Source organism: Pelodiscus sinensis, unplaced genomic scaffold (genome assembly GCF_049634645.1).
Source record: "Pelodiscus sinensis isolate JC-2024 unplaced genomic scaffold, ASM4963464v1 ctg36, whole genome shotgun sequence".
Taxonomy (NCBI): Eukaryota; Metazoa; Chordata; order Testudines; family Trionychidae; genus Pelodiscus; species Pelodiscus sinensis.
Window position 1 is genome coordinate 1,764,351 of NW_027465931.1, and position 68,460 is coordinate 1,832,810.

Consider the following 68,460-nt stretch of genomic DNA (forward strand, 5'->3'; position numbering starts at 1 on the left):
TGTCGTCGATGTTCTGCCAGTAGCTCGAGCAGACTTTGTCACTTGTAAATTAACTAGATCTTCTAGAACTTCTGCTGCTGGAGGAAGCAGAGCCACAGACCATGGATAGGAAGAGGCAGGTGGGTGGAGTGGACATGAAAACCCAGTGCTGCTCCAAATTTTCAGGTCCCCTATGCGATTGCATAATCGGCAAATGAGTACGGGTGGCTCTGGCTCTTTGGAGATGGTTGTCATCCATTAATCCCCATCCCCACAAGGTTCCTTCCCCGTCTTACGTTCCCCGGGGCAGTACTCACCCTTGATTTTGTGTAAGAGCAGGTTTTTGCAATGTCCCCATGGTGCATAAAACCCAGCAGTCACTGGCGTGGGCACAGTGTACAGGGCCTTTGCTAAAGCGAGGCAGTAGATATCCTCCTTGGTCTGGAACTCTGCAACGGGGATGAGGTAAAACACGAAGATTAGCCTCACCGAGCGCATCCGCAGTGGATGCTCAACAGTGTCTCCTCTAATATTTTTCGGTTCAAGGTACTAGGTACAAGGGGAGGGAGCAAACAAATGTCCGAAACCAGACAAGTTTATTTTAGGCTATAAATATTGGGGTGCCTGGCCTTACCCCCTTTGCATGGCCGAAGGGACAACAGAGACTTACTGACTGAATTGCTCCTCATCCTGGAGCACTTGAGTTGGTGCACGCGTAACCGCAAATCCAGGGCACTAGATCTGTGACTACACAGCTATAAACCTGGCCAAGTGCCTCTGTCACCAGACGGTGCCTGTGGTCGGTCTTTGTGCATAACAGCGAGATCTGCAGCAGGAGCAGGCTGCGTTACCTGCACTGACCACTGATAACACCAGAGCTCCAAGAACAGAAGCACTGAGCCACGCTGCTGAGGCAACCACATCACAGCTCTTAACACTAGGAGCCCGTAAGTACTCCTGTAGACCCTGCTTTCGCTGGCATTAAGCCAAACACCGTCCACAGAGCCCCCTGGCACTCCTGCGCCCTGCTGTGCAATGCAGAGGGAGAGATGGAGAAGAGAAAGGCCCACGTGTTCCTTTGCCCTGGCCCAGGCTAGCCTATGCCACTTCCCATGGTTCTGTGGGCCAGACTTGCAGGGCGGGGAAAAGAGATGTAGAGGTCATGGTGGGTAATCAGCAGAACATGAGCTCCCATTGTGGCGTTGGGGCTTAAAAAGCTATTGTAATTTTGGGATGTATAAACAGGAAACGCTTGAGCAGGAATAAAGAGGTTGTCTCGCTTCTGTGATGGATGGGAGGCCCACTGTTCTTTTCTGAACATCCCAATATTCAGTGACTAAAGGGTTAAACCTAGCTAGCTAGAAAGTGTTGGCAGGGAGTTCAGATCTGCATTAAAAGGGAATCTGTCTGCTTTTTTTTTTTTTGTGAGTTTAATCCTGGAGCTGTGGAAGGGGATGAGGGGGGGGATGAATTGAACTGGGCAGGGACATCATGCCTAAAAAAAAGAATACCTGGGCCTAGAATTGGACTGGACCTTGGAAGTGTGGATACTTGAGTAGATAGAGAATGTTTATTTAGATGCGATCAGGTTATTTTTTTGTTTTGTTGTTTGGTTAAACTCCTCTGTGCTAAATCCATATCCCCTCCTCTCCCCACTATAACTTTAAACTGAATCCCAGGGATGCAATTGTCTGTGTTTTAATCTGTTCTTTTCTCAGTTGCGCTATAACTCCTAGCAGCCAAGTCAGCTTTACAAATGAATACCTTTTTGTTTTCTTAATATAATCACCTATTTTAAGGCTATGATCTGATTTTGTATCCTGGAAAGTAATAGGAGGTCTGTGTATACCTGCCTAAGACTAAGAGGACAGCTATCAGAAATTACAGTTTGTTTTCATTTTTCTTTTTTTCTTTCCAAGTGCTAAATAAAGGGGAATAATGACATCTCTGGATCTGCTGGCAATGCTCCTCCTAATGCAACCTAATATGCCATTAGCCTTCTTGGCTACAAGGGCACACTGTTGACTCATATCCAGCTTCTCATCCACTGTAACCCCCAGGTCCTTTTCTGCAGAACTACTACTTAGCTGGTTGGTCCCAGGCCTGTAACAATGCTTGGGATTCTTCTGTCCCAAGTGCAGGACTCCGCACTTGTCCTTGTTGAACCTCATCAGATTTCTTTTGGCTCTTGTGTAAAAGAGTTTGGGGTACCCTTCTGGAATACGTTCCCAAGTGACTTCTTCCTGCGTTCAAGAAGAAAAAGTTTTTTTCCACTTGGGTGAAGGCAGCAACCCTCCTAAGCTCAGGGAATCTGTGACCTTGGGAAGTTTTGAAGCAGAAGCCCATAGAGACACGGTATTTTAAGGTCTCTTTTGGGCCCACACCTTCTGCACTCCAAGTGCCAGAGTGGGGAACCGACTTAGCCTCTTTATTCGGCACTTGAACTTCTGCTGCTGGAGTTCTGTGCCCAGCCCTGGTGACAAGAATTCCAGATGGATGTTGATAAATTGGAGAGGGGTCATGTCAAGGCTGTTTCCCACTCTGGCACTCCAAGTGCAGAAGGTGGGGGCCCACAAGAGACTTTAAAATACCCTGCCACTGGAGGCTTGCGTTGGTGTTGCTGCCACCATCCAAATGCACAAACCCCTTTGAGAACCAGACAGGCGCATTTCAGAATTCCCTCCTGTGGGGTACCTTCCTTGTCCTTGACACTCCCTCCAGAGAGAGCTTGAAAACCTGTAATTTCTCCTAGAAGTATGGCTTGCTGTCTTAGGCACGTGCATACAGAACCTTCCGCCCTCTAGGATGCAGGAATCAGATCATGGTTTTAAAAATGTGACGTCTATTAACAAAACAAATACACTTGGTGAAACATTACTTAGAATCATAGAACCATAGAGCTGGAAGAGACCTCAGGAGTCATCAAGTCCAGCCCCTGCCCAAGGCAGGACCTATCCCAACTAAATCAACCCATCCAGGGCTTTGTCAAGCCAAGATTGAAAAACCTCTAAGGATGCAGATTCCACCACCTCCCTAGGGAACCCAGCCCAGTGTTTCCCTACCCTCCTAGTGAAATAGTTTTTCCTAATATCCAACCTAGACCTTCCCCATTGTAACTTGAGACCATTGCTCCTTGTTCTGCCATCCGTCACTACTGTGAACAGCCTCTCTCCATCCTCTTTGGAACCTCCCTTCAAGAAGTTGAAGGCTGCTCTCAAACCCCTCTCGCTCTTCTCTTCTGCAGACTAAACAAACCCAAATCCCTCAGCCTCTCCTCATAGGTCATGCGCTCCAGCCCCCTAATCATTTTGGTCAGCCTCTGCTGGACCCTCTCCAATGAGTCCACGTCCTTTCTATAGTGGGGGCCCCAGAACTGGACACAATACGCCAGATGTGGCCTCACCAGAGCAGAATGAAGGGGAATAATCACTTCTCTGGATCTGCTGGCAATGCTCCTCTTAATGCCCCCTAATATGCCATTAGGTTTCTTGGCTACAAGGTCACACTGTTGACTCATATCCAGCTTCTCATCCACTGTAACCCCCAGGTCCTTTTCTGCTGAACTGCTACTTAGCCAGTCGGTCCCCAGCCTGTAACTATGCTCGGGATTCTTCCATCCCAAGTGCAGGACTCTGCACTTGTCCTTGTTGAACCTCATCAGATTTCTTTTGGCCCAATCCTCTAATCTGTCTAGGTCACTCTGGACCCTATCCCTGCCCTCCAGCATATCTACTGCCCTCCAGCGTATCTACTTGGTTGCTAGGTGTTACAAAGAAACTGGAAAAAGAAAGATTAAAACACAGAAAATCGCTTCCCTGGGATTCAGTCTGAAGAGTTCTAGGGTAAAGGGGGATAGTTACATGTGCTTAGCAAAAAGAAGTCCAACAAACTAAAAAAATAAAGAAAATAACCTAGTAGCGTCTGACTAAAAATTCCCTGTTCTACTCACATCTCTCTTGTTTCAAGATTTAGTCTTTCCCTAGCCAAGAAAGTCGCTGGATTCTGCTTGCCCAGGTTCCTGGCTTAATTCACATCTTCCAGGCATGATCACACAACAACAGGCACATCACTGCTTCCAATTCAAAACCCCAAATTCTGTTTCCATTTTCTTTCCTGGCCTCCTGTCAACTCGCTTCCTGCTTCTCTAGCATTCCTGGAGACTTACTAGGACCTTTTGTCTATGGTTTCAACCTTTCCAGGCAAGACAGTTAGGGTTAAGTCCCAATACTTTCAGGCAACCGTCTGCTTTTGACACGACCTGCCTGTTTCTCTTCAGCTAACTCTTGCTTACTTTGGTTCAGGCATCAGGCCTTACACCAGGCCCATGCTTCAGGCCCATCCTTTCTAGTACAGGATGTAGCCTGGTAACAAAGCCCTGACTGTGGTATCAGGAAACCTGGGTTCTATTCCTGCCTCTCCCACAGGTTGGAGAGGTTATTCCCTGTCTGTAAAATAAGACTAATGATACTAACCTTCCCTTTTTAGACCTACACACAGCAACTAGGGATTTTTATTAACTACTCAAATATCGGTGAGCCTGGCTCGCTAGATGAACCATCCGGTTCCTCTTGGAATCATGTTAAATGCTTGATCCCCATGACCAAAGTCTCAGATACTGGGAGAAGTGACACGGGGGAATAAAAGCTGCTGTCTGAGGTAAACTACCTGGCAGGAATCCCCTGGAATGGGAGCCATCGCTACCAGGAGCCCAGGAATAACAAGACTCCAAAAGTCCAGCTGCCAGGCAGTTTGTCCATCTCCTTCAGGCCAGTGGCCCAGAATTCCAGGACATCTTTGGGCCTGGGTTTAAAAAGAGGCAGTACCGTGTGCTCAGCCCCTTTTTATCCATCCCCTTTCCCTCCATTGGCACGCAACCCTCAAATGGCCAAAGGTTTCCCTTTCCCTCCCTCCTTGGTTAAACAAGCTGGTTAAACAGCTCGAGGTGATGGAGTGATAAGCACCCACTGACAGAGTCGCTCGGGTTGCAGGGCCAGCGTAAGTCCGCTTTTAAAACTGCCGGCCATAGCTGCAGCTACGGGAGGGGACTCTAGCAAGGGCCTGGAACAAGGAACAGGGCTCCACTCCTGCATGGGATTCGGGCTTCCCCCAGGCAGATGCTCTGTTGCTGCTTTCCTGTCTCTCCCTTCTCCAGGTGGAAGGGGACGGTTAGCCAGTGTTCCCTGCAAGCTGAGCTCTTGGGCGGCCAGCCAGGAGACATTCAAATGCTGCCCAGTTTGCTAGCCGGTAGCATGTGTTTCTAGTGGTGGTGCATGTGGTGTACTGGGTGTAGACATAGATCTTGTTGTTATAGTAACTGCGTTAGGTCACTGGGGGTCAGCCCAGCTGGTTTGGGTTTTTTCTAGCTAGCTCCGTGCTATGCAATAAAATGGACACTTGCAACTACTCAAGCTCTCTGTATTTCCACTGATTTCTTCCCATGCTGTGAAACTCCACGTGACGTAACAGTGCACATCCGTGCATGCCTTGGTGCACATAACAAAATGTATTCCGCACAGGAGTGGGGGAAAAAGTAGAGGCATTATTGCCGCTAGCTCCTTACTGAAACTCAGTGAAAGGCAGGGGAAATGAGAGATCAAGAGCCTGAGACTGACAGTCCCCAGGAACAACGGGGAGAGGCTAAAGTCCCAGTTCAGCCTGACTGGCAGAGCAGGGAGCCAGGAGGGAGCCAGGGTCGGCAGAGTGGGACTGAGCTAAGGAGAGAGCAGGGGCCCGCACTGAGCTGGGGATCAGGGCTGGCCTCGGGGAGGGAGAAGGGGAGGCCGGGGTCAGGATCGGGGGCAGTGCGACTGGCCTCAGGGAGGAAGGGGGTCAGAGGCAGCATGACTGGCCTCGGGGAGGGAGAAGGGGAGGCCGGGGTCAGGATCGGGGGCAGTGCGACTGGCCTCAGGGAGGAAGGGGGTCAGAGGCAGCATGACTGGCCTCGGGGAGGGAGAAGGGGGGGCCAGGGACAGGATCTGGCCCTTCCCCCCCAGAGCTGCTTCCCATCCCCTCTTCCTTCCAGCCAGTTCCTGCCCCCCCCCCCCCAGCCAGTCCCTCTTCCTCCCTCCCCCCTGCCCAGGATCAAGTGTGTCCGTTTTTTGGGGGGAGGGTCTACCTGGCAACCCTACGAGTCAGACCCGGCGCAGGCACCAAGTGATGGGGACTGCCAGAACTTTGGGAACCTGAGTCTGCGGGGTGGGGGTTTGTGGCAGGTCAGGAGATGAAAGGGGAAGGCACCAAGGGACAGGGTGTAGGAGACAGACAAATGCCAGGGGGCCAAGAGGAGACAATGAGGAAAAGGACAGGAGGGGAGGTGTCAGTGGGGGGGGGGACAGGATGATGCTAGGAGAGGAGAGGGGAAGGGCTTTGGGGGCTAGAGGGGAGAAGGGGAGGTGCTGGGAGAAGGCTTGAAAGAAGGGGTGGGCATGAGGAAGGCGGAGATGGAGCAAGGCACGTGTAAAGGCACAGGGGCATGAGGGGAACGGGGGCAGAGGGTGGTGAGGGAGTGGGCAAAGTGGGTAGGGGCAGTGAGGGAAGGGGGAGGCACCAAGAGGGTGCAAGGGTAAGGGAAGGTGCAGGTGCCAGGGAGTCCGGGGGGGGAAGCAGAAGGGCAGACACCTGCAGGGGAGGGACCAGCACCAGAGGAGAGAGGCAGGACAGGTGTGTAGAGGGAGGTGTTAGAAGAGGGGATGAGGAGGGGTAGCTCACATGGTCAGAGTGGGGCTACTGGAGGAGTGGGCACAGGGGGAGAGAGAAAGGCTGCTGGAGGGGGCAGGTCTCGGGAAGGCCGAGGGCAGTGAGAAGGGCAGGAGTCAGGACAGCAGAGGTGGGTGAGGGGTTGGGGGGGCAGTAGGCACCAGGGGAGCTGATGGAGGAAGGGAAGGAGACAGGGCAGCAGAGGGGAAAGGTAAGTGGTTCATAAGATATTTATGAATAACTTGGATGCCACCATGGCACATCCAAACAAGCCACACTCAGTACTGGTGCACAACACAAAATGTATTGTGCTCATGGGAGGAAACTCTTAGAGGGAACACTTCCCCCAGCCTCTCCACCCCCCAAGTTAATGTCACACACATTGGGTTAATGCAATTGCAGGATCGTTGCATGAGGGGGGTTTGGTGAGGGCCAAACTAATCCCTATTGGTAAGTGGATGGTGGGAAAAATCCTTGGGGGGGGGGAGGTCACATGACACCTTTTATTTCTGGTCATGTGTCCATATTGCCCTGAAAGTGTTACCTCCAGAGGCGTGGCTAATGGGGGTCAAAGAGTACATTTAAAAACATTCTTTGGGTGCACACCCTAATGAAATGTGCTGCGCACGCCAATGGGCAGAGAGCAGATCCAGTCCTGGGAGCAGGGCTGCAGCCACAGAGTTATAGACGCCGCCCAGAGAGCAGATCCGCATGCTGGGAGCAGGCCTGCAGCTGTAACCCACACACCTGATGTGGGTCACTATCCTATGGAGTGGCACTGAGACCACTTCCAGCAAGCAATTATTACAAGGGAGCTCTTCAGCCTACGCTGAGAGGCAACTGACTTATAACTCAAGCTATAGCAGCTCCTGCCCTAAGCTCCAAAAGTCCCAGGTTCTAATACACCTGGTGGCAGTTGCACAGCCATGGAAGCAGAGGGGCCAGGGAACCCTCTGTACAGGACTCCCCCCTCCCCCCCCCCACACACACACCCTTGCTTCCTGGAATCAGCCACCTAGGTGAATAAAGCTGGAAACCCCCATGCCTATAGCTGTGCACCTTTGCTAAATAGCTACAGCCATTCTAAAGTGCCCAGATCTCACAACTAAAAAGAAGACGTCCCAATGAGCTGCTAAGCTGTGCTGCCTGCCTCGGACAAGTAGCTCCAAGAAGAGCAAGTGCTGTAACTCTGGAGCCTAATGATGGTGGTGTCCTCCAGCCATTTTCAGCTTAGTACAGCTGCCTCCCTGTGAACCAGGTGCCAGCTGGCCATGGGGTCCCATAGACCTGGCTTGTGCAGCCTAACCTGATAACCAAGCAGTCCATCCATTACTAGCCAGCCTATTACCTTGGGCATGGGAGACCATCGCACTTGTAATGCCTGGGGCCTTCACGCACTGACAGGGCTTGACTCAATCAGCCAGCTAGGGAGAAAGAAATAAACAGAAGGCAGAGGAGTCACCAAGAGATCAGAAGACCAGCACGATGCCTTATAGGCCGTTCAGCTGTGAAGAGTCACCAAGACAGGGCAGGTGAGATGGGTAAGATGCAACCCACCTAACACTGTGATCTGGCCGCTTTCTGTTTAGATCCTGCTGCCCATGCCGCCGAATTCTAAGTGGGGACTCAGGCAGCAGGATCCGATTTTAAATGATTCACGGCTCATGGTTACGGCAGGGACGGGAGCCACGAGCCCTTTAAAAAGCTGTAGCAACGCTGGACAGCTGCCAGTAGTGGCAAAGCTGTGAGCTCTTTTCTGTGCTTTTAATTGAAAGCCTCAGCTACGGAGAACTCTGAGGGTGGGCTAGTCCACAACACCGCCCCTTCTGCCTCAGGCTCCGCCCCTTCTGTGGGTGGAGCCGGCCTATGACCCCATACGAAAATCCATTAAGCGGCCCCCTTCTGAAAATTATCACCCACCCCTGTCACAGAATCATAGAAAAGTTCGAGTGGAAGGGACCATGATAGGTCATCTAGTCCAGTGTTTCGCAAACTTTTTTTATAATGTACCCCCTTTAACAAAAATTTGTAAGTACCCCCAGTACCTACAGTTTTCAGACACACACAATTTTTTTCTACCATTGCAACACATTTGTTTAAACAACTGAATTGTAGCCGGGCGGGCGATGGCATTTTTGGGTGTAAAAGGTACAAAAAGAATAAAGCGCTGTCAAACTGAAAACTAAAATTCAGTTTTCTCCAAATTTCAGTTGTGTTGACGTGTCCCCCAGACATCTCTTGAGTACCTTTAAGGGGACTCGTACCACTGGTCGAGAAGCACTGATCTAGTCCACCCCTGCACCGAGACAGGACCAAGCATGTTTGTCTCACCTCTTGGCTCCTAGGACACGGCTTGAACTAACGCACTTGGAAAGACATTATCGTATATACGCCCAAAGTGCTTCGTCTCAGGGTATTACCATAAAATCTAACTGACCAAACTCCGACCTTTCATTTCCCTGTCACTTGGCCAGCCACAGCCTCACAAGCCTTCGGCATCGATCTCAAAGCCTTCGTCACGCTTTTACACAGCTGTGCTGACACGCTTGTAAGCCAGGCACACTTGTGCGACACGTCCCAAAGCACTTGCTCCAGGGCATTACATCGCACTTGCCTGCCTTTGATGGACAGGGAAAGGGAGACCTGAAAGGCCTCTCCAAGGTCACCAGCGCGAGAGTGAGCGCAGAATTGCGGAGCAAGGGTCTAACACACAACTCCGTGCCTTAGTCACTAGGTGGCATTAGATTAGAACCCGGGAGTTCTTACGCCCAGCCCCCTGCCCCCTCCACTAGGCCATGTGTCACGTTGCTGAATTGGAGGGAAGCAGCCAAATCGCTGCTGCACCCCTAGGTGGGGGTGTTGGCCCCAGAAATTGGTGTGGGGGGAGCCATGTGGGGTGTTGAATGGGAGATTGTTGTTTGTTGATCTTATGTACGCTATTTATGTGAGTGTTTAATGTCTGTGTGTGTAGGTAGGAATCTGTAATCTGTGTGGAAGCTGAATATTTCTCTGAATATGGTTAAGCATGGCTATGGACAGGCTGAGTAGCAAAGCCCTGTGGAACAATGACTCTCAATAGGCTATGGACACACCCAAAGAATGGGATGTGTCACCTGAGGGCAGCCAGCAGGAAACAGAGATTGGCCTCTGACCAGGTGACTTGCTGCATACAAGAAGAGGCCAGGAAGGAGTATAAAGAGGGCACGTGGTCGATGCCATTTGGTTCTCAGCTCAGCACTTCATCCCAGAGGCAGCACTGCAGGGATTGAAGAGCCCGGAAGACCTGGGAACCCATCCTGATCGTAGGATGTGCAATAAGGACTTTTAACCAGCAGCTGCAACGACTCTGCTAGAGCCTGCATCGAGAACTGGGAGATTCGGTGCATGTAACGTACTGTACTTTAATAACCTTACTCTCAAGCTTTTCTTTCTTGTAATAATAAACCTTTAGATATAGATTCTAAAGGATTGGCCCAGCGTGATTTGTGGGTAAGATCCAGAGGGTAAATTGACCAGGGATCTGTGGCTGGTTTCTTGGAACCGGACAGAACTTGTTCGGGGTAGGTGGGATTGGGTGCTAGGACCCCCCACCTGTGTATGAGGCCCGGGGCCATCTGGGGCACGGATATTGCTGGGGTGTCAGAGGGGTTTTGCTCGGGAGGCTTCAGGCAGGTTGCTGAAGCGCTCTGTGGGACTGGTTTGTGGCCTGTTTGGAGAGGTCGTCAGTCAGGGGGACTGTAAAGAGCCCCGGATTTGAGCAATTCGCCCTGAGCGGACGCCCTAAGCTGTGCCCAGACACGGCCCGGTCCGTCACACCATGCTGCTGGCCTCCCGCCTCTCCCCCAGGGCTTGGAGACAGACGGGAGGCTGGAGCCAGCCTGCGCAGAAGGGGCTGTAACGCTTACAGCACGTTCATGACACTGCCCCTGCGCAGCCCCTCTCAGATCCACACTTGGAACCCACAAGAAACACCCCAAGAGCGGAGATGAAACCGCCACTCACCTGCCACCCAGCTTCCAGGAAGGGCAAAGCAAAAGCGGAGCTCGCGGATTCCAGCCCAGCCTGGCACCTGCTTCCTGAACTTTGGCCCCTTTCCTCCAAGATAGCAGGAGGCTGCTCTGGGCCTTTTGTGCCCACGACGGGGCAGAAAAGCAAACTCAGCTGTTGGTTCCATCTTGCGGGCAGAGCTCCGGCAGACAGTGGCAGGCGGGGGTATCGACTGACCCTCCAACCCAGGATATTCCCCCCACACCTGGATTCGCTTCCTAGTCATCCCCATCTCCCTGCACGATCCTTGTTTCTCATCCCGCCGGTCCGAGAAATTGTCAGAGCAGGTTGATCCCAACCTTGCCAAGGGCTTAGGTTACATCACAAGGCTTTGCCGCCACAGCTGGCTTGGCTTGGGTGTGTGGTAAAAGCCCCCCCCCCCGCTGGCACAGCTATTCTGGCAAAGCCGCCAGGGCAAATGGCAACTCTGCCGAAAAGCATCTGCTGGCTTTAAGCTCCCTGCGAGCTGTTCTCATCGCTCAGCCATCACCACCACTGCCCTGCCTCTGTCCTGCTCCTCATCCCCGCCCCCACTCCTATCCCCTGCTCTCCTCCATCTCCTCCCCCTTCCCTTCTCCTGCCCCTCCCCATTTCCACCTGCCCTGCCCATCCCCGTCCTCTCCCTCCCCCCGTCTGTCCCCCTCTTATGTGAGGGCTTTGCTGGAAACGCCCCCCCCCCCAAGCCAGGGAGATCTCCCCTCCGGGAACAATTCAGCCCCCCCCATCTCGCTCCCTCCACTCCACAGTATTTCCTCCATTCCCCACAGTTGAAAATTGAGCTCCCCCATCCCCTCAGGTGACAGTCGGGCTCCCCCATACGCAGCTGCCTAGGTAGGCACCTCTGCAGCCAGAGCCTGCCCCTGGCGCCCACGTCCCCTCCCCGACTGCCTGTCCCAGGCGACCACCTGAACCTGCGTCCCCCATTCCCTCAGATCACAGCTCCCTCCCTGACCCTGCACCCCCCGACACCCCTCCCCCAGGCCAGACTCCTCTCTGGCACCCGCACACCCTCCCCCAAACCCTCTGCTCCCCCTTCACCCAGGTCACAGCTCCCTCCCTGACCCTGCACCCCCCCGACACCCCTCCCCCAGGCCAGACTCCTCTCTGGCACCCGCACCCCCTCCCCCAAACCTTCTGCTCCCCCTTCACCCAGGTCACAGCTCCCTCCCTGACCCTGCACCCCTCTAGAGCCCCTCCCCCAGGCCAGAGTCCTCTCCTGCGCCCATACCCCCTCCTGGACCCTGCACCCCTATCCACCGCCCCAGATCATACCCCCCCCCTGCACCCAGGCTCCACCCCTAAGCTCCCTTCTGCACCCAACCACCCCGTCCCAGACCCCAAAGCCCTCGGTAGAAATGTGGCCCTTGATCAGTTGCCAAAATGGCCCCCCCATTACAAATTATTGACAAAGCCTGATCCAAATGTTTTTTGAAACATTGTTTAATGAGAATGTAAATACAATTCAATACAATTGGGAGGGTTGGGGGGAGGGGGACGCAGCTGCTGGCTCCTCAGCTCTTGCTGCTCTCACTGGGTGTCTTCCTGCTGCAAGGGAAGCAGAATCCGTCACATTCATCCCTGGGGACTCAGGGGAACTGGCCCCCCAGCATTTCCACCCTCCTCCCCCCTGCTCTCTGGTCACCCCCCGTCAGGCCCGCAGGGTGAGCTCCTGACCCCCCCCCCCCCCAGAGCTCCTGACACCTCGGCCCCCTCCCGCCTCCTAGGACAGTTTCTGTGTTCAGAGCCTCCCCCACCCCCAGGGACGCTCGCAGGGGCAGGAGGGATTCTGCCAGCAGGGACGTGGGGTGGGGGCAGCCTGAGGAAAGGGGCGGGGGACTCCCTGAGGGGATGGGAAGGAGACCCTGGCCCTGCCCCACTCTCCTGATCTGCTCCGGCTGCTCACCATGTATTCCAGGAGCTGATGGGCCTGCCCATGCAGGGCGTGGGCCAGGACCAGCCCGGCCTGGCTGGGGCGTCGCAGGGGGGAGCGGGCAGCGAGCAGAGCCTTGTCCAAAAAGCAGTTCTCCTGCTCTGCTGTGAAGAGCTGCCCAAAGACCTGGAATCAAGAGCACAGGAGGTTTCAGCTGACGGCCCAGAGCCCGGCCCCAACTCCTGGGGCTAAAACAGCTTCCTCCTCCCCCAAACTCCCTTCCAGACCCTGCACCCAGACCCTGCTCTCCTCACCCGGCACCCCAACCCCTGCCCCAGGTCACAGCTTCCTCCTGCCCCCAAGACCCTCCTACCCCCACGAGAGCCCCAGCCAGCCCCACCCCCGAGCCCTGCCCTGCCCTGGCAGCGCGTCCTTACCTCTCCCACCCTCACGCTGTTGCTGTGAGCCAGGACCCATCTTTCTTTGTAGTAGTGTCTGCACCACAGGTCCTCTGCCTGGTGGATGTTGAGGCCTGCAAGAGACACAACAGGGTCATTCTGCTGGCAGGTCTGAGCCCTTCCCCTCCCACGGGTCCCTGCAGGCATCCCTGGGCAAATGGAGGGGCACAGGGGGCAGAAGGGGAACACAGAGGGACGCATCCCCCCTTGGGCCAGTCTGGGGGAAAAGGGCTGGGTCCCCTCCCCCCGCCGCCGGCACCCTCAGGGTGTCCCTGGGGCCCAGGTCCCGGCTGGGTTCCTTACCCCTGTGATGCAGGAGGAGTTGATACAGGCTGTGCACCCCCTCCCGGGCCAGCCGGCTGACGTCTTCGGATGGGTCCGAAATAAAAAGGCCCAGCTGGGCCACGTGGTGACCCATCCTCGGCCAGTCGGCGGAGTTCTGAGGGGAGAGAAGAGGGGGGGTCCCTCAGCATCCTGGGGCTGCACGTCCCATGCAAACGGCCGCCGAGGCGGGTCTGAGCTCGGGGGACGGACAGAGACACCTCCCGGGGCGGGGCGGGGCCGGCCTTGCGAGGAGACAACCCTGAGCAATGGCCCCGACTGAAGGGTCACTCCGGGGGTGGAACAAGGGGATCCACTGACGGCCACTCCCCAGTCCCCAGGCCCAGTCCCTCAAGAGCCCCCCTGAAGGGCCCAGGGTCGCCCCTCCCCGGGGAAAGGAGAACGTGGCCCATTCCCGGCCCATTCCCGGCCCTGCCTCTGCCTCCCGGGGACGCTCCCAGCCCCGCGCCCTGCAGCCCCAGACCCCCCGGCTCCGAGGTCACTTACGTCAAACCCCGGGAGGGTGGTGGCGACTCCCAGCAGGGCCGTGGTGCTGCCAAGGGCCCTGGCTCGCTCCTGGGGCAGGCGGGACTCCAGCCACGGGCTCAGGTGCTGGGGGGGAATGAGACAGGTCAGGACCCGTAGGGAGGCGCCGGTTCTGGGCAGAGCCTGGGGCTCCTCTCGGACTGTGCCCCCCCCAGCCACTGACACTGCTCCTCTCTCGGCCCCCCCCCCGAGGAAGCAGAGACAATGGCCCCGTCCCCCCCACGGGGCTCACCTCCATTATGAGCTGCAGCCGGGCGGTGTCTGGGGACTCGGCGAGGAGGCTCGCCAGTAGGGCCTGGAGGTCGTACGGAAGGGCCCGGATGAACTGCTGCAAGACAAGGGGGAGCCCTGGGTCAGAGGGGGGTTGGGGGATCCAGGCCACCCACTGGCTCCGGGGTGCAGCCTTGAGCAGGGTCTGAGCCGCCTCGCAGAGCAGGGAGGAGCCCAGGCTGGGCATGGAAGGGACGGGCCCCCCGGGAGAGCAACGGGAACCCTGGAGGGAAGGATCCAAACCTGCAGCTTCTTCCCTCCCTCTGCCCCCCCCCACTCCTCTCTGGAGCTCCAGCCCAGCCCGGGAGCAGGGCCCAGAGGGACGTACCTGCGTGTGGATGGGCTCCTGCTGCCAGTCCCCAGACACTGTCTGTCCCACGGCCGCCGTCAGCAGGGGGCTCAGGAGCTGGGCCCGCAGGGGAGGCTGCAAGGTGCTGGCAGGAGAGAGGGGCAGAGACTGTTAATTCAGCAGCAGGAGACAGAGACTTTCCCACTCCCTGGCCAGGGGATCTGCTCTGGGGGGAGTCGGCGGGGGGGGGGGGTCGGTACCTGAGGCTGCAGGCGGCGTTGAGGCAGTCGGCCAAGACCAGCGGGGGGGGGGCGAGTCCTCCATGATCTCCTGGGAGACCCAAGGGGACAAAGGGGCATGTGAGGCTGGGGCCCCCAAAAGACGCTCACACGGCCAGCGCCCCCACCCAGCAGGATCCAACCCCAATGCCTCCCGCTGCCCTGTAGCCCCCCTGCCCGGCACAGGGCCCCTCCCAGCACCCCCCTCCCAAACCGGGACCAGCTCAATCCTTGTCCCCAGGCCGTCTCCTGCCCCTCCCTGCCCTGGTGACCAGCCTCTGAACCTCCTCATCCCTGCTCCCCAGGCGCATCCCCAGCAGCCCGCTCGGCTGCCTTCCAGCCCCCCATGGCCCGGGGAGACCCCTCCCTGTCCCGAATCCCCCTTCCTGTCCGGCACCCCACACCTGCCCCATTTCTGTGTCCCTCCCTCCTCCAGCATCCCCACCCACCCTCCCCATGTCCACCTCCAGCCCTCCTGGCTCCACCCATCCCGTTTCCAGCACCCCCACCCGCCGCCATGGCCCAGGCAGACCCCTGTCCACCCCACGTATCCCCTCCCCTCCTCCCGGCTGCCGCGACTCGCTTACAACGATCCTGGCCATCATGGTGTCCTTGCAGCAGCGCGGCGCCAGGGTGTCCTCGCCCCTTTGGAGGGCGGCGAGGCAGGCGAGGGGGATGGCCAGCAGGAACCGCTGCAGGGCGGCTGGGCTCTGCACCCCAGAGAGAGTCTGTGAGCCTGGGGCCTGCCTGCCCCCCACGGACAGCTGCAGGGCTCAGGTCTCCCAGGAGTGGAGGTGGGAGCTGCCGGTTGTCCAAGCACCCACACTCCCCCCCAACTGCTGCCTCAGGCTTGTGGGGGCCCAGCTGGTGCATGACAAGAGCCCCCAGCTTGGGGGGTCCAGGTCATGCAGGAGAAGGGGCCCCAGGGGGATCCCCAGGGACAAGCCCCTCCCGGAGGGGGGGGGGACGTGCTGGGAAGGGGCCGGACAATCTCGGGTCCCCCCCGTGTGGAGAAGGTTCCTACCGTGTCCCGGGTGTGGAGCTGCTCTTCGATGTCATAGATGGCCCCTTCCTCCACCCGGGAGTCCACCCGCTCCTGGCAGAGCTCCGCCGAGGCGCAGGGGGACTCTGTGCGGGAGGGAAGGGACCAGGGTGACTCCAGCGGCCAGCAGGGGTCACGCGCCCCCATGTCAGGGACCCAGGGCAGGTTGGGCCCCACACGCCCCTCGCAGGGACCCATCCCCCTTCCACCCTCACATCTGCCAATGCTCTCAGCAGAGCCCCCACCAGGAACAAGAGAGCCAAGCAGCCCCCGCCCCCATCCATTGCCCTGGCTGCGGGGCAGACAGTGGGGCTGCCCCCCCGGGGTACTGGGTGAGCCCCTGGGCCCAGCGTGTTCACGGCCCCTCACCTGGGTCTGAGCGGCTGCAGGAGGTGGCCCGGCTGCAGCTGGAGGCCCAGGCGCTGCTGCTGACGGACCTGGACCCACAGCTGCAGGGGCTGGTGGGGGGAGCGACGGGCTGGGGGCTCCCGGAGACTGGCAGGTCCCCGGGGGCCGGGCAGGGCGATGCCCCCTGGTGGTAATGGGGGCTGGGCTCCCGGGGCAGGTGTTTCTCTCCACAGAGGAGGCCCCGGAGCCACCCTACCCGGCTCCCCCGCTGGGCTGGGTCCCGCCTGCCCAGCCGCCTCTGGAGCCAGGTCCGGGGGGGCCTGGCCGGTGGGCGAGTTGCCCCGAGCTGGTGGGATCCAGCTTCCCCGCCCGCGGGGACGGAGAAGCTGCTCCCCACCGGCCCTGGGGCCATCTTCAGGGCTTTCTTGAACCACAGCCGAAAACGTTTGGCCATGCTGGAAATGAGGGGAGCAAAGGGGAGCTTGGGGCGCAGCCTGATGAACGAAATCCAGGGGTTCCAGCTCCCCAGAGCGACTGCCCCCAGCCCCCAAATGGCCCCTTGCTTATCGGTTCGGTCTTGCACAGGCACTGCAAGGACCTGAGGGTATGTCTACACTACCCCGCTAGTTCGAACTAGGAGGGTAATGTAGGCATACCGCACTTGCAAATGAAGCCCGGGATTTGAATTTCCCGGGCTTCATTTGCATAAGCGGGGAGCCGCCATTTTTAAAACCCCGCTCGTTCGAACCCCGTGCAGCGCGGCTACACGGGGCACGAACTAGGTAGTTCGAACTAGGCTTCCTAGTTCAAACTACCGTTACTCCTCATTCCACGAGTCTCCTGCCCATCAACAGCCCCTTCTTGGCCAATCAGGGGAGAATCTAAGGTGTGGGGGGTGGAGCGTTCTCCCCAAAGACACCGGCATAGACTTGTTCCAGCCCCACCTCCCCAGTCCCCACAATGGGGGCTGCATCCCCCACCCCACGGCTCCTGCAAACCACCCCCCGTCCTTCAGCTAGTCTGTTGGGTCCCAAGCTGGGGGAGGCAGCAAGGGAAGGTCACAGAGGAGGCAAGAACAGAGCAGAAATGTGGGGGGATGGAGGAAAAGGGAAACCAACCAGGAGAAAGCCCCAGTGGCGCTAAGGACGCAGCCCAGGTGAGGAATCACCTTCTGGCCCTTGACCGAGGGCTGGGCCTGCCTGGAACCCAGCCGGCCCCGGGCGGGATCCAACCCCTGGGGGCTCTTACCTTCGTCACAAAGGTGTCGGGATGTGGAACTCACAGAACGCGAACGAACCGTGAGGAGGAGACGCACCAGAGCTAAAGCAACCGGGGGTCTCCAAAGTCCCCTGGGCCCGCCCCCCGCTTTTATCAGCCTGAGATGTGGGTCCCTCTGTGAGGTCACCACCTCCCCACCTGCCCTTTGCCTTATATGCTGAGGGCTGCCCAAAGCCCCTGTGAGGTCACCGCCCCCCCCTCACCCTGCCAGGCAAATGTCCTGCCTCTGGCCACCCCCCTGGGAAGTTTGAGCCATTACTAGGGGTCCCTCCCCCTCCCTCATAGGCTGCTCCCTGCCCTACACTGCAGGCTTCTTGCACGAGAGCTGTTTCACGCCGGAGTTCTTGCGCAAAAGGTCTCGTGCAAGAGTGCCTCCACCCTGCCATGGGCTTTTGCACAAGAGCGTCCATGGCAGTGTGAACGCTCTCTTGTGCAAGAAAGCTCTGATGGTCATTTTAGCCATAAAAGTGTCTTGCTCAAGAAGCCCCTGGTGCCCGTCCACGCTGCCTTCTTGCACAACGGCTCTTGCACAAAGGGGGCTTAGTCATCGTCGGGAGAGGAATAACTCCTGTGCAAGGAGCCCTGTTCTCTGATGCTTTACTGCAAATTTACTTCTGCAAGAACACACATAGAGTGTAGACGCGCAACAAGTTTTTTCGCAAGAACACACAAAAACAAGCCATGTGGATGTTTTCTTTTTAGGCAAAAGCCCCTTTTTGCACAAGATCGGTCGGCCTTTTTGCAGAAATAGGGATCTTGTGGGAAAAGGGGGTTTTTTGCACAAAAAGTAAACATCCACATGGCTTGGTTTTGCGCACAAACCCCGAGCACAAAAACGGATCGGCAGAAAATATGCAAATGACATTGCGTGTCATAGAGTCCCTCGTTAGCATATTTGTTGCCAAAAAAACTCGTTGTGTAGACGTAGCCTAGGAGAGAAGCGATCTCAGACACAAAGCCCTTCAGTAAGAGGGCATAGCCCTGGGGCGTGGTAGGAGACGTACGGCAGACATGGGAAGTCACTCTCCTAGCTATTTGGCACGGAGGAGGCCTCAGCTGGAGCACTGTGTCCAGATCTCAGGGCCATGCTTTAGGAGAGAGAGTCCAGAGGGGAACTATGAAAAGGGATTAGGGACGTTAGATATTCACTGAGTAGTCAGCTGTCTCAGTCCTGGCTCGCGCTGGGTGCGGGACCTACCCCCTCTGCGGCTCTGCATTTACAGTGTGTTAGGAGCCAGGCAGGCAGGCAGCCTCGCTCAGTTCCAGTTTGCACCAGGTCCAGAAGCTCAGACCCAGCCCCCAGGCAAGGGCTGCTGCCAGCTTGTGCTGCTGCCTCTGATACAGAGGCAGCAGTACGGAGTGCCAGGAGGGAACTGGTCTAAAAAGCACCTCCCCTTGCGACCTGGCTGCCTGTCATCCCACGCTGCTGCCTCCGTTTTTGGCGAGAGAGAGCCGCCTGTCTTGAGACACCGGTGGGGAGTCGGATTTTCAAAAGGCAGGTCTCTGTCCTTTGTGAGCCTTCCAAAGCGCTTCGGTGCGGGGAGGGGGCAGGAAGGCGGACGACACTCAGGAATTGTAGCACCCAAATCCACGGAGTGTTTCGCCAGCACCTCCTGCAACAGAGCCCAATCCCTGACAGGCTTTTAGGCAAGATAGATCATTTGAAAAAATGACAGACACAGGGTTTTCTGTCACCGCTCTCCCTTTCTTTTATTTCCCTGGGCTAACTGGCCTGTTCCTCTTTGGCTAAGGATGGAAGGGTATGTCTACACTACAATGTTAGTTCGAACTAACGGACGTTAGTTCGAACTAACATTCATAGCCGCTACACTAGCGCTCCGCTAGTTCGAATTTGAATCGAACTAGCGGAGCGCTTAGTTCGAACTAGGAAAACCTCATTTTACGAGGCTTAAGCCTAGTTCGAACTTACTAGTTCGAATTAAGGGCTGTGTAGCCCCTTAATTCGAACGAGTGGGAGGCTAGCCCTCCCCAAGTTTCCCTGGTGGCCACTCTGGCCAACACCAGGGAAACTCTATGCCCCCCTCCCGGCCCCGGACCCCTTAAAGGGGCACGGGCTGGCTACGGTGCCCGTGCCAGGTGCAAGCCTGCTAGCACCCAGCCAGCAGACCCTGCACCTGGCACGGCACAGAGCCACCCACCCGATGTCCCCCAGCCCACCCCCTCTTCCCGGGACCAGGCTGGCGGCTCCCGGAAGCTTGCCCGGGACCGCAAGAGGCGGGTACATTCCTGGGCTAGTGCGGACATCGTGGACCTCGTCCACGATCTCCGCACTAGGCACAGGAAAGTGGCCGTCTAGGGCAGGAGAGCTGCCAGCCTGGCCACCCAGGAGCAGGTTTGCATGAAAATCAAGGGGGTCCACTGAGACCCCCGACCCTGAGCCCTGAGCTTACAATGGCCGTCCTGGGTCAGACCAAAGGTCCATCTAGCCCAGTAGCCTGTCTGCCGACAGCGGCCAACCCTAGGGACCGTGGAGGGGATGGACCAAAGATAGTGACCAAGCCATTTGTCTCGTGCCATCCCTCTCCAGCCTTGCACAAACTTTGGGCAGGGACACCACTCCTACCCCCTGGCTAAGACTACTCCATGGACCCAACCTCCATGACTTGATCTCACTTCCCTTTAAACTCTGTTCTAGTTGTAGCCTTCACAGCCTCCTGCAGCAAGGAGTTCCACCGGTTAACTATTTGCTTTGTCAAGAAGAACAACTTTCTCTTACTAGTTTCAAGCCTGCTACCCAGTCCTTTCCTTTGGTGTCCTCTAGTCCTTCTTTATGGGAACTCATGAAGAACTTTTCTCAATGCACCCTCTCCACCCAACCCCTGCTTTTAGAGACCTCTATCCTGTCCCCCCTCCGTCTCCTCTTTTCTAAGCTGAACAGTCCCAGTCTCTGTAGCCTCTCTTCATCTGGGACCTGTTCCCAACCCCTGATCATGTTAGTTGCCCTCCCCTCTCCCAGCCTTAATCTTCCCCTCTCCCACCTCCTTTTCCCAGTCTCCCCCAGTTTTGTTCAATAAAGACAGAGTCAATGTTGGAAGAAACGTTATCTTTATTTTGTACATCAAGAAGAAGGGGGGCTAGGGAAGGGTAAGTGGAAGGAGGTGAGGGAGGAATGGGGTACGAGCCCCCGATGGGGAGGACTGGGCTGGCTCTGCAGGCTTCTGGGGGTGGAAGCTCTCCTGCAGCCCCCCGATTGCCCCCTCTCCCCAGATGGCAGCCTGCGGCAAGTGCAGCCGGGCTGATGGCTGAGTGGTGTGATGTGCCCAGTGTGGGTACTCCGGGCACTCCAAGCCAGGACTGGTTTTCAAGCGGGGCACCCCTTAGAACTGTCTGTCCGGGGTGGGGGTCGGGACCCTTTAAGCGCAGCCCTTGGCTAGCCTGAGACTGCATCTCCACGCTCTAAGTCCTCCTCTGATGCCCTGCTGGCACTGCTTCCGGCCATCCTTAAGCCCTGTTCAGAGTCCACTCAATGTGGACTTGCTAGTTCGAATTAGCAAAACTAGTTTTTAGTTCTAGACGCGTTAGTTCGAATTAGCTTAGTTCGAACTAGCGCTGTAGTGTAGACATACCCGAAGAGAGGAGCCAGCAGGGGTAGAATGAATTGTGTACCAGGTCCTGGAAACAAGAGCATCTCCTCCAGATCACCCATCCACACCTGAACTGTTTAAAAGCTTGGCTGCCAATAAAGACACCTTAGCTCAGCAAATGCCAAGCCAGGCACCTGTGTTTGGACACGAGGGGTGCACAGGGATGTGAGAACCAGGAAGGCTGATCTGTGAATTCACCCCCAACCGTCCCAGTACAAGACAGACGCTTGCGCCAACCAGCAGGGGTCACTGCTCCTCCGGTTTGGCTTGGACAAAGGTGCCCATCTCTTTGGTGTTGGCGTCTCGGAGCTGCGCCAGCTGCCTCTGGCCGCGGCGGAGCAGATACTCGATGTGCATCACGTCGGCCCGGGGGATGCTGGCGTTCTTCCGGAACTCAGCCTGGATGCGAGGCAGGAATCCCGGCTTCTCCCGGCCGGTGCGCAGGAACTGCCTGTATAGGCTCAGGACGTGCTTCTGCAGCTTGCTATGCCGGGCCATGGTGCGCCTGGGGAGCCCTCCCAGGCCACGGGGGGGCCAGCGCCACGAGGCAGGGGCTGGAAGTGAACAGAGGCGGAGATGTTAGAGCAGCATCTCATTCCCAGACGCGCCTGTGCAGGCATTTCCATGCACTTTTCACCCCCACCTGCTAGGGTTACCAGATGGTTTAAAAAAAATACCGAACCGCAGGGGCCGGGGGGGGGTGGGGGGGGGCGGGACTGGCTGGAAGAGAGGGGGTGGGGGGGAACCGGCCGCCGGGAAGCAGGGCTGGCTGGGAGGGGGCTGGAGGGAGCGGGGCTGGCCGGGGGGCAACCAGCCGTCAGGAAGCGGGTCTAGTTGGGTTGAGGACCAAGAGGTGGGGGAACCGGCCGGCAGCGCTGCAGAGATGTACCAGAGCCTGGGTCGGATTCATCTTTGGTGGGCCCTGGCTCCTAGACCATAGACACACTCCCCCCCCCCCCACCCCCCCGGAGGCCCTAGGGAAAATGGCACCCCGGCCCTGTGGACATGGTGCCCTCTCTGTTTCCCTTGGCCCCGTAGGCACTAAGCTCCACTCCTGCCGCCCAACTCCTACAAGGCCCGACGGATTTCTCTGTGGCCCCCGACCCAAAAAAGGATCCCCCCAGCCCTGTGTTAGGGGATACGAGGGAGTCTGGCTGGGACGTAAGTGCAAATAACTCTGCTCTTAGCAGCTCTGAACCGATGGGCTCTGCCCTGTGCCCCAACCAAGAACCCTAACATAAGAACGGCAGTACTGGGTAGCCTGTCTGCTGACAGTGGCCAGCACCAGGTGCCCCAAAGAGGGTTGACCAAAGACAATGATCAAGCGATTTGTCTCCTGCCATCCTTCTCCAGCCTTCCACAAACAGAGGCCAGGGACACTATTTCTATCTCCTGGCTAATGGCCTTTTATGGACCTAACCTCCGTGAAATTATCTAGCTTCTCTTTAAATCCTGTTATAGTCCTAGCCTTCACAGTCTCCTCTGGCAAGGAGTTCCACAGGTTGACTACACCCTGTGTGAAGAAGAACTTTCTTTTATTAGTTTTAAACCTGCTACCCATTAACTTCATTTGGTGTCCTCTAGTTCTTCTATTATGGGAACTAATAAATCACTTTTCTTTATTCACCCTCTCCACACCACTCATGTTTTTATAGACCTCTATCATATCCCCCCTCAGTCTCCTCTTTTCTAAACTGAAAAGTCCCATCGCTTTAACCTCTCCTCATATGGGACTCGTTCCAAACCCCTAATCATGTTAGTTGCCCTTTTTCTGAACCCTTTCCAAGGCCAAAATATCTTTTTTGAGGTGAGGAGACCACAGCTGTACACAGTATTCAAGATGTGGGCGTACCATAGTTTTATACAGGGGCACCCTGAGTTACCAAACCACATGACACTGCCCATTAAAAACCCACCAGGACTTACCCAGCATTTATATGCAGAGGTCCCGCACCAGCAGCAATCTGCACTGGACAGGAAACCATCCGCCCAGCACGCGCGGGAAATCACAGGAAACCAGCCTGGACGGTCCGATGCCCCAGCCCTGACAGAAGAAAATCAAGGTGTGCTTGAAGTGCCACGCCCACCATCCCTTGGTCCTCTGGGGCATTCGGCACATCCTGCTGGGTGAAAGGGCCGGTCACAGCTCCAGGGTCTGTCACACTTCAGGGCCTTTGGCAGCTCCTATTCACCGGGGTCAGGCAGATAATCGCCCCGAGCTTTCCCAGCACTTTTCAGCATCAGCTCTCAAAGGGGGGCAGCGTGACCCCCATGGGAGCAGGGGAATGTAAAAGAAGGAATGGGGCGGGGCAGGGGAGGCAGCCAATGGCTTCTCCTAATGCAGTGGTCCCCAGTGTCTCCAGTGACATCGCACGGATGAATCATAGAATCCTAGAGCTGGAAGAGACCTCAGGAGTCATCAAGTCCAGCCCCCTGCCCAAGGCAGGACCAATCCCAACTCAATCATCCCAGCCAGGGCTTTGTCAAACCGAGACTTAAACACCTCTAGGGATGGAGATTCCACCACCTCCCTAGGGAACCCAGCCCAGCGCTTCCCCACCCTCCTAGGGAAATAGTTTTTCTTAATATCCAACCTAGACCTCCCCCGCTGTAACCTGAGACCACTGTTCCGTGTTCTACCATCCCTCACTACTGAGAACAGCCTCTCTCCATCCTCTTTGGAACCTCCCTTCAGGAAGTTGAAGGCTGCTATCAAACCCCCCTCGCTCTTTGCTTCTGCAGGCTAAACAAACCCAAATCCCCCAGTTTCTCCTCATAGGTCATGTGCTCCATACCCCGAATCATTTTGGTCAAGCTCCCCTGGACCTCCTCCAATGCGTCCCCATCCTTCCTGTAGTTGGGGGCCCAGAACTGGACACAATACTCCAGATGTGGCCTCACCAGAGCCGAATAAAGGGGAATAATCACTTCTCTGGATCTGCAGGCAATGCTCCTCCTAATGCCCCCTAATATGCCATTAGCCTTCTTGGCTACAAGGCCACCCTGTTGACTCATCTCCGGCTTCTCATCCACTGGAATCCCCAGGTCCTTTTCTGCTGAACTGCTGCTTAGCCAGTCGGTCCCCAGCCTGTAACAATGCTTGAAGCAATCAGATGACAAGAGAAGAATTAAGGATCCGGGGGGGGGAGGAGGGGGGGACTGTACTGGGTCTGAGGGATTTGGGGCACATTCATGTCAACGGGGCTGGTGACAGACGTTGTCGGGCCCTGGGTAATGTATGGGAGGGGGTCGGCTCAAGACCCCCTCAAAGGGGCAAGGCTCTAGACCCCCTCAAAGGGGCAAAGCTAAAGGTAGGAGGGGCAAGGCGAGGGCCATTCAGGCCTTAGCGCTACCCACCTTGTACCAGACAGAGCTCTAGGATTGATTTCATTTGCCCGGGTCTCTGGCAGTGGCGGCTGCCATAATAGTCGATACAGTGACCCAGAGGCCTGGACCCTTTTAAATCATCAGCTCCCGAGACAACTGCCCCCTTTGCCTCTCCCCCTCCCCATCCGTGGCCCCTGTCTGTGGGGCTTCAGACCCTGGTGGTCAAAGTATTTTGGTCTGGTTAGTACAGCAGGGGACAGGGAGTTGGGACATACGGGTCCTATTCCTAGCGCTGCCACTGGCTTGCTGTGTTTTTGAACAAGCTGCTCCTCCTTTTTGGGACTCAGTTGCCTCTGTAGTAAGTTGCGGGTTGGTAACATAAAATCAGCAGGCCCGAATAAAGGCCGGTAACATAAAAACAGCAACAGGCCTGAAATCTAGGAAGCAAGACTTTGGCTCAGTGGAACCGCAGGCAGGAAAGAGAAATAGTATAAGCCAGATCAAGCATAAAGGTCCAGGCACAGGTACCAAGCACATTTATAGAATCCTATAAATGGAAGAGACCTCAGGAGTCAACAAAAAATCCTCATTAAAAAAAAATTGTTTGGTGTTCCTCGGTCTTAAAAAGTTTAAGAAACACTCGTCTAGACAGTACTGGGTCCTGCCATGAGGGCAGGGGACTGGACTCGACCTCTCGAGGTCCCTTCCTGCCAGCTACATGTGGCAATGAAACGGTAACTCGAACTAAGTCCTTAGTTCGAATTAACTGTTACATCTCATTCTATAGCTGCGCGGCTAGTGGAATTTCAAAATGGCGACCGGACGGGAACATGCAAATAAAGCCTGGGCTATTTAAATCCCGGGCTTCATTTACAACTCCGGTTGCCTGCTTTGCCTACCTAGCTCAAATTAACGAGCTAATGTAGACATACCCTTATTGACTAATTGAGTAGTCGATGGAAATTCCACCAACTACTGGATTAGCTGATTAAGCGCAATTTAACATCCCTCGGTTGAGCTACCACATATGTTTTAGAAAGACATCCAATCTTTATGGCTTGTGTGTAGTTCAACGCATTAAATTCCAAGCAGGTTGCTGAAGTTTCTTTTTTTCATCATGATTGGCAATTTGACCAGCCTTATACAGTAATGGATCTTTACCATTCCTCTGATTTCTTTTGTTCCCGATATATTTAAACATTTCCTAATTATCCTTTATGTTACTGGTTATAGATTTTTCCCCCCAATTTTAGCTTCTCCTATCAACTGTTTGCTTTTTCATAACTCTCATCCTCCCTTTTTTCCCATTTGCTTTATATTTTTTTCTTGTGGTGTTTATGACAAAAACTAAAACATAGGACATAAACTTTGAGTCCTATTTATAGTACTTTAGGTTGGTTTAATGGAAAAATGGGTTGATACAGAGTAAATTGGAGTTCAAAATAACCCTTTCTCGGGCAATTTTTCTCTCGAAAGCCTCACCTTTTTCAGCCTCCTTCCACTAACTTCTGATTTTAAATGTCTGGATTGTTAGACATGTGCTCAGGAAACCTTACCTGTCACTAAACATAGATTTTGTTTGTGTTAATTATAGATATGAATGGAGCTAGTTAATCCCTGTTGTAAGATTCCAGTGGAGCCAAAGAAAGTAAACAAGTAACTAATTTGGGTCAATCTTTCTACTTGACAGTCCCTAGGAATCTACCGTTTCAACATTTCCTGGGAACAGAAACACAAGTTAGAACAGTGATAGAAATGTAGCCGTGTTAGTCTGGTGTAGCTGAAACGAAATACAGGACTATGTAGCACTTTAAAGACTAACAAGATGGTTTATTAGATGATGAGCTTTCGTGGGCCAGACCCACTTCCTCAGATCAAATAGTGGATCTGAGGAAGTGGGTCTGGCCCACGAAAGCTCATCATCTAATAAATCATCTTGTTAGTCTTTAAAGTGCTACACAGTCCTGTATTTTGTTACAAGTTAAAACACTCATTAATTTTGGCTTCATTCAGCTTTCCCTTCGAACAAATTAAAAACATAGTTGATAAGTGGCAAAGTTGGTGCATGGGAGTGAAGGACACGTTAGCTCATTATGCCTACACAGGGGGATGTCACACTGGTCTGACCAGTTCCAAGGACAGTTGGGCTGCCATAGAAAGGGATGCAGAGCTGCTCTTCAGGAGCTCCATGGATTAGACCTATACTGCTGTTGAAGGAATTGGGGCTCTCAAATAAAAGAAGTCCCTTGCCTTAGAATCATAGAATCCCAGGGCTGGAAGAGACCTCAGGAGTCATCGAGTGCAGCCCCCTGCCCAAAAGCAGGACCAATCCCAACTCAATCATCCCAACCAGGTCTGTGTCAAACCAGGACTTAAAAACCTCTAGGGATGGAGATTCCACCATCTCCCTAGTTAGCCCATTCCAGTGCTTCCCCATTCTCTTAGGGAAAGAGTTTTTCCTAATATCCAACCTACACCTCCCCCACTGCACCTTGAGACCATCACTCCTCGTTCTGCCATCATCACCACTGTGAACAGCCTCTCTCCATCCTCTTTGGAACCTCCCTTCAGATAGTTAAAGGCTGCTATCAAATCCCCCGTCATTCTTCTGCAGACTAAACAAGCCCAACTCCCTCAGCCTCTCCTAAGTCATGTGCTCCAGCCTCCTAATAATTTTTGTTGCCCTCCACTGGACCCTCTCCAATGCGTCCACATCCTTCCTGTAGTGGGGGGCCCAGAACTGGACACAATACTCCAGACGTGGCCTCACCACATCCCAATAAAGGGGAATAATCACTTCCCTAGATCTGCTGGCAATGTTCCTCCTAATGCACCCTAATATGCCATTAGCCTTCTTGGCTACAAGGGCACACTGTTGACTCATATCCAGCTTCTCATCCACTGTAACCCCCAGGTCCTTTTCTGCAGAACTGCTACTTAGCCAGTCGGTTCCAGCCTATAACAATTCTTGGGATTCTTCCATTCAAGTGCAGGACTCTGCACTTGTCCTTGTTGAACCTCATCAGATTTCTTTTGGCCCAATCCTCCAATATGTCTTGGACACTCTGCACCATATACCCTACCCTCCAATGTATCTACCTTTCCCCCTAGCTTAGTGACATAGGCAAACTTGCTGAGGGTGCAATCCATCCCCTCATCCAGTCATTAATAAAGATGTTGAACAAAACCGACCGTAGAACCGGTCTTTGAGGTACTCTGCTTGAAACTGACCGCCAGTCCGACATCAAGCTGTTGATCACTACCCATTGAGCCCAACAGTCTAGCCCAATTTCTATCCATCTTACAGTCCATTAATCCAATCCATACTTCCTTAACTTGCTGGCAAGAATAAGTCCAGGTATATCACATCCACTGAATTCCCCATGTCCACAGAGCCAGTTACCTCGTCATAGAAAGCAATCAGGTTGGTCAAGCATGACTTGCCCTTGGTGAATCCATGCTGACTGCTCCTGATCCCTTTCCTTATTCTAAGTGCTGAGTCTGTTCGCTGGCAACTATTATTGCATGTTGTTACGCAAAAAATCTGCTTGGGCGATTTCGAATCTTATCTGGTTTGTGGTCTCTGGGGACTCTGGGCACGGAGACCACATCCAGCGATAGTGACTCGGCTCTGCAACTTTAGCGAAGAGCCAGGTGGCTTGTACCTCATGCAGTAGAGAAGGCTCCAGACTTACAAACCAGGTAACAGAACTTTTGCGTTCTCCTCCAGCAGCAGGCGCTCCGACACAGCTGGACTGAGTACAACACCTGCAAATAACCCAGTTAGTTAATGCAAGCATAAAGAGAGGCAGCCTGGCCAGATGTAACCATTCATTAACTTCCAGGCCAGAGAGGGCCATTGTGATCTTCAGTCTAGCCTGGCATCCTATGAGGTGCACACAGGCCCTTCTCTTCCACTTGTTTAAACAGAGGCACCCTGGGGCACCTTAAAGACTAACACGTGTATTTGGGCATCCGCTTCCAGGGGTAAAAAACACTTGGACCTGCTTTTCCTCCGCAACAGCTGATGCCCAAATAAATCTTCAAGGTGCCACAGGACTCCTTGTTAGTAATGACTGTTGGGGTTGCCCCTCTAAGGCTATGTCTACACTGCAGGCTTTTTGCACAAGAACAGCTGTTCTTGCGCAAAAACTTGCAGAGTGTCTACACTGCGTGCGTGTTTTTGCACAAGTATTACAGTACAGCATCAGAAAACAGGGCTTCTTCTGGAAGAGTTATTCCTCTCCCCACGAGGAATAAGCCCTCTTGCACAAGAGCTCTTCCAGAAGGCGGCAGTGTAGACAGGCAACATGAATTTCTTGCGCAAAAAACCCCTACGGCTAAAATGGCCATCAGAGCTTTCTTGTGCAAGAGAGTGTCGACACTGCCATGGATGCTCTTGTGCAAAAGCACATCTCTTCTGCAAAAGCACATGGCAGTGTGGACGCGCTCGTATGGAAGACCTTTTGCACAAGAACTCTTCTGCAAAACAGTTCTTGTGCAAGAAGCCTGCAGTGTAGACAGAGCCCACGAGTTTCAGAGGGGTAGCTGAGTGAGTCTGTAACAGGAAAAACTTAAAACACAACATATAGTCACACAAACCGTGTCAATGGGATCATGAGCTTTCCTGGGCATAGCCCACTTCTTCAGACGACTGGAGTGTTGTATGTCCAGAACCAAAATGAACAGGGGAGGAAAAAATGGGAGGGGCGAAAAAAGGAGGCAGGGGGTATGTAAATATCACAGGGAAAACCCAGCTGGTATGTAACGGGCACCACTGATAAGAGTTGTTGGGAATTTCCCAGGAACCGATCGGGGTTTCTTAGGAACAAGTTTAAAAAGGGGTGAGAATCGGGGTGAACTGGGTGGATGCCTGGGTGAGGGTTGGGTCGAACAACGCAGGGAGGGAAAAGCAGGAGCGTGGGGCGTGAGGGCAGGTGAGCGCTGCGGTGAAAGCCACGTGCGCAGGCCGGGCCGGGCCCCTCTCTCCTCCAGCTGACTAGCAACTTGCAACTTCCACTGCCAGCCCACGTGGCCCTCGGAGGGCGGAGCTTCCCCTTCCTTGCGCCCGCCCCTGGGGCCCTCCAGCCAATGGGAAGCGAGGGCTAATGTTGCTGGTGTTTCAACATTCAGAGCCGGCTGGCACAGCTGCTGCCGCGGGCCCGGGAGCTGCGAGCAGGCAGGAGGCGGAGGTGAGGGGCGGGGGGCGGTGACTCCTGGCCCCCCAGCGCAGGGGGGTCCAGGTCCGGGTCCGTCCGGGGTTACCAGGCCGCGCGCTCCCCTCGCTCTTGGAGGCGACGCTGGTGCCAGTGTCTGCTTCAATGCGACCCTACAATAACAAGCCCCAATCGGCCGAGTCGCTGCTTGTTTCACCTCGTGTCCCCCTGCGCTGCAGAAATCCCGCCTGTGCTGGGCCAGCCCCGAGACACGGGGTTGCCCCTGGATTGTAAGCAAGCTGCCCCCTTCTCCCCCATGCTCCCCATTCCCTGAATATCAGTCCTGCCCCCGCAGACTGCACAAATCTTCAGCCTTTAGGACCAAATAGGAAGGGGAGGGGGCGAGGGATTATTTTCTTTATTCCCACCCCCCCAGCGGAAGGAGCTGTTCTCTGTGTCTGTGTTTACAAACCAAGGAATGTGTTTCTCCCTGGTTTGGGTTGGGGGTTTTTTTTGCCTGTTTCTTGACAAGATTGATTGAAATGTTGGTCTGACTAGAGTAGTCCCCAAGTTTAGCGCCCTGCCCTGAAGCAGGACGAAGTCAACCAAGACCTACGGGTTTGTCTAACCCTGTCTAATTCTTTCTTCCCACCCATGCTTCCCCAGAAGGGATCAGACAGGCTGTACACAGCGGGTGTTTAAGTCTCAGCTTGACAAAGCCCTGGCCGGGTTGATTTAGTTGGGATTGGTCCTGCCTAGAGCAGGGGGCTGGATTTGATGACCTTCTGAGGTCTCTTCCAGCTCTATGATTCTATGATTCCCTCCCCTTTCCTTCGCCATCATTAATATCCTTTTGCAGTGAGTTCCAGAGGTTGATTATACACTTCAAAATACGGCCGTTTTAACTAGAGCTGGAAGGAAGTTTTCAGAGGGGGTGTTTTTCCATTGGAAAACACTGATTTTAGTGACCTTTTGTTTGGAAGGGGAAAACTCCACCATTTCAGAACATTAAAATGTAGTTTTCCATTCCTGAAATGACTCTTTGTTTGGTCTCTTTAAAGTTTATCTTCCGTAATCCACCGTAATACATTTAAAAATAGTTAAAATCTAAACAAAATGTGAATTTATTTGCAGAACTGTGTGAGATCAGAAAAAAAAGTCAAAATCCTGGAATTTCTAGTCCCAGTTCAACCCTACTTTTAGCCACCTTGGTGCCAGGGATGTAAAATCTCATTTAATTAGCTAAAACCAGTTAAACAATATGTTGAACCAGTTAACCGATTAAATGGGACACGTAGAACGTGTTAAAGATGGACTTGGAGCAGCCCCAACACCTACCCCCTGTGACGGACCGGGCCGTGTCTGGGCACAGCTTAGGGCATCCGCTCAGGGCGAATTGCTCAGATCCGGGGTTCCTTACAGCCCCAGACTGGCGACCTCTCCACACAGGCCACAAACCAGTCTCACAGAGCGCTTCAGCTGCCTGCCTGAAGCCTCCCGAGCAAAACCCCTCCGACACCCCAGCAATATCCGTGCCCCAGATGGCCCCGGGCCTCATACACAGGTGGGGGGTCCTAGCACCCAATCCCACCTACCCCGAACAAGTTCTGTCCGGTTCCAAGAAACCAGCCACAGATCCCTGGTCAATTTACCCTCTGGATCTTACCCACAAATCACGCTGGGCCAATCCTTTAGAATCTATATCTAAAGGTTTATTATTACAGGAAAGAAAAGCATGAGAGTAAGGTTATTAAAGTACAGTACGTTACATGCACCGAATCTCCCAGTTCTCGATGCAGGCTCTAGCAGAGATGTTGCAGCTGCTGGTTAAAAGTCCTTATTGCACATCCTACGATCAGGATGGGTTCCCAGGTCTTCCGGGCTCTTCAATCCCTGCAGTGCTGCCTCTGGGATGAAGTGCTGAGCTGAGAACAAAATGGCATCGACCACATGGCCTCTTTATACTCCTTCCTGGCCTCTTCTTGCATGCAGCAGGTCACCTGGTCAGAGGCCAATCTCTATGTTTCCTGCTGGCTGCCCTCAGGTGACAAATCCCATTCTTTGGGTGTGTCCATAGCCTATTGAGAGCCATTGTTCCACAGGGCTTTGCTACTCAGCCTGTCCATAGCCATGCTTAACCACATTCACAGAAATATTCAGCTTCCACACAGATTACAGTTTCCTACCTACACACACAGACATTATACACTCACATAAATAGTGTACATAAGATTAACAAACAATAAGCTCCCATTCAACACCCCACATGGCTCCCCCCACACCAATTTCTGGGGCCAACATCCCCACCTAGGGGTGCAGCAGCGATCTGGCTGCTTCCCTCCAATTCAGCAACGTGACACCCCCGTGGCACACTGCTGTGACTGCTGAGCAACCCTACCCGTGGTGTGCCAGAGTGCCCTGTGCCTATGGCTGGTGGAGGGCTGCTCCAGCCCCCACTGGTTAACCATAACCGGCTTACTGGTTAACCATTCACTTCCGAACTTGGTGTCCCCACTGCTAACATTAGGACAGTGGTCCCCAACACGGTGCCCGCATTTGTATGCGCCCGCCAATTGCTCAGGGCTGGCCTGGCCCCAGGCACGTGGCGCATGTGTGGTGCCGGAGCTGGCCCCGGGCGCATGGTGCACAGTGAGCGCCGGTCCCGGGGGCGCCGCAGATTGGCTGCCGCGCTTTGGCCACGCAGTGCATGGGGGGAGCGCAGGCCCCGGGCGCGCGGCACTTGCAGGGTGCGCCGGCCCCGGGCACGCGGTGCTTGGCGGGGGGCCCGGCCCTGGGCGTGCGGTGCTTGTGGGGGGGGGGCGGCCCTGGGAATGTGGCTATGGGGGGGTCCCCGCCCCCAGGTGCACAATGGGGGTCCCCGCGCCAGGGCGCCCTGCGGGCAAACGGCCACGCCCCTTGGCGCCGGGAAACCTCAAATGGTTGGGGACCACTGAATTAGGAGAAGCCATTGGCTGCCTCCCCTGCCCCGCCCCATTCCTTCTTTTACATTCCCCTGCTCCCATGGGGGTCACGCTGCCCCCCTTTGAGAGCTGATGCTGAAAAGTGCTGGGAAAGCTCGGGGCGATTATCTGCCTGACCCCGGTGAATAGGAGCTGCCAAAGGCCCTGAAGTGTGACAGACCCTGGAGCTGTGACCGGCCCTTTCACCCAGCAGGATGTGCCGAATGCCCCAGAGGACCAAGGGATGGTGGGCGTGGCACTTCAAGCACACCTTGATTTTCTTCTGTCAGGGCTGGGGCATCGGACCGTCCAGGCTGGGTTCCTGTGATTTCCCGCGCGTGCTGGGCGGATGGTTTCCTGTCCAGTGCAGACTGCCGCTGGCGCGGGACCTCTGCATATAAACGCTGGGTAAGTCCTGGTGGGTTTTTAATGGGCACTGCCATGTGGTTTGGTAACTCAGGGTGCCCCTGTATAAAACTATGGGACACCAACATCTTGAATACTGTGTACAGATGTGGTCTCCTCACCTCAAAACAGATATTTTGGCCTTGGAAAGGGTTCAGAAAAGGGCAACTAACATGATTAGGGGTTTGAAACGGGTCCCATATGAAGAGAGGTTAAAGCGATGGAACTTTTCAGTTTAGAAAAGAGGAGACTGAGGGGGGATATGATAGAGGTCTATAAAAACATGAGTGGTGTGGAGAGGGTGAATAAAGAAAAGTGATTTATTAGTTCCCATAATAGAAGAACTAGAGGACACCAAATGAAGTTAATGGGTAGCAGGTTTAAAACTAATAAAAGAAAGTTCTTCTTCACACAGGGTGTAGTCAACCTGTGGAACTCCTTGCCAGAGGAGACTGTGAAGGCTAGGACTATAACAGGATTTAAAGAGAAGCTAGATAATTTCACGGAGGTTAGGTCCATAAAAGGCCATTAGCCAGAAGATAGAAATAGTGTCCCTGGCCTCTGTTTGTGGAAGGCTGGAGAAGGATGGCAGGAGACAAATCGCTTGATCATTGTCTTTGGTCAACCCTCTTTGGGGCACCTGGTGCTGGCCACTGTCAGCAGACAGGCTACCCAGTACTGCCGTTCTTATGTTAGGGTTCTTGGTTGGGGCACAGGGCAGAGCCCATCGGTTCAGAGCTGCTAAGAGCAGAGTTATTTGCACTTACGTCCCAGCCAGACTCCCTCGTATCCCCTAACACAGGGCTGGGGGGATCCTTTTTTGGGTCGGGGGCCACAGAGAAATCCGTCGGGCCTTGTAGGAGTTGGGCGGCAGGAGTGGAGCTTAGTGCCTACGGGGCCAAGGGAAACAGAGAGGGCACCATGTCCACAGGGCCGGGGTGCCATTTTCCCTAGGGCCTCCGGAGGGGTGGGGGGCGGGGAGTGTGTCTATGGTCTAGGAGCCAGGGCCCACCAAAGATGAATCCGACCCAGGCTCTGGTACATCTCTGCAGCGCTGCCGGCCGGTTCCCCCACCTCTTGGTCCTCAACCCAACTAGACCCGCTTCCCGACGGCTGGTTGCCCCCCGGCCAGCCCCGCTCCCTCCAGCCCCCTCCCAGCCAGCCCTGCTTCCCGGCGGCCGGTTCCCCCCCACCCCCTCTCTTCCAGCCAGTCCCGCCCCCCCCCCTCCGGCCCCTGCTGTTCGGTATTTTTTTTAAACCATCTGGTAACCCTAGCAGGTGGGGGTGAAAAGGGCACAGAACTGCCCACACAGGCGCGTCTGGGAATGAGATGCTGCTCTAACATCTCCGCCTCTGTTCACTTCCAGCCCCTGCCTCGTGGCGCTGGCCCCCCATGGCCTGGGCAGGCCCCCCAGGCGCACCATGGCCCGGCATAGCAAGCTGCAGAAGCACGTCCTGAGCCTATACAGGCAGTTCCTGCGCGCCGGCCGGGAGAAGCCGGGATTCCTGCCTCGCATCCAGGCCGAGTTCCGGAAGAACGCCAGCATCCCCCGGGCCGACGTGATGCACATCGAGTATCTGCTCCGCCGTGGCCAGAGGCAGCTGGCGCAGCTCCGAGACGCGAACACCAAACAGATGGGCACCTTTGTCCAAGCCAAACCGGAGGAGCAGTGACCCCTGCTGGTTGGCGCAAGCGTCTGTCTTGTACTGGGACGGTTGGGGGTGAATTCACAGATCAGCCTTCCTGGTTCTCACATCCCTGTGCACCCCTCGTGTCCAAACACAGGTGCCTGGCTTGGCATTTGCTGAGCTAAGGTGTCTTTATTGGCAGCCAAGCTTTTAAACAGTTCAGGTGTGGATGGGTGATCTGGAGGAGATGCTCTTGTTTCCAGGACCTGGTACACAATTCATTCTACCCCTGCTGGCTCCTCTCTTCGGGTATGTCTACACTACAGCGCTAGTTCGAACTAAGCTAATTCGAACTAACGCGTCTAGAATTAAAAACTAGTTTTGCTAATTCGAACTAGCAAGTCCACATTGAGTGGACTCTGAACAGGGCTTAAGGATGGCCGGAAGCAGTGCCAGCAGGGCATCAGAGGAGGACTTAGAGCGTGGAGATGCAGTCTCAGGCTAGCCGAGGGCTGCGCTTAAAGGGTCCCGACCCCCACCCCGGACAGACAGTTCTCAGGGGTGCCCCGCTTGAAAACCAGTCCTGGCTTGGAGTGCCCGGAGTACCCACACTGGGCACATCACACCACTCAGCCATCAGCCCGGCTGCACTTGCCGCAGGCTGCCATCTGGGGAGAGGGGGTAATCGGGGGGCTGCAGGAGAGCTTCCACCCCCAGAAGCCTGCAGAGCCAGCCCAGTCCTCCCCATCGGGGGCTCGTACCCCATTCCTCCCTCACCTCCTTCCACTTACCCTTCCCTAGCCCCCCTTCTTCTTGATGTACAAAATAAAGATAACGTTTCTTCCAACATTGACTCTGTCTTTATTGAACAAAACTGGGGGAGACTGGGAAAAGGAGGTGGGAGAGGGGAAGATTAAGGCTGGGAGAGGGGAGGGCAACTAACATGATAAGGGGTTGGGAACAGGTCCCAGATGAAGAGAGGCTACAGAGACTGGGACTGTTCAGCTTAGAAAAGAGGAGACGGAGGGGGGACAGGATAGAGGTCTCTAAAAGCAGGGGTTGGGTGGAGAGGGTGCATTGAGAAAAGTTCTTCATGAGTTCCCATAAAGAAGGACTAGAGGACACCAAAGGAAAGGACTGGGTAGCAGGCTTGAAACTAGTAAGAGAAAGTTGTTCTTCTTGACAAAGCAAATAGTTAACCGGTGGAACTCCTTGCTGCAGGAGGCTGTGAAGGCTACAACTAGAACAGAGTTTAAAGGGAAGGGAGATCAAGTCATGGAGGTTGGGTCCATGGAGTAGTCTTAGCCAGGGGGGAGGAGTGGTGTCCCTGCCCAAAGTTTGTGCAAGGCTGGAGAGGGATGGCACGAGACAAATGGCTTGGTCACTGTCTTTGGTCCATCCCCTCCACGGTCCCTAGGGTTGGCCGCTGTCGGCAGACAGGCTACTGGGCTAGATGGACCTTTGGTCTGACCCAGGACGGCCATTGTAAGCTCAGGGCTCAGGGTCGGGGGTCTCAGTGGACCCCCTTGATTTTCATGCAAACCTGCTCCTGGGTGGCCAGGCTGGCAGCTCTCCTGCCCTAGATGGCCACTTTCCTGTGCCTAGTGCGGAGATCGTGGACGAGGTCCACGATGTCCGCACTAGCCCAGGAATGTACCCGCCTCTTGCGGTCCCGGGCAAGCTTCCGGGAGCCGCCAGCCTGGTCCCGGGAAGAGGGGGTGGGCTGGGGGACATCGGGTGGGTGGCTCTGTGCCGTGCCAGGTGCAGGGTCTGCTGGCTGGGTGCTAGCAGGCTTGCACCTGGCACGGGCACCGTAGCCAGCCCGTGCCCCTTTAAGGGGTCCGGGGCCGGGAGGGGGGCATAGAGTTTCCCTGGTGTTGGCCAGAGTGGCCACCAGGGAAACCTGGGGAGGGCTAGCCTCCCACTCGTTCGAATTAAGGGGCTACACAGCCCTTAATTCGAACTAGTAAGTTCGAACTAGGCTTAAGCCTCGTAAAATGAGGTTTTCCTAGTTGGAACTAAGCGCTCCGCTAGTTCGATTCAAATTCGAACTAGCGGAGCGCTAGTGTAGCGGCTATGAATGTTAGTTCGAACTAACGTCCGTTAGTTCGAACTAACATTGTAGTGTAGACATACCCTTCCATCCTTAGCCAAAGAGGAACAAGCCAGTTAGCCCAGGGAAATAAAAGAAAGGGAGAGCGGTGACGGAAAACCCTGTGTCTGTCATTTTTTCAAATGATCTATCTTGCCTAAAAGCCTGTCAGGGATTGGGCTCTGTTGCAGGAGGTGCTGGCGAAACACTCCGTGGATTTGGGTGCTACAATTCCTGAGTGTCGTCCGCCTTCCTGCCCCCTCCCCCCACCGAAGCGCTTTGGAAGGCTCACAAAGGACAGAGACCTGCCTTTTGAAAATCCGACTCCCCACCGGTGTCTCAAGACAGGCGGCTCTCTCTCGCCAAAAACGGAGGCAGCAGCGTGGGATGACAGGCAGCCAGGTCGCAAGGGGAGGTGCTTTTTAGACCAGTTCCCTCCTGGCACTCCGTACTGCTGCCTCTGTATCAGAGGCAGCAGCACAAGCTGGCAGCAGCCCTTGCCTGGGGGCTGGGTCTGAGCTTCTGGACCTGGTGCAAACTGGAACTGAGCGAGGCTGCCTGCCTGCCTGGCTCCTAACACACTGTAAATGCAGAGCCGCAGAGGAGGTAGGTCCCGGACCCAGCGCGAGCCAGGACTGAGACAGCTGGCCCCTGGGGACTATCGAAAAGTCAAGTAACCCATAAGAAATCATGAGGTTAATTGACTACTCAGTGAATATCTAACGTCCCTAATCCCTTTTCATAGTTCCCCTCTGAACTCTCTCTCCTAAAGCATGGCCCTGAGATCTGGACACAGTGCTCCAGCTGAGGCCTCCTCCGTGCCAAATAGCTAGGAGAGTGACCTCCCATGTCTGCCGTACGTCTCCTACCACGCCCCAGGGCTATGCCCTCTTACTGAAGGGCTTTGTGTCTGAGATCGCTTCTCTCCTAGGCTACGTCTACACAACGAGTTTTTTTGGCAACAAATATGCTAACGAGGGACTCTATGACACGCAATGTCATTTGCATATTTTCTGCCGATCCGTTTTTGTGCTCGGGGTTTGTGCGCAAAACCAAGCCGTGTGGATGTTTACTTTTTGTGCAAAAAACCCCCTTTTCCCACAAGATCCCTATGCCTGCAAAAAGGCCGACCGATCTTGTGCAAAAAGGGGCTTTTGCCTAAAAAGAAAACATCCACATGGCTTGTTTTTGCGTGTTCTTGCGAAAAAACTTGTGGCGCGTCTACACTCTACGTGTGTTCTTGCAGAAGTAAATTTGCAGTAAAGCATCAGAGAACAGGGCTCCTTGCACAGGAGTTATTCCTCTCCCGACGATGACTAAGCCCCCTTTGTGCAAGAGCTGTTGTGCAAGAAGGCAGCGTGGACGGGCACCAGGGGCTTCTTGAGCAAGACACTTTTATGGCTAAAATGACCATCAGAGCTTTCTTGCACAAGAGAGCGTTCACACTGCCATGGACGCTCTTGTGCAAAAGCCCATGGCAGGGTGGAGGCACTCTTGCACGAGACCTTTTGCGCAAGAACTCCGGCGTGAAACAGCTCTCGTGCAAGAAGCCTGCAGTGTAGGGCAGGGAGCAGCCTATGAGGGAGGGGGAGGGACCCCTAGTAATGGCTCAAACTTCCCAGGGGGGTGGCCAGAGGCAGGACATTTGCCTGGCAGGGTGGGGGGGGGGGGGGGCGGTGACCTCACAGGGGCTTTGGGCAGCCCTCAGCATATAAGGCAAAGGGCAGGTGGGGAGGTGGTGACCTCACAGAGGGACCCACATCTCAGGCTGATAAAAGCGGGGGGCGGGCCCAGGGGACTTTGGAGACCCCCGGTTGCTTTAGCTCTGGTGCGTCTCCTCCTCACGGTTCGTTCGCGTTCTGTGAGTTCCACATCCCGACACCTTTGTGACGAAGGTAAGAGCCCCCAGGGGTTGGATCCCGCCCGGGGCCGGCTGGGTTCCAGGCAGGCCCAGCCCTCGGTCAAGGGCCAGAAGGTGATTCCTCACCTGGGCTGCGTCCTTAGCGCCACTGGGGCTTTCTCCTGGTTGGTTTCCCTTTTCCTCCATCCCCCCACATTTCTGCTCTGTTCTTGCCTCCTCTGTGACCTTCCCTTGCTGCCTCCCCCAGCTTGGGACCCAACAGACTAGCTGAAGGACGGGGGGTGGTTTGCAGGAGCCGTGGGGTGGGGGATGCAGCCCCCATTGTGGGGACTGGGGAGGTGGGGCTGGAACAAGTCTATGCCGGTGTCTTTGGGGAGAACGCTCCACCCCCCACACCTTAGATTCTCCCCTGATTGGCCAAGAAGGGGCTGTTGATGGGCAGGAGACTCGTGGAATGAGGAGTAACGGTAGTTTGAACTAGGAAGCCTAGTTCGAACTACCTAGTTCGTGCCCCGTGTAGCCGCGCTGCACGGGGTTCGAACGAGCGGGGTTTTAAAAATGGCGGCTCCCCGCTTATGCAAATGAAGCCCGGGAAATTCAAATCCCGGGCTTCATTTGCAAGTGCGGTATGCCTACATTACCCTCCTAGTTCGAACTAGCGGGGTAGTGTAGACATACCCTCAGGTCCTTGCAGTGCCTGTGCAAGACCGAACCGATAAGCAAGGGGCCATTTGGGGGCTGGGGGCAGTCGCTCTGGGGAGCTGGAACCCCTGGATTTCGTTCATCAGGCTGCGCCCCAAGCTCCCTTTGCTCCCCTCATTTCCAGCATGGCCAAACGTTTTCGGCTGTGGTTCAAGAAAGCCCTGAAGATGGCCCCAGGGCCGGTGGGGAGCAGCTTCTCCGTCCCCGCGGGCGGGGAAGCTGGATCCCACCAGCTCGGGGCGACTCGCCCACCGGCCAGGCCCCCCCGGACCTGGCTCCAGAGGCGGCTGGGCAGGCGGGACCCAGCCCAGCGGGGGAGCCGGGTAGGGTGGCTCCGGGGCCTCCTCTGTGGAGAGAAACACCTGCCCCGGGAGCCCAGCCCCCATTACCACCAGGGGGCATCGCCCTGCCCGGCCCCCGGGGACCTGCCAGTCTCCGGGAGCCCCCAGCCCGTCGCTCCCCGCACCAGCCCCTGCAGCTGTGGGTCCAGGTCCGTCAGCAGCAGCGCCTGGGCCTCCAGCTGCAGCCAGGCCACCTCCCGTAGCCGCTCAGACCCAGGTGAGGGGCCGTGAACACGCTGGGCCCAGGGGCTCACCCAGTACCCGGGGGGGGGGGCAGCCCTAGTGTCTGCCCCGCACCCTGGGCAATGGATGGGGGCGGGGGCTGCTTGGCTCTCTTGTTCCTGGTGGGGGCTCTGCTGAGGGCGTTGGCAGATGTGAGGGTGGCAGGGGGATGGGTCCCTGCGAGGGGCGTGTGGGGCCCAACCTGCCCTGGGTCCCTGACATGGGGGCGCGTGACCCCTGCTGGCCGCTGGAGTCACCCTGGTCCCTTCCCTCCCGCACAGAGCCCCCCTGCGCCTCGCCGGAGCTCTGCCAGGAGCGGGTGGACTCCCGGGTGGAGGAAGGGGCCATCTATGACATCGAAGAGCAGCTCCACACCCGGGACACGGTAGGAACCTTCTCCACACGGGGGGGACCCGAGATTGTCCGGCCCCTTCCCAGCACGTCCCCCCCCCCTCCGGGAGGGGCTTGTCCCTGGGGATCCCCCTGGGGCCCCTTCTCCTGCATGACCTGGACCCCCCAAGCTGGGGGCTCTTGTCATGCACCAGCTGGGCCCCCACAAGCCTGAGGCAGCAGTTGGGGGGGAGTGCGGGTGCTTGGACAACCGGCAGCTCCCACCTCCACTCCTGGGAGACCTGAGCCCTGCAGCTGTCCGTGGGGGGCAGGCAGGCCTCAGGCTCACAGACTCTCTCTGGGGTGCAGAGCCCAGCCGCCCTGCAGCGGTTCCTCTTGGCCATCCCCCTCGCCTGCCTCGCCGCCCTCCAAAGGGGCGAGGACACCCTGGCGCCGCGCTGCTGCAAGGACACCATGATGACCAGGATCGTTGTAAGCGAGTCGCGGCAGCCGGGAGCAGGGGAGGGGATACGTGGGGTGGACGCGGGTCTGCCTGGGCCATGGCGGCGGGTGGGGGTGCTGGAAACGGGATGGGTGGAGCCAGGAGGGCTGGAGGTGGACATGGGGAGGGTGGGTGGGGATGCTGGAGGAGGGAGGGACACAGAAATGGGGCAGGTGTGGGGTGCCGGACAGGAAGGGGGATTCGGGACAGGGAGGGGTCTCCCCGGGCCATGGGGGGCTGGAAGGGAGCCGAGCGGGCTGCTGGGGATGTGCCTGGGAGCAGGGATGAGGAGGTTCAGAGGCTGGTCACCAGGGCAGGGAGGGGCAGGAGACGGCCTAGGGACAAGGATTGAGCTGGTCCCGGTTTGGGAGGGGGGTGCTGGGAGGGGCCCTGTGCCGGGCAGGGGGGCTACAGGGCAGCGGGAGGCAGTGGGGTTGGATCCTGCTGGGTGGGGGCGCTGGCCGTGTGAGCGTCTCTTGGGGGCCCAGCCTCACACGCCCCTTTTTCCCCTTGGGTCTCACAGGAGATCATGGAGGACTCGCCCCCCCCGCTGGTCTTGGCCGACTGCCTCAACGCCGCCTGCAGCCTCAGGTACCGACCCCCCCCCCCCCCCGCCGACTCCCCCCAGAGCAGATCCCCTGGCCAGGGAGTGGGAAAGTCTCTGTCTCCTGCTGCTCAATTAACAGTCTCTGCCCCTCTCTCCTGCCAGCACCTTGCAGCCTCCCCTGCGGGCCCAGCTCCTGAGCCCCCTGCTGACGGCGGCCGTGGGACAGACAGTGTCTGGGGACTGGCAGCAGGAGCCCATCCACACTCAGGTACGTCCCTCCGGGCCCTGCTCCCGGGCTGGGCTGGAGCTCCAGAGAGGAGGGTGCGGGGCAGAGGGAGGGAAGAAGCTGCAGGTTTGGATCCTTCCCTCCAGGGTTCCCGTTGCTCTCCCGGGGGCCCCGTCCCTTCCATGCCCAGCCTGGGCTCCTCCCTGCTCTGCGAGGCGGCTCAGACCCTGCTCAAGGCTGCACCCCGGAGCCAGCGGGTGGCCTGGATCCCCCAACCCCCCTCTGACCCAGGGCTCCCCCTTGTCTTGCAGCAGTTCATCCGGGCCCTTCCCTACGACCTCCAGGCCCTACTGGCGAGCCTCCTCGCCGAGTCCCCAGACACCGCCCGGCTGCAGCTCATAATGGAGGTGAGCCCCGTGGGGGGGACGGGGCCATTGGCCCTGCTTCCTCGGGGGGGGGCCGAGAGAGGAGCAGTGTCAGTGGCTGGTGGGGGCACAGTCCGAGAGGAGCCCCAGGCTCTGCCCAGAACCGGCACCTCCCTACGGGTCCTGACCTGCCTCTTTCCCCCCCAGCACCTGAGCCCGTGGCTGGAGTCCCGCCTGCCCCAGGAGCGAGCCAGGGCCCTTGGCAGCACCACGGCCCTGCTGGGAGTCGCCACCACCCTCCCGGGATTTGACGTAAGTGACCTCGGAGCCGGGGGGTCTGGGGCTGCAGGGAGCGGGGCTGGGAGCGTCCCCGGGAGGCAGAGGCAGGGCCGGGAATGGGCCGGGAATGGGCCACGTTCTCCTTTCCCCGGGGAGGGGCGACCCTGGGCCCTTCAGGGGGGCTCTTGAGGGACTGGGCCTGGGGACTGGGGAGTGGCTGTCAGTGGATCCCCTTGTTCCACCCCCGGAGTGACCCTTCAGTCGGGGCCATTGCTCTGGGTTGTCTCCTCGCAAGGCCGGCCCCGCCCCGCCCCGCCCCGGGAGGTGTCTCTGTCCGTCCCCTGAGCTCAGACCCGCCTCGGCGGCCGTTTGCATGGGACGTGCAGCCCCAGGATGCTGAGGGACCCCCCCTCTTCTCTCCCCTCAGAACTCCGCCGACTGGCCGAGGATGGGTCACCACGTGGCCCAGCTGGGCCTTTTTATTTCGGACCCATCCGAAGACGTCAGCCGGCTGGCCCGGGAGGGGGTGCACAGCCTGTATCAACTCCTCCTGCACCACAGGGGTAAGGAACCCAGCCGGGACCTGGGCCCCAGGGACACCCTGAGGGTGCCGGCGGCGGGGGGAGGGGACCCAGCCCTTTTCCCCCAGACTGGCCCAAGGGGGGATGCGTCCCTCTGTGTTCCCCTTCTGCCCCCTGTGCCCCTCCATTTGCCCAGGGATGCCTGCAGGGACCCGTGGGAGGGGAAGGGCTCAGACCTGCCAGCAGAATGACCCTGTTGTGTCTCTTGCAGGCCTCAACATCCACCAGGCAGAGGACCTGTGGTGCAGACACTACTACAAAGAAAGATGGGTCCTGGCTCACAGCAACAGCGTGCGGGTGGGAGAGGTAAGGACGCGCTGCCAGGGCAGGGCAGGGCTCGGGGGTGGGGCTGGCTGGGGCCCTCGTGGGGGTAGGAGGGTCTTGGGGGCAGGAGGAAGCTGTGACCTGGGGCAGGGGTTGGGGTGCCGGGTGAGGAGAGCGTCTGGGTGCAGGGTCTGGAAGGGAGTTTGGGGGAGGAGGAAGCTGTTTTAGCCCCAGGAGTTGGGGCCGGGCTCTGGGCCGTCAGCTGAAACCTCCTGTGCTCTTGATTCCAGGTCTTTGGGCAGCTCTTCACAGCAGAGCAGGAGAACTGCTTTTTGGACAAGGCTCTGCTCGCTGCCCGCTCCCCCCTGCGGCGCCCCAGCCAGGCCGGGCTGGTCCTGGCCCACGCCCTGCATGGGCAGGCCCATCAGCTCCTGGAATACATGGTGAGCAGCCGGAGCAGATCAGGAGAGTGGGGCAGGGCCAGGGTCTCCTTCCCATCCCCTCAGGGAGTCCCCCGCCCCTTTCCTCAGGCTGCCCCCACCCCACGTCCCTGCTGGCAGAATCCCTCCTGCCCCTGCGAGCGTCCCTGGGGGTGGGGGAGGCTCTGAACACAGAAACTGTCCTAGGAGGCGGGAGGGGGCCAAGGTGTCAGGAGCTCGGGGGGGGGGGGGTCAGGAGCTCACCCTGCGGGCCTGACGGGGGGTGACCAGAGAGCAGGGGGGAGGAGGGTGGAAATGCTGGGGGGGCCAGTTCCCCTGAGTCCCCAGGGATGAATGTGACGGATTCTGCTTCCCTTGCAGCAGGAAGACACCCAGGGAGAGCAGCAAGAGCTGAGGAGCCAGCAGCTGCGTCCCCCTCCCCCCAACCCTCCCAATTGTATTGAATTGTATTTACATTCTCATTAAACAATGTTTCAAAAAACATTTGGATCAGGCTTGGTCAATAATTTGTAATGGGGGGGCCATTTTGGCAACTGATCAAGGGCCACATTTCTACCGAGGGCTTTGGGGTCTGGGACGGGGCGGTTGGGTGCAGAAGGGAGCTTAGGGGTGGAGCCTGGGTGCAGGGGGGGGGGTATGATCTGGGGCGGTGGATAGGGGTGCAGGGTCCAGGAGGGGGTATGGGCGCAGGAGAGGACTCTGGCCTGGGGGAGGGGCTCTAGAGGGGTGCAGGGTCAGGGAGGGAGCTGTGACCTGGGTGAAGGGGGAGCAGAAGGTTTGGGGGAGGGGGTGCGGGTGCCAGAGAGGAGTCTGGCCTGGGGGGGGGTGTCGGGGGGGGTGCAGGGTCAGGGAGGGAGCTGTGACCTGGGTGAATGGGGAGCAGAGGGTTTGGGGGAGGGGGTGCGGGTGCCAGAGAGGAGTCTGGCCTGGGGGAGGGGTGTCGGGGGGTGCAGGGTCAGGGAGGGAGCTGTGATCTGAGGGAATGGGGGACGCAGGTTCAGGTGGTCGCCTGGGACAGGCAGTCGGGGAGGGGACGTGGGCGCCAGGGGCAGGCTCTGGCTGCGGAGGTGCCTACCTAGGCAGCTGCGTATGGGGGAGCCCGACTGTCACCTGAGGGGATGGGGGAGCTCAATTTTCAACTGTGGGGAATGGAGGAAATACTGTGGAGTGGAGGGAGCGAGATGGGGGGGGCTGAATTGTTCCCGGAGGGGAGATCTCCCTGGCTTGGGGGGGGGGGGGCGTTTCCAGCAAAGCCCTCACATAAGAGGGGGACAGACGGGGGGAGGGAGAGGACGGGGATGGGCAGGGCAGGTGGAAATGGGGAGGGGCAGGAGAAGGGAAGGGGGAGGAGATGGAGGAGAGCAGGGGATAGGAGTGGGGGCGGGGATGAGGAGCAGGACAGAGGCAGGGCAGTGGTGGTGATGGCTGAGCGATGAGAACAGCTCGCAGGGAGCTTAAAGCCAGCAGATGCTTTTCGGCAGAGTTGCCATTTGCCCTGGCGGCTTTGCCAGAATAGCTGTGCCAGCGGGGGGGGAGGGGTGGCGGGGGGGGGGGGCTTTTGCCACACACCCAAGCCAAGCCAGCTGTGGCGGCAAAGCCTTGTGATGTAACCTAAGCCCTTGGCAAGGTCGGGATCAACCTGCTCTGACAATTTCTCGGACCGGCGGGATGAGAAACAAGGATTGTGCAGGGAGATGGGGATGACTAGGAAGCGAATCCAGGTGTGGGGGGAATATCCTGGGTTGGAGGGTCAGTCGATACCCCCGCCTGCCACTGTCTGCCGGGGCTCTGCCCGCAAGATGGAACCAACAGCTGAGTTTGCTTTTCTGCCCCGTCGTGGGCACAAAAGGCCCAGAGCAGCCTCCTGCTATCTTGGAGGAAAGGGGCCAAAGTTCAGGAAGCAAGTGCCAGGCTGGGCTGGAATCCGCGAGCGCCGCTTTTGCTTTGCCCTTCCTGGAAGCTGGGCTGCAGGTGAGTGGCGGTTTCATCTCTGCTCTTGGGGTGTTTCTTGTGGGTTCCGAGTGTGGATCTGAGAGGGGCTGCGCAGGGGCAGTGTCATGAACGTGCTGTAAGCGTTACAGCCCCTTCTGCGCAGGCTGGCTCCAGCCTCCCGTCTGTCTCCAAGCCCTGGGGGAGAGGCGGGAGGCCAGCAGCATGGCCTAGTGGAGGGGGCAGGGGGTTGGGTGTAAGAACTCCCGGGTTCTAATCTAATGCCACCTAGTGACTAAGGCACAGAGTTGTGTGTTAGACCCTTGCTCCTCAATTCTGCGCTCACTCTCGCGCTGGTGACCTTGGAGAGGCCTTTCAGGTCTCCCTTTCCCTGTCCATCAAAGGCAGGCAAGTGCGATGTAATGCCCTGGAGCAAGTGCTTTGGGACGTGTCGCACAAGTGTGCCTGGCTTACAAGCGTGTCAGCACAGCTGTGTAAAAGCGTGACGAGGGCTTTGAGATCGATGCCGAAGGCTTGTGAGGCTGTGGCTGGCCAAGTGACAGGGAAATGAAAGGTCAGAGTTTGGTCAGTTAGATTTTATGGTAATACACTGAGACGAAGCACTTTGGGCGTATATACGATAATGTCTTTCCAAGTGCGTTAGTTCAAGCCGTGTCCTAGGAGCCAAGAGGTGAGACAAACATGCTTGGTCCTGTCTCGGTGCAGGGGTGGACTAGATCAGTGCTTCTCGACCAGTGGTACGAGTCCCCTTAAAGGTACTCAAGAGATGTCTGGGGGACACGTCAACACAACTGAAATTTGGAGAAAACTGAATTTTAGTTTTCAGTTTGACAGCGCTTTATTCTTTTTGTACCTTTTACACCCAAAAATGCCATCGCCCGCCCGGCTACGATGCAGTTGTTTAAACAAATGTGTTGCAACGGTAGAAAAAAATTGTGTGTGTCTGAAAACTGTAGGTACTGGGGGTACTTACACATTTTTTTTTAAAGGGGGTACATTATAAAAAAAGTTTGCGAAACACTGGACCTATCATGGTCCCTTCCACTCAGACTTTTCTATGATTCTGTGACAGGGCTGGGCGATAATTTTCAGAAGGGGGCCACTTAATGGATTTTGGTATGGGGTCATAGGCCGGCTCCACCCACAGAAGGGGCGGAGCCTGAGGCAGAAGGGGCGGTGTTGTGGACTAGCCCACCCTCAGAGTTCTCCGCGGCTGAGGCTTTCAATTAAAAGCACAGAAAAGAGCTCACAGATTTGCCACTACTGGCAGCTGTCCAGCGTGGCTACAGCTTTTTAAAGGGCTCGTGGCTCCTGCCCCTGCTGTAACCATGAGCCGTGAATCATTTAAAATTGGATCCTGCTGCCTGAGTCCCCACTTAGAATTCGGCGGCATGGGCAGCAGGATCTAAACAGAAAGCGGCCAGATCACAGTGTTTGGTGGGTTGCATCTTACCCAGCCCTGTTCTCTGAGCTGGTTTCGAAACCTCCGTGTCCTCCTTGTGGTCTGACAGCTGCAGATTTACTGCCTGTCTCTCCTCTCGTGGCCCAGCCTAGCCGCAGCTAATGGACTAACTCAGGTTAGCATCACCTGCCCTGTCTTGGTGACTCTTCACAGCTGAACGGCCTATAAGGCACCGTGCTGGTCTTCTGATCTCTTGGTGACTCCTCTGCCTTCTGTTTATTTCTTTCTCCCTAGCTGGCCGATCGAGTCAAGCCCTGTCAGTGCGTGAAGGCCCCAGGAATTACGAGTGCGATGGTCTCCCATGCCCAAGGTAATCGGCTGGCTAGTAATGGATGTGCTGCTTGGTTATCAGGTTAGGCTGCACAAGCCAGGTCTATGGGACCCCATGGCCAGCTGGCACCTGGTTCACAGCTGTACTAATCTGAAAATGGCTGGAGGACACCACCATCATTAGGCTCCAGAGTTACAGCACTCGCTCCTCGTCCGAGGCAGGCAGCACAGCTTAGCATCTCATTGGGACGTCTTCTTTTTAGTTGTGAGATCTGGGCACTTTAGAATGGCTGTAGCAATTGAAAGCAAAGGCGCACAGCTATAGGCATGTAGTTTCCAGCTTTATTCACCTAGGTGGCTGATTCCAGGAAGCAAGGGTGTGTGTGTGTGGGGGGGGGGGGGGGTCCTGTATAGAGGGTTCCCTATGCCCCTCTGCTTCCATGGCTGTGCAACTGCCACCAGGTGGATTAGAACCTGGGACTGTTGGAGCTTAGGGCAGGAGCTGCTACAGCTTGAGTTATAAGTCAGTTGCCTCTCAGCATAGGCTGAAGAGCTCCCTTGTAATAATTGCTTGCTGGACGTGGTCTCAGTGCCACTCCATAGGATAGTGACCCACATCAGGTGGGTGGGTTACAGCTGCAGGCCTGCTCCCAGCATGCGGATCTGCTCTCTGGGCGGCGTCTATAACTCTGTGGCTGCAGCCCTGCTCCCAGGACTGGATCTGCTCTCTGCCCATAGGCGTGCGCAGCACATTTCATTAGGGTGTGCACCCAAAGAATGTTTTTAAATGTACTCTTTGACCCCCTTGACCCCCGTTAGCCACGCCCCTGACCCCCATTAGCCACGCCCCCTGACCCCCATTAGCCACGCCCCCTGACCCCCATTACCAAGTGTAGAGGGGTCTATTTGAAAACATGGGATGGTGGGCGGGCTTCGCCCGCCCACCTTCTAAAAGCCCCTCCCCAGCCTTATGGGAGGGACACTGGACCCATGTCCAACTAATTGCTTGGGACAAATAATGAATAAAGGATCAAGGAGTGCGGGTTAGAGGTTCAAAATAAGGGAGCCGGATGGGGACACCGAGCAGAGAACCCCGGACAGCGCCCACTGCTCCTCAAAGCTGTCGATGGAGCCAGTGGACGCCGCCCAGAGGAACTCTGCCCGGATTCGTGACACAAGGGAGGAGCGGAAATAGGCCCCACAGTCGCAGAGAACCCCCTCGTCTAGCATCCTCCTCCTGGTATTGTAGATGGTGCTCTTAGCTAAGGCCAGGAGGAGGTTGACGAGGAGGTCTCGCGACTTTGTGGGGCCACGGATAGGGTGTGCGTAAATGAATAGGTGGGGGGAAAAGTGCAGCCAGAACCTCAATAAGAGGTTCTGGAGGAGCCGGAATAGGGGCTGCAACCTGGCGCATTCGAGGTAGGCGTGCGCCAGGTTCTCCCTCACGCCGCAGAAGGGGCAGGTGTCTGGGATGGGGGTAAACCGCGCCAAGTACACGCCCGTGCTCACGGCTCCGTGAAGGAGCCGCCAACTGATGTCCCCGATGGGCCGCGGAATTAGATCGGAATAGACGCTGGCCCACCGGGGTTCCCCACCCTCTACGGGTCTTAGATAGTCCCGCCATTTGGTATCAGGGCGGGACACGAGGGTGGGGAAATGCAGGGTGTGGAGCACGAGCGTGTACAGATGTTGCCTTGGCGCGGCTTGGAAACAGACCGGCTGCAGATTTTGCAGCCGGCTGGGGGTCCAGGGGTGGGGAGGCCGGGGGGGCCCGTGGAACAGGGGCCCAATAATCAGGGACGGAGGCTTTGCAGGAGGGGAGGGGCGGGGTGTACCCTCTCGCAAGGACCGCTGCAGGAAGTCGAGAGCGGGCCGCGGCAAAGCCGCCTTCACCTCCTGGAGTAGGCGCAGAGGGGTTCGGGGGGTGGAGAGCCCCATGCGCCGAGCGAGCGCTCGGGGATCCACCCAGTCCCCCCTGTCGTAGTCCAGGAGGTCTCCGACCGTGGTGGCTTCTGCCAGGATCAGCCTCCGGCGCACCGAGGGAGACTCCGCCACCTGCACGCACAAGGCTGGATTGTGGAGCAGGGGCTCCGCGAGGAGGTCTGCCCCCTCGGAGGCCACAACGGACCTGGTCGCCGAGAACAGCTTCCAGGTCTGGAGGAGGTCCTGGTAGAATTCCGGCAGCTCTGAGAGGTCTCGCGGAAGACCCCTCGGATGGATAAAAAAGAGCTGCCGGTCGTATCGGAGCCCTCGGAGGCGGCGGAGGAAAGCGCGCGCCAAGGTGCCCCATGCCGGACTACCTGCACTGAAGAGGAGTCTCTGCAGGGCCTGGAGGCGGAAGGTCCGGACCTGGCTGCGTATGCAGACCAGGCCCTGACCCCCCTCCTCCAGGGGGAGGGACAGGACCCCTGCAGAGACCCAGTGCAGTCCTGGCCAAAAGAACCCCAAAGCTGCCCTCTGGAGCTTGGCCAGGACCTCCGGGGCCGGGCGCAGGGTGTTGAGCCGGTGCCAGAGCATGGACAGGACCAGCTGATTGAGTACCAGCGCTCTCCCGCGAAGGGAGAGACACCGGAGCAGTCCCGTCCATCTCCGCAGCCGCTCACCCACCCTGGCCTCCAAACCTTGCCAGTTTTCCGGCGGAGAGGGATGCGTGGCGGATAAATAAACGCCCAGATAGAGCAGCGGACCCGCGCTCCACCTGATGGCCTGAAGCGCGGGTGGGAGGGAGCCGGCCCGCCACCCGTCCCCGACCACCAGGCCAGAGCTCTTGACCCAGTTGACCCGGGCGGAGGAGGCTGCCGAGTAGACGGCTTGGCAAGCCTCCACCCGCGCCAGGTCGCCCGGGTCCTGGACCACGAGGAGCACGTCATCGGCGTACGCCGACAGGACCAGCCGCAGCTCCGGCTCCCGAAGCACCAACCCCGTCAACCTCCTACGGAGGAGACAGAGGAAGGGCTCGATCGCCAGAGCGTACAGCTGGCCCGACAGCGGACACCCCTGACGTACCCCCCGCCCGAAGCTGACCGGCTCGGTCAGGGTCCAGTTGAGCCTGACCAAACACTCCGCGAGGGCGTACAGCACCCGGAGAAAACCCACAAACCGGGGCCCGAAGCCGAAGGCCTGCAGGGTGCCCAGGAGATACCCGTGGTCCATCCTGTCGAACGCCTTCTCCTGGTCCAGGGACAGGAGGGCGAACGACAAGCCGTCCCTACACCCGAGCTCTAAGAGATCCCGGACCAAATACAAGTTATCAAATATACTACGGCCCGGGACGGTGTAGGTCTGGTCGGGATGGATCACGTCCGCCAGCACGGACCGCAGTCGCAGCGAGATGGTTTTCGCTACGATCTTGTAGTCCGTGCTGAGGAGCGAGACGGGACGCCAATTCCGTAGGTCGCGGAGGTCCCCCTTCTTCGGCAGTAAGGCGAGCACCGCTCGCCTGCACGACAGAGGGAGGACCCCGCTCTCCAGGGACTCGGCCCAGACGGTGACGAGGTCCGGGCCGAGGACGTCCCAGAACACGCGGTAGAACTCCACGGTCAGCCCGTCCATGCCCGGGGTTTTGTTGTTGGGCATGAGACGGAGGGCTTCCGAGAACTCGGCCAGAGTGAGAGGCAGCTCCAGCCGGTCTCGGTCGCCCGCGCTGACCGTCGGGAGCTCGGTCCAGAGCGCCCTGCAGGCGTCGGCTTCGGTCGGATCCGGGGAGAACAAACTGGCGTAGAAGGCCCTGGCCCTTCCACGCATCTCCACCGGATCCGTGAGGGGGGTGCCGTCCTCTGCCAAGAGGCAGGTGACGTGCTTTTTTGCCCCCCTCCTTTTCTCCAGGGCGTAGAAGAAGCGGGAGCCGCGATCCATCTCCCGAAGGAGGTGGATGCGGGATCGGACAAAAGCGCCCCGGGCCCTGTGATCTTCCAGGGCTCGGAGCTCCTCCCGCTTCTCCCGGCACGCCTCGCGGAGGAGTGGATCCTCGGGGGCGGACGCCAGGCGCCTCTCAAGCTTCAAGACCTCCCGCTCCAGCTGCTTCTCCCGGCACGCCTCGCGGAGGAGTGGATCCTCGGGGGCGGACGCCAGGCGCCTCTCAAGCTTCAAGACCTCCCGCTCCAGCTGCCCTATCGCCGCATCCCTCCGCCGGCTGGCGCCCCGGGAGTAGTCACGGCAGAAGAGCCGGGCGCGCACCTTCCCCACATCCCACCATCGCCGCGCCGAGGGAAAGGCGGGCCGCTGCCCCCGCCAGGCCTGCCAGAACTCCCGGAAGGACGCCACGAAGCCCACGTCCTCCAGCAAGCTATTGTTAAAATGCCAATAGGCCGGCCCCAGCCTCTCCGAAGTCAGAGAGGCCTTCACGGACACCAAATGGTGGTCCGTGAACGGGGCCGGCCGGATGCTGGAGGAGTGGGCTCGTGCCAGATGGAATCGCGACAGGTAAATGCGATCCAACCGGGAGTGGCTCGACCGTGTTTTCCCCACCCGGACGTAAGTGAAGGTGGTACTGTCGTCCGGGTGGTGGTCTCGCCAGACGTCCACCAGGGAGTGATGTTCCACTATCTCCCTGAGGACGTCCGCCGCGGCCTGGCAGTTCGCGAGTCCTACACGGTCCCGGTCATCGAGGGTGGTGTTGAAGTCCCCGCCCAGGACCAGGCCCTCGCGAGGATCCAGAGTGCCGAGGAAGGTGGCCGCCTGCCGATAAAAGGTGACCTGGTCCGGGCCCGCGTTCGGGGCATAGACGTTGACCAGGTTCAACGTCCGCCCCTCCACGCGGGCCCGGACGTGCAGCAGGCGGCCCGGGACAACCTCGGCGGTCCCCAGCACCTCGGGCCGTAGGGCAGGGGAGAACAGGGTGGCCACCCCGGCCGAGTGGGCGCCGAGGTGGCTAAAATACACCCCGTCCCCCCACTCCAGCCGCCAGCCAGCCTCGACGGCTGGAGTCGTGTGGGTCTCCTGCAGGAAAACCACCGAGTACCCCCCCTCCCGAAGGAAGGAGAGCACCCGGCTCCTGCGGAGACCCGCCCTACAGCCCCGGGCATTCAATGTTGCGAAGATGGTAGAATTCATAGTGAGGGCTGGGGTAGATCCTCGCGGACAGGCGAGTCGGCGGCCTCACGCAGGCCCCGCAGCAGACCGCTCCCCGACCCGAAGGTCAGGAGAGCGTCCCGAAACCTGCGGGTCTGACGGTAGGCCGCGTCGTCCTGCCTACTGGTCCCTCTCCCCTCCTGCAACAAGGCTCTAGTGGCCTGGAGGATGGAGTGGAAGTCCCCCCAGCGCTGGAGGGCGAGCTGCACCTTTCCCTTCGCCCCGCGGTTATCCGCGAGGAATTGGCGCAGCTCGCCCCTCAGCACCGAGGGGGAACCAGGATTCTCCTCCGTCCGGGCCCCCGGATGAAGCTTACGGGCCACGGAGACGGGCAAACAGGGATCCGATCCCCGACGCGGCGCCGTTGCTGCTGGCGCCGCGCTGCCCGCCCCCGACCCCGGCAGGGAAGGAGGCGGCGGAGGGAACAAGGCAGCCCCCAACGGGTTGGGGACCGGGGATACAAAAACGACCCCCGAAGGGCCGCCCGCAGCTAGCGGGAACGAGACGGCCCTCGCGGGGGTGGCACTGGCGGATGTTTGGGGGGGCGGTAGGGACGGATCGGGCAACATGACGGGGACCAGGATGGGAAAAGAAGGGGGGGACGGCAAGGGAGGGGTTACCTCCACGGCAGAGCCGGGGGGAGGGGTAGGTTCAGGGCCGGACAGTGGGTCGGGGGCAGGGAATGGGGCAGAGGTCGGGGTAGGAAAGGGATCGGGAACAGGGGAGGACTCGGGGCTGGAGATGGGTTCGTAAAGGGCGGAAGCGGGAGTAGGGGGAGGATCGGGACGTGGGAGGGAATCGGGATCCTGGACGGGGTCTGGGAAAGGGTCCCGTGTGGCAATCCCACCGGGCTGCGGCGCCTCCCGAATGGAAAGTGGGGGGTCGGGAACAGGAAGGGGGCCCGCGCCGACGCCGGGCTCAGGTGGAGAGGCAGGTATTAATGCCACGGCGTCGGCCTGGATGGCATTTTCTGCTGGGCCCCCAACGGGAAAGGGGGATGGCTGCCCCGCCTCGGTAGCTGGAGAGGGGGCACCCCCAACCCCGGGACCCGGCCGCTCGGCGCCAGCCGTCGCCCCGGAGGGCTCGGCGGCATCCGTTCCGGCGCTCGAGTCGGCCGGGCCAGTGGGCAGTATCAGGGGCGCCCCAAGTGTGAGGACGGGGTCAGCCACCTGGGACACGGGATCGGGGAGAGGAGGGGGCGGCGCCACAGAGTCGCCGCCCAGACCGAGGCCCGCTGGCGGAGGGTCGTCCTCCCCCTGGGTGAGCGGGGTCAGACCCAGGGCCTCGATCTCCTCGAAGATGGAGCTAAGCTCCATCCCCTCGGCCCCGGAGCCTTCCCCTCCGGCCGCCGAGGCAACAATTACCTCAGCGGGGACGGAGGGGGGCTCAGTTGGAACCGGGGTCGGGGGGGCTCCACCCGAGGCCTCCTCATGGAGAAGCTCCGCAGGGGGGGCGGCGTCGTCCCCCCTCGCCGCCGCGGCTTCCTCGGCCGGCGCCTCCCGCTGATGCTCGTCGGGGGCGCTCTGGGCAGCGCCGGCCCCCCTCGGGATCTTTCGGAGGGGGGCCTTCCCGCCCTCCTCATCGGAGGGGGGAGATTGGGCCCGCAACCGGCGGGCTTTGCGCTTGCCCCCAACGAGCGTCCAGCCCTCCGAGGTGGAAGTGGAGGGCCGGTCAGCGAGGGCAAGGCCGGGGGGCACTTTTGGGGTTCGGGGACGGCGTTGTGGCAAGGGTGGGAAGGAAGGGGATACCTCCACCCGGGGAGGGCCCTCTCCCTCGCCCTGCGGCAACCGCGCCACCCTCTCCTCCTCGGGCCCCGCAGTGACTGACCTAATAGAGGTGGGGCCCGCCTGCCCGCTCGGGCACGCCAGGGGGGACGCCTCTGGCTCCCGAGCAGGGCCGTCGGTTGGAGGAGGGGCGGCCGCGGATCCCGGACTACCAGGGGGGCCGGCGGTGGTGGGGCCGGCGCCCTTACGGGCCCCGGGGGGCCCGGACGCCTCCTCCGACCGGGCCAAGGGACAGTCCCTCCGGACGTGCCCCATCGCCCGGCAGAGGAAGCACCGGGTCTCCCCCGAGGAGTAATGAATCCGATAATGGGCCCCCTGGTAGGGCACCATGAAGGACCCCTCGAGCGCCTCCCCGCCACGCGCCGCCGGCGGCAGCTGCAGCTGTACCTGCCGGCGGAAGGATAGGACGTGGCGGAGGGCGGGGTCCTTACAGCCCAGCGGGAGAGGGCTGATGGTCGAAATGGGCTTCCCCAGGGTGGAGAGGGAAGGTAACAGGGCGGCATTAGGGAGGAAGGGCGGGACGGAGGTGAGCACCACCCGTACGCCCAGGTCCTCCAGAGGTTCGAGGGGCACGTGCACGCCCCCCACCGCCAGGCCCCTCTCCACCGCCTCCTGGGCGGCGGCCTCCGAGGCAAGGAAGAAGACCGCCTTGCCGTACATCTTGGAGGCCGCCACCACGGCCGAGGCCCCCACCACCCTCGCCATCGCCCGCACGTAGGTTTCCATGTGGGGCGAGGCGGCAACCAGGAGGCAGCGGACGCCGTGCCTCCTGGTCATGGTGGGGAAGGGGCCGCGGCCGCCAGGGATGGAGCTGGAGGCGGCAGTCGGGGCCGATGACGGGGCAGGTGAGGGGGTAGCAGCGGCCACCTGGGCGTACGCTCTGGGGGCCTTAGTTGTGTCACCCCCAGAGCTGGTGGAGGGGACAGCAGGGGAAGGAGGGGCTGCGGAGGGCGGGGCGGCTTTGGCCGTGATGGATTTGGCCTTCGGGGCCGGGCTTTTGCCCTTTTTCTTCCCCCCGCCCTTTTTTCCGGCCGAGGTGATGGTTGCTCCCGTGTCTGAGGGAGCGGCGGCCGTGGCGGCGGCGGAGCTCGGGCCTAGGGTCGGGAGGTCAGCCGCAGCGGTTGTCGGGCCTGGTGGTAGCGAGGGGGCCGTGGTAGGGACTGCCTCCATCATGGAAGGGGGGGGTAGGAAGGAGGCACGGATAACAGGAAGGGGAGCAAGGGTTCACCGCTCCTCCCCACCAGACAGCAGGCGAGGGAGGAGGGTGTCTGAAATGGAGGGGGTGGGAGAGAGGGAGGGTGCTGGTTTTGGGGAGGGCAACTGAAGATATGGGGGGGGGGAGAGGAGTTAGCAGCCTCACCTCCCTGCTGAGACTGTAGCAGAGGAGGAGGTCGCTAATACAGGGGCAGGGGCACGCAAGGGAAGGGGAGGGTGGGGGGGCGTATAATTGGGAGGGAAGGGGAGAAGGGGAAAAAGCGGGGGGGGCAACTACTCGCTCCCGCCGACTGGTTGCTGGGAGGGAGAGAACCAAAAGGGGCGGATAGAGCAGGGGAACCGAGGGGCCAGCAACCACTCCTCCCCGCAAGGCTGGAGCGGAGGAGGAGGGTGCCGGCAGAGCAGACAGGGGGCAAGGTAACGGGTACAGGGCGGGGGCCGGCTCCTCCGGCTGCACTGGGATACGGGGGGGAGGGGGGTTGTGGGGCCGTTGGGGAGGTGCAGTGAACAAGGGGGCTAACTAAAAGGGGGGGCACAAGCGCTCAGGGCAGGGAGGGGGCGAGGCAAATCAGGTGGTGCTCGAGGGCTGGGGGGTGGCTGGGGGGGTGGGGAGGGATAAAATGGAGGCAAACAACAGCTGGGTGGGGCGGGGCACACACTCTTGGGCTGGCTGGGGCAGGGGCGTGGCAGATGACTTTGGGAGCAGGTGTGGTGGGTAAGTGGATTTGGGAAGGGAGGGAAGGAACCAAACTAAGCTAACAGGGAGGGGCAGGCAGTGGGGGAAAAAAACAAGCTGCTGGGGTGGGGTGGGTGACCGGGGGTAAGGGTGGCCCCCCAGCCAGATGTAGCTGAGGGAGGGGGGCCAAGTCCAGAAGAGGGGGGAGGGAGCACACCCACGAGCGCTGTGTGGGGCTCAACCTCGCCCACCGCTGCAGCAGAGTCCCAGATGGCAGGCAGGGCAGCAAACCCCACCAGGGGGAGAAGAGGCAGTCCAGGTGGCAAAGGGTGGTGGAGGGGGCCTTGGGGGTGGTGGCAGCGGGTGGGGGGGGGCAGCTGGACTGGGGGGAGGGCTCCGAGCCTCTCCCCCAGCCCCCCTTTTAACAGTTCAATTCACCACCACCCCGGAGCAGATTGAAAAAGCTCAGTTTGTGAACAAACCCCCTCCACAGTTCTCAGTGGTGATGATCTCCTCTTCTCCCCCTCAGCGGGGTGCAGCAGCAGCAGCAGGCGGGCGGCAGTGGAAGGCCTCCAGGTGGTAGGTGCTGGTGGGGTGGTCCTCCTCCTCTGGAGCAGTGGTGGAGGGGAGAGGGAGGGCAACTGGCAGGCCCCCCCTCTCCCCCCAGGCAGCAACAGCAGCAGGTGGTGGTAGCGGTGGTGGTGGTGGTGGGGTGCAGTGACGTCCGGGGAGCAGGTCTCAGCAGGCGGGCAGGTAGGCAGCTGGGTGGGGAGGGCTCCGGCTGGTGCAGGACTATTTGAAAACATGGGATGGTGGGCGGGCAAAGCCCGCCCACCTTCTAAAAGCCCCTCCCCAGCCTTATGGGAGGGACACTGGACCCATGTCCAACTAATTCCTTGGGACAAATAATGAATAAAGGATCAAGGAGTGCGGGTTAAAGGTTCAAAATAAGGGAGCCGGATGGGGACACCGAGCAGAGAACCCCGGACAGCGCCCACTGCTCCTCAAAGCTGTCGATGGAGCCAGTGGACGCCGCCCAGAGGAACTCTGGTCGGATTCGTGACACAAGGGAGGAGCGGAAGTAGGCCCCACAGTCGCAGAGAACCCCCTCGTCTAGCATCCTCCTCCTGGTATTGTAGATGGTGCTCTTAGCTAGGCCAGGAGGAGGTTGACGAGGAGGTCTCGCGACTTTGTGGGGCCACGGATAGGGTGTGCGTAGATGAATAGGTGGGGGGAAAAGTGCAGCCAGAACCTCAATAAGAGGTTCTGGAGGAGCCGGAATAGGGGCTGCAACCTGGCGCATTCGAGGTAGGCGTGCGCCAGGTTCTCCCTCACGCCGCAGAAGGGGCAGGTGTCTGGAATGAGGGTAAACCGCGCCAAGTACACGCCCGTGCTCACGGCTCCGTGAAGGAGCCGCCAACTGATGTCCCCGATGGGCCGCGGAATTAGATCGGAATAGACGCTGGCCCACCGGGGTTCCCCACCCTCTACGGGTCTTAGATAGTCCCGCCATTTGGTATCAGGGCGGGACACGAGGGTGGGGAAATGCAGGGTGTGGAGCACGAGCGTGTACAGATGTTGCCTTGGCGCGGCTTGGAAACAGACCGGCTGCAGATTTTGCAGCCGGCTGGGGGTCCAGGGGTGGGGAGGCCGGGGGGGCCCGTGGAACAGGGGCCCAATAATAAGGGACGGAGGCTTTGCAGGAGGGGAGGGGCGGGGTGTACCCTCTCGCAAGGACCGCTGCAGGAAGTCGAGAGCGGGCCGCGGCAAAGCCGCCTTCACCTCCTGGAGTAGGCGCAGAGGGGTTCGGGGGGTGGAGAGCCCCATGCGCCGAGCGAGCGCTCGGGGATCCACCCAGTCCCCCCTGTCGTAGTCCAGGAGGTCTCCGACCGTGGTGGTTTCTGCCAGGATCAGCCTCCGGCGCACCGAGGGAGACTCCGCCACCTGCACGCACAAGGCTGGATTGTGGAGCAGGGGCTCCGCGAGGAGGTCTGCCCCCTCGGAGGCCACAACGGACCTGGTCGCCGAGAACAGCTTCCAGGTCTGGAGGAGGTCCTGGTAGAATTCCGGCAGCTCTGAGAGGTCTCGCGGAAGACCCCTCGGGTGGATAAAAAAGAGCTGCCGGTCGTATCGGAGCCCTCGGAGGCGGCGGAGGAAAGCGCGCGCCAAGGTGCCCCATGCCGGACTACCTGCACTGAAGAGGAGTCTCTGCAGGGCCTGGAGGCGGAAGGTCCGGACCTGGCTGCGTATGCAGACCAGGCCCTGACCCCCCTCCTCCAGGGGGAGGGACAGGACCCCTGCAGAGACCCAGTGCAGTCCTGGCCAAAAGAACCCCAAAGCTGCCCTCTGGAGCTTGGCCAGGACCTCCGGGGCCGGGCGCAGGGTGTTGAGCCGGTGCCAGAGCATGGACAGGACCAGCTGATTGAGTACCAGCGCTCTCCCGCGAAGGGAGAGACACCGGAGCAGTCCCGTCCATCTCCGCAGCCGCTCACCCACCCTGGCCTCCAAACCTTGCCAGTTTTCCGGCGGAGAGGGATGCGTGGCGGATAAATAAACGCCCAGATAGAGCAGCGGACCCGCGCTCCACCTGATGGCCTGAAGCGCGGGTGGGAGGGAGCCGGCCCGCCACCCGTCCCCGACCACCAGACCAGAGCTCTTGACCCAGTTGACCCGGGCGGAGGAGGCTGCCGAGTAGACGGCTTGGCAAGCCTCCACCCGCGCCAGGTCGCCCGGGTCCTGGACCACGAGGAGCACGTCATCGGCGTACGCCGACAGGACCAGCCGCAGCTCCGGCTCCCGAAGCACCAACCCCGTCAACCTCCTACGGAGGAGACAGAGGAAGGGCTCGATCGCCAGAGCGTACAGCTGGCCCGACAGCGGACACCCCTGACGTACCCCCCGCCCGAAGCTGACCGGCTCGGTCAGGGTCCAGTTGAGCCTGACCAAACACTCCGCGAGGGCGTACAGCACCCGGAGAAAACCCACAAACCGGGGCCCGAAGCCGAAGGCCTGCAGGGTGCCCAGGAGATACCCGTGGTCCATCCTGTCGAACGCCTTCTCCTGGTCCAGGGACAGGAGGGCGAACGACAAGCCGTCCCTACACCCGAGCTCTAAGAGATCCCGGACCAAATACAAGTTATCAAATATACTACGGCCCGGGACGGTGTAGGTCTGGTCGGGATGGATCACGTCCGCCAGCACGGACCGCAGTCGCAGCGAGATGGTTTTCGCTACGATCTTGTAGTCCGTGCTGAGGAGCGAGACGGGACGCCAATTCCGTAGGTCGCGGAGGTCCCCCTTCTTCGGCAGTAAGGCGAGCACCGCTCGCCTGCACGACAGAGGGAGGACCCCGCTCTCCAGGGACTCGGCCCAGACGGTGACGAGGTCCGGGCCGAGGACGTCCCAGAACACGCGGTAGAACTCCACGGTCAGCCCGTCCATGCCCGGGGTTTTGTTGTTGGGCATGAGACGGAGGGCTTCCGAGAACTCGGCCAGAGTGAGAGGCAGCTCCAGCCGGTCTCGGTCGCCCGCGCTGACCGTCGGGAGCTCGGTCCAGAGCGCCCTGCAGGCGTCGGCTTCGGTCGGATCCGGGGAGAACAAACTGGCGTAGAAGGCCCTGGCCCTTCCACGCATCTCCACCGGATCCGTGAGGGGGGTGCCGTCCTCCGCCAAGAGGCAGGTGACGTGCTTTTTTGCCCCCCTCCTTTTCTCCAGGGCATAGAAGAAGCGGGAGCCGCGATCCATCTCCCGAAGGAGGTGGATGCGGGATCGGACAAAAGCGCCCCGGGCCCTGTGATCTTCCAGGGCTCGGAGCTCCTCCCGCTTCTCCCGGCACGCCTCGCGGAGGAGTGGATCCTCGGGGGCGGACGCCAGGCGCCTCTCAAGCTTCAAGACCTCCCGCTCCAGCTGCTCTATCGCCGCATCCCTCCGCCGGCTGGCGCCCCGGGAGTAGTCACGGCAGAAGAGCCGGGCGCGCACCTTCCCCACATCCCACCATCGCCGCGCCGAGGGAAAGGCGGGCCGCTGCCCCCGCCAGGCCTGCCAGAACTCCCGGAAGGACGCCACGAAGCCCACGTCCTCCAGCAAGCTATTGTTAAAATGCCAATAGGCCGGCCCCAGCCTCTCCGAAGTCAGAGAGGCCTTCACGGACGCCAAATGGTGGTCCGTGAACGGGGCCGGCCGGATGCTGGAGGAGTGGGCTCGTGCCAGATGGAATCGCGATAGGTAAATGCGATCCAACCGGGAGTGGCTCGACCGTGTTTTCCCCACCCGGACGTAAGTGAAGGTGGTACTGTCGTCCGGGTGGTGGTCTCGCCAGACGTCCACCAGGGAGTGATGTTCCACGATCTCCCTGAGGACGTCCGCCGCGGCCTGGCAGTTCGCGAGTCCTACACGGTCCCGGTCATCGAGGGTGGTGTTGAAGTCCCCGCCCAGGACCAGGCCCTCGCGAGGATCCAGAGTGCCGAGGAAGGTGGCCGCCTGCCGATAAAAGGTGACCTGGTCCGGGCCCGCGTTCGGGGCATAGACGTTGACCAGGTTCAACGTCCGCCCCTCCACGCGGGCCCGGACGTGCAGCAGGCGGCCCAGGACAACCTCGGCGGTCCCCAGCACCTCGGGCCGTAGGGCAGGGGAGAACAGGGTGGCCACCCCGGCAGAGTGGGCGCCGAGGTGGCTAAAATACACCCCGTCCCCCCACTCCAGCCGCCAGCCAGCCTCGACGGCTGGAGTCGTGTGGGTCTCCTGCAGGAAAACCACCGAGTACCCCCCCTCCCGAAGGAAGGAGAGCACCCGGCTCCTGCGGAGACCCGCCCTACAGCCCCGGGCATTCAATGTTGCCAAGATGGTAGAATTCATAGTGAGGGCTGGGGTAGATCCTCGCGGACAGGCGAGTCGGCGGCCTCACGCAGGCCCCGCAGCAGACCGCTCCCCGACCCGAAGGTCAGGAGAGCGTCCCGAAACCTGCGGGTCTGACGGTAGGCCGCGTCGTCCTGCCTACTGGTCCCTCTCCCCTCCTGCAACAAGGCTCTAGTGGCCTGGAGGATGGAGTGGAAGTCCCCCCAGCGCTGGAGGGCGAGCTGCACCTTTCCCTTCGCCCCGCGGTTATCCGCGAGGAATTGGCGCAGCTCGCCCCTCAGCACCGAGGGGGAACCAGGATTCTCCTCCGTCCGGGCCCCCGGATGAAGCTCACGGGCCACGGAGACGGGCAAACAGGGATCCGATCCCCGACGCGGCGCCGTTGCTGCTGGCGCCGCGCTGCCCGCCCCCGACCCCGGCAGGGAAGGAGGCGGCGGAGGGAACAAGGCAGCCCCCAACGGGTTGGGGACCGGGGATACAAAAACGACCCCCGAAGGGCCGCCCGCAGCTAGCGGGAACGAGACGGCCCTCGCGGGGGTGGCACTGGCGGATGTTTGGGGGGGCGGTAGGGACGGATCGGGCAACATGACGGGGACCAGGATGGGAAAAGAAGGGGGGGACGGCAAGGGAGGGGTTACCTCCACGGCAGAGCCGGGGGGAGGGGTAGGTTCAGGGCCGGACAGTGGGTCGGGGGCAGGGAATGGGGCAGAGGTCGGGGTAGGAAAGGGATCGGGAACAGGGGAGGACTCGGGGCTGGAGATGGGTTCGTAAAGGGCGGAAGCGGGAGTAGGGGGAGGATCGGGACGTGGGAGGGAATCGGGATCCTGGACGGGGTCTGGGAAAGGGTCCCGTGTGGCAATCCCACCGGGCTGCGGCGCCTCCCGAATGGAAAGTGGGGGGTCGGGAACAGGAAGGGGGCCCGCGCCGACGCCGGGCTCAGGTGGAGAGGCAGGTATTAATGCCACGGCGTCGGCCTGGATGGCATTTTCTGCTGGGCCCCCAACGGGAAAGGGGGATGACTGCCCCGCCTCGGTAGCTGGAGAGGGGGCACCCCCAACCCCGGGACCCGGCCGCTCGGCGCCAGCCGTCGCCCCGGAGGGCTCGGCGGCATCCGTTCCGGCGCTCGAGTCGGCCGGGCCAGTGGGCAGTATCAGGGGCGCCCCAAGTGTGAGGACGGGGTCAGCCACCTGGGACACGGGATCGGGGAGAGGAGGGGGCGGCGCCATAGAGTCGCCGCCCAGACCGAGGCCCGCTGGCGGAGGGTCGTCCTCCCCCTGGGTGAGCGGGGTCAGACCCAGGGCCTCGATCTCCTCGAAGATGGAGCTAAGCTCCATCCCCTCGGCCCCGGAGCCTTCCCCTCCGGCCGCCGAGGCAACAATTACCTCAGCGGGAACGGAGGGGGGCTCAGTTGGAACCGGGGTCGGGGGGGCTCCACCCGAGGCCTCCTCGTGGAGAAGCTCCGCAGGGGGGGGCGGCGTCGTCCCCCCTCGCCGCCGCGGCTTCCTCGGCCGGCGCCTCCCGCTGATGCTCGTCGGGGGCGCTCTGGGCAGCGCCGGCCCCCCTCGGGATCTTTCGGAGGGGGGCCTTCCCGCCCTCCTCATCGGAGGGGGGAGATTGAGCCCGCAACCGGCGGGCTTTGCGCTTGCCCCCGACGAGCGTCCAGCCCTCCAAGGTGGAAGTGGAGGGCCGGTCAGCGAGGGCAAGGCCGGGGGGCACTTTTGGGGTTCGGGGACGGCGTTGTGGCAAGGGTGGGAAGGAAGGGGATACCTCCACCCGGGGAGGGCCCTCTCCCTCGCCCTGCGGCAACCGCGCCACCCTCTCCTCCTCGGGCCCCGCGGTGACTGACCGATTAGAGGTGGGGCCCGCCTGCCCGCTCGGGCGCGCCAGGGGGGACGCCTCTGGCTCCCGAGCAGGGCCGTCGGTTGGAGGAGGGGCGGCCGCGGATCCCGGACTACCAGGGGGGCCGGCGGTGGTGGGGCCGGCGCCCTTACGGGCCCCGGGGGGCCCGGACGCCTCCTCCGACCGGGCCAAGGGACAGTCCCTCTGGACGTGCCCCATCGCCCGGCAGAGGAAGCACCGGGTCTCCCCCGAGGAGTAATGAATCCGATAATGGGCCCCCTGGTAGGGCACCAAGAAGGACCCCTCGAGCGCCTCCCCGCCACGCGCCGCCGGCGGCAGCTGCAGTTGTACCTGCCGGCGGAAAGATAGAACGTGGCGGAGGGCGGGGTCCTTACAGCCCAGCGGGAGAGGGCTGATGGTCGAGATGGGCTTCCCCAGGGTGGAGAGGGAAGGTAACAGGGCGGCATTAGGGAGGAAGGGCGGGACGGAGGTGAGCACCACCCGTACGCCCAGGTCCTCCAAAGGTTCGAGGGGCACGTGCACGCCTCCCACCGCCAGGCCCCTCTCCACCGCCTCCTGGGCGGCGGCCTCCGAGGCAAGGAAGAAGACCGCCTTGCCGTACATCTTGGAGGCCGCCACCACGGCCGAGGCCCCCACCACCCTCGCCATCGCCCGCACGTAGGTTTCCATGTGGGGCGAGGCGGCAACCAGGAGGCAGCGGACGCCGTGCCTCCTGGTCATGGTGGGAAAGGGGCCGCGGCCGCCAGGGATGGAGCTGGAGGCGGCAGTCGGGGCTGATGACAGGGCAGGTGAGGGGGTAGCAGCGGCCACCTGGGCGTACGCTCTGGGGGCCTTAGTTGTGTCACCCCCAGAGCTGGTGGAGGGGATAGCAGGGGAAGGAGGGGCTGCGGAGGGCGGGGCGGCTTTGGCCATGATGGATTTGGCCTTCGGGGCCGGGCTTTTGCCCTTTTTCTTCCCCCCGCCCTTTTTTCCGGCCGAGGTGATGGTTGCTCCCGTGTCTGAGGGAGCGGTGGCCGTGGCGGCGGCGGAGCTCGGGCCTGGGGTCGGGAGGTCAGCCGCAGCGGTTGTCGGGCCTGGTGGTAGTGAGGGGGCCGCGGTAGGGACTGCCTCCATCATGGAAGGGGGGGGGGTAGGAAGGAGGCACAGATAGCAGGAACGGGAGGAGGGGTTTACCGCTCCTCCCTACCAGACAGCAGGCGAGGGAGGAGGGTGTCTGAAATGGAGGGGGTGGGGGAGAGGGAGGGTGTTGGTTTTGGGGAGGGCAACTGAAGATATGGGGGGGGGAGTTAGCAGCCTCACCTCCCTGCTGAGGCTGTAGCAGAGGAGGAGGGCGCTAATACGGGGGCGGGGGCACGCAAGGGAAGGGAAGGGTGGGGGGGGCGTATAATTGGGAGGGAAGGGGAGAAGGGGAAAAAAGGGGGGGCAACTACTCCCTCCCGCCGACTGGTTGCTGGGAGGGAGAGAACCAAAAGGGGCGGATAGAGCAGGGGAACCGAGGGGCCAGCAACCACTCCTCCCCGCAAGGCTGGAGCGGAGGAGGAGGGTGCCGGCAGGGCAGGCAGGGGGCAAGGTAACGGGTACAGGGCGGGGGCCGGCTCCTCCGGCTGCACTGGGATACGGGGGGGGGGGGGGGGTTGTGGGGCCGTTAGGGAGGTGCAGTGAACAAGGGGGCTAACTAAAAAGGGGGGGCACAAGCGCTCAGGGCAGGGAGGGGGCGAGGCAAATCAGGTGGTGCTCAAGGGCTGGGGGGGGTGGGGAGGGATAAAATGGAGGCAAACAACAGCTGGGTGGGGCGGGGCACACACTCTTGGGCTGGCTGGGGCAGGGGCGTGGCAGATGACTTTGGGAGCAGGTGTGGTGGGTAAGTGGATTTGGGAAGGGAGGGAAGGAACCAAACTAAGCTAACAGGGAGGGGCAGGCAGTGGGGGAAAAAACCAAGCTGCTGGGGTAGGGTGGGTGACCGGGGGTAAGGGTGGCCCCCCAGCCAGATGTAGCTGAGGGAGGGGGGCCAAGTCCAGAAGAGGGGGGAGGGAGCACACCCACGAGCACTGTGTGGGGCTCAACCTCGCCCACCGCTGCAGCAGAGTCCCAGGTGGCAGGCAGGGCAGCAAACCCCACCAGGGGAAGAAGAGGCAGTCCAGGTGGCAAAGGGTGGTGGAGGGGGCCTTGGGGGTGGTGGCAGCGGGTGGGGGGGGGCAGCTGGACTGGGGGGAGGGCTCCGAGCCTCTCCCCCAGCCCCCCTTTCAACAGTTCAGTTCACCACCACCCCGGAGCAGATTGAAAAGCTCAGTTTGTGAACAAACCCCCTCCACAGTTCTCGGTGGCTTCCTCCTCTCCCCCTCAGCGGGGTGCAGCAGCAGCAGCAGGCAGGCGGCAGTGGAAGGCCTCCGGGTGGTAGGTGCTGGTGGGGTGGTCCTCCTCCTCTGGAACAGTGGTGGAGGGGAGAGGGAGGGCAGCTGGCAGGCCCCCCCTCTCCCCCGAGGCAGCAACAGCAGCAGGTGGTGGTGGTGGTGGTGGTGGTAGCGGTGGTGATGGTGGTGGTGGTGGTGGTGGGGTGCAGTGACGTCCAGGGAGCAGGCCTCAGCAGACGGGCGGGTAGGCAGCTGGGTGGGGAGGGCTCCGGCTGGCGCAGAAGCAGGAACCAGGAACCAGCGGGGTGGGGGGAGAAGGAAGAGAGCAGCCCCTGCACCCCGCTGCCTCTCCTCCTTCTCACAAGTGAAGTGCGGGTCTATTTGAAAACATGGGATGGTGGGCGGGCGAAGCCCGCCCACCTTCTAAAAGCCCCTCCCCAGCCTTATGGGAGGGACACTGGACCCATGTCCAACTAATTCCTTGGGACAAATAATGAATAAAGGATCAAGGAGTGCGGGTTAGAGGTTCAAAATAAGGGAGCCGGATGGGGACACCGAGCAGAGAACCCCGGACAGCGCCCACTGCTCCCCAAAGCTGTCGATGGAGCCAGTGGACGCCGCCCAGAGGAACTCTGCTCGGATTCGTGACACAAGGGAGGAGCGGAAATAGGCCCCACAGTCGCAGAGAACCCCCTCGTCTAGCATCCTCCTCCTGGTATTGTAGATGGTGCTCTTAGCTAGGGCCAGGAGGAGGTTGACGAGGAGGTCTCGCGACTTTGTGGGGCCACGGATAGGGTGTGCGTAAATGAATAGGTGGGGGGAAAAGTGCAGCCAGAACCTCAATAAGAGGTTCTGGAGGAGCCGGAATAGGGGCTGCAACCTGGCGCATTCGAGGTAGGCGTGCGCCAGGTTCTCCCTCACGCCGCAGAAGGGGCAGGTGTCTGGGATGGGGGTAAACCGCGCCAAGTACACGCCCGTGCTCACGGCCCCGTGAAGGAGCCGCCAACTGATGTCCCCGATGGGCCGCGGAATTAGATCGGAATAGACGCTGGCCCACCGGGGTTCCCCACCCTCTACGGGTCTTAGATAGTCCCGCCATTTGGTATCAGGGCGGGACACGAGGGTGGGGAAATGCAGGGTGTGGAGCACGAGCGTGTACAGATGTTGCCTTGGCGCGGCTTGGAAACAGACCGGCTGCAGATTTTGCAGCCGGCTGGGGGTCCGGGGGTGGGGAGGCCGGGGGGGCCCGTGGAACAGGGGCCCAATAATCAGGGACGGAGGCTTTGCAGGAGGGGAGGGGCGGGGCGTACCCTCTCGCAAGGACCGCTGCAGGAAGTCGAGAGCGGGCCGCGGCAAAGCCGCCTTCACCTCCTGGAGTAGGCGCAGAGGGGTTCGGGGGGTGGAGAGCCCCATGCGCCGAGCGAGCGCTCGGGGATCCACCCAGTCCCCCCTGTCGTAGTCCAGGAGGTCTCCGACCGTGGTGGTTTCTGCCAGGATCAGCCTCCGGCGCACCGAGGGAGACTCCGCCACCTGCACGCACAAGGCTGGATTGTGGAGCAGGGGCTCCGCGAGGAGGTCTGCCCCCTCGGAGGCCACAACGGACCTGGTCGCCGAGAACAGCTTCCAGGTCTGGAGGAGGTCCTGGTAGAATTCCGGCAGCTCTGAGAGGTCTCGCGGAAGACCCCTCGGATGGATAAAAAAGAGCTGCCGGTCGTATCGGAGCCCTCGGAGGCGGCGGAGGAAAGCGCGCGCCAAGGTGCCCCATGCCGGACTACCTGCACTGAAGAGGAGTCTCTGCAGGGCCTGGAGGCGGAAGGTCCGGACCTGGCTGCGTATGCAGACCAGGCCCTGACCCCCCCCCTCCAGGGGGAGGGACAGGACCCCTGCAGAGACCCAGTGCAGTCCTGGCCAAAAGAACCCCAAAGCTGCCCTCTGGAGCTTGGCCAGGACCTCCGGGGCCGGGCGCAGGGTGTTGAGCCGGTGCCAGAGCATGGACAGGACCAGCTGATTGAGTACCAGCGCTCTCCCGCGAAGGGAGAGACACCGGAGCAGTCCCGTCCATCTCCGCAGCCGCTCACCCACCCTGGCCTCCAAACCTTGCCAGTTTTCCGGCGGAGAGGGATGCGTGGCGGATAAATAAACGCCCAGATAGAGCAGCGGACCCGCGCTCCACCTGATGGCCTGAAGCGCGGGTGGGAGGGAGCCTGCCCGCCACCCGTCCCCGACCACCAGGCCAGAGCTCTTGACCCAGTTGACCCGGGCGGAGGAGGCTGCCGAGTAGACGGCTTGGCAAGCCTCCACCCGCGCCAGGTCGCCCGGGTCCTGGACCACGAGGAGCACGTCATCGGCGTACGCCGACAGGACCAGCCGCAGCTCCGGCTCCCGAAGCACCAACCCCGTCAACCTCCTACGGAGGAGACAGAGGAAGGGCTCGATCGCCAGAGCGTACAGCTGGCCCGACAGCGGACACCCCTGACGTACCCCCCGCCCGAAGCTGACCGGCTCGGTCAGGGTCCAGTTGAGCCTGACCAAACACTCCGCGAGGGCGTACAGCACCCGGAGAAAACCCACAAACCGGGGCCCGAAGCCGAAGGCCTGCAGGGTGCCCAGGAGATACCCGTGGTCCATCCTGTCGAACGCCTTCTCCTGGTCCAGGGACAGGAGGGCGAACGACAAGCCGTCCCTACACCCGAGCTCTAAGAGATCCCGGACCAAATACAAGTTATCAAATATACTACGGCCCGGGACGGTGTAGGTCTGGTCGGGATGGATCACGTCCGCCAGCACGGACCGCAGTCGCAGCGAGATGGTTTTCGCTACGATCTTGTAGTCCGTGCTGAGGAGCGAGACGGGACGCCAATTCCGTAGGTCGCGGAGGTCCCCCTTCTTCGGCAGTAAGGCGAGCACCGCTCGCCTGCACGACAGAGGGAGGACCCCGCTCTCCAGGGACTCGGCCCAGACGGTGACGAGGTCCGGGCCGAGGACGTCCCAGAACACGCGGTAGAACTCCACGGTCAGCCCGTCCATGCCCGGGGTTTTGTTGTTGGGCATGAGACGGAGGGCTTCCGAGAACTCGGCCAGAGTGAGAGGCAGCTCCAGCCGGTCTCGGTCGCCCGCGCTGACCGTCGGGAGCTCGGTCCAGAGTGCCCTGCAGGCGTCGGCTTCGGTCGGATCCGGGGAGAACAAACTGGCGTAGAAGGCCCTGGCCCTTCCACGCATCTCCACCGGATCCGTGAGGGGGGTGCCGTCCTCCGCCAAGAGGCAGGTGACGTGCTTTTTTGCCCCCCTCCTTTTCTCCAGGGCATAGAAGAAGCGGGAGCCGCGATCCATCTCCCGAAGGAGGTGGATGCGGGATCGAACAAAAGCGCCCCGGGCCCTGTGATCTTCCAGGGCTCGGAGCTCCTCCCGCTTCTCCCGGCACGCCTCGCGGAGGAGTGGATCCTCGGGGGCGGACGCCAGGCGCCTCTCAAGCTTCAAGACCTCCCGCTCCAGCTGCCCTATCGCCGCATCCCTCCGCCGGCTGGCGCCCCGGGAGTAGTCACGGCAGAAGAGCCGGGCGCGCACCTTCCCCACATCCCACCATCGCCGCGCCGAGGGAAAGGCGGGCCGCTGCCCCCGCCAGGCCTGCCAGAACTCCCGGAAGGACGCCACGAAGCCCACGTCCTCCAGCAAGCTATTGTTAAAATGCCAATAGGCCGGCCCCAGCCTCTCC

At 59.7% G+C, this 68,460-nt stretch overlaps 2 protein-coding genes across 5 annotated transcripts; one reads left to right on the plus strand and one right to left on the minus strand.

The window, feature by feature from the left end:
• Window positions 1-8,562: 8,562 nt before the first annotated feature.
• On the minus strand, window positions 8,563-15,902 carry LOC142825129 (maestro heat-like repeat family member 5). The gene is made up of 10 exons (XM_075916854.1): window positions 15,779-15,902; window positions 15,342-15,464; window positions 14,737-14,806; window positions 14,516-14,621; window positions 14,150-14,245; window positions 13,879-13,983; window positions 13,354-13,489; window positions 13,030-13,124; window positions 12,650-12,778; window positions 8,563-8,577 (listed from the first exon to the last, which is right to left on the minus strand). Exons 5-10 carry the CDS (start codon window positions 14,153-14,155, stop codon window positions 8,563-8,565), a joined length of 486 nt encoding a protein of 161 aa, XP_075772969.1. The 5' UTR covers window positions 14,156-14,245; window positions 14,516-14,621; window positions 14,737-14,806; window positions 15,342-15,464; window positions 15,779-15,902.
• A 24,025-nt stretch (window positions 15,903-39,927) lies between these two features.
• On the plus strand, window positions 39,928-43,739 carry LOC142825143 (maestro heat-like repeat-containing protein family member 7). Of its 4 annotated transcripts, XM_075916867.1 has the most exons (10): window positions 39,928-40,107; window positions 40,422-40,544; window positions 41,078-41,145; window positions 41,264-41,369; window positions 41,639-41,734; window positions 41,900-42,004; window positions 42,399-42,534; window positions 42,764-42,858; window positions 43,107-43,259; window positions 43,617-43,739. In XM_075916867.1, the coding sequence occupies exons 1-10, from the start codon at window positions 39,943-39,945 to the stop codon at window positions 43,719-43,721; spliced, it is 1,152 nt and encodes a 383-aa protein (XP_075772982.1). In that variant the 5' UTR covers window positions 39,928-39,942; the 3' UTR covers window positions 43,722-43,739. The 4 variants fall into 4 exon arrangements, with proteins under 4 accessions (XP_075772982.1, XP_075772984.1, XP_075772983.1 ...); XM_075916869.1 differs by lacking the exon at window positions 42,399-42,534; XM_075916868.1 differs by lacking the exon at window positions 40,422-40,544.
• The last annotated feature ends 24,721 nt before the right edge of the window (window positions 43,740-68,460 follow it).

Coding starts and splice junctions, on each gene's coding strand:
- LOC142825129 (XM_075916854.1), bottom strand. Junction 13,125..13,353: donor ACTCCTCCTGCATCACAGGG/GTAAGGAACCCA, acceptor TGTCTCTTGCAG/GCCTCAACATCCACCAGGCA. Junction 12,779..13,029: donor ACAGCGTGAGGGTGGGAGAG/GTAAGGACGCGC, acceptor TCTTGATTCCAG/GTCTTTGGGCAGCTCTTCAC.
- LOC142825143 (XM_075916867.1), top strand. CDS start 39,943: ATGGGGGCGCGTGACCCCTGCTGGCCGCTGGAGTCACCCTGGTCCCTT. Junction 40,108..40,421: donor AGCTCCACACCCGGGACACG/GTAGGAACCTTC, acceptor TCTGGGGTGCAG/AGCCCAGCCGCCCTGCAGCG. Junction 41,146..41,263: donor AACGCCGCCTGCAGCCTCAG/GTACCGACCCCC, acceptor CTCTCCTGCCAG/CACCTTGCAGCCTCCCCTGC.